This window comes from Falco biarmicus, chromosome 12 (assembly GCF_023638135.1).
Source record: "Falco biarmicus isolate bFalBia1 chromosome 12, bFalBia1.pri, whole genome shotgun sequence".
In the NCBI taxonomy this organism is placed as follows: Eukaryota; Metazoa; Chordata; class Aves; order Falconiformes; family Falconidae; genus Falco; species Falco biarmicus.
Window position 1 is genome coordinate 18,385,458 of NC_079299.1, and position 72,089 is coordinate 18,457,546.

Consider the following 72,089-nt stretch of genomic DNA (forward strand, 5'->3'; position numbering starts at 1 on the left):
TTTACGTTTCCATTAAAGGTTTAAAAGGGTTCACTAGTCCAAGCTGGTCTTTCTTTGAAAATATCTGAATTATAGAACAAACTGAGAAGAAAGATCAGTTATTAATAACTGTATTGAAAAATTAAAACAAAACTGTGAAATAACTGTATTGCTAGCTGTAAAGAAGCTCTTCAGATGCAACTTGCTGGATGATAGGACAATTTTCTTTTAAGTTTCTTGATAATTTACATTTGCCCTTGAAAGCTGTGGTTCTTGGAGTCACGGGACTGCACAAACTTCACAGCTGTCATGGATAAAGAGAAAAATTCTAGCCCTTGAGTTTGGGGAATAGAGGAGTTGCAGACTATAAACTGTAGTACGTCAAGCAGCAAAAGGCAAAATGAAAGACAAACATATTTTATTTACATCCTAATATATAGCATTCCATAAATTTCAAAAATATGCAGTATTATTTATAAAATTCCATCAGGGCTCTTGCATCTGTCATGAGTCTGGAGTGGCAGGTGGTATTTTAGAGCCTGGAAGAAAGCATAGGCTAAACCAGGCATGTTTAAACAGGCATGGCCAGCCTCTAGCAAGATGTGCTATATGTCCCTGTATACATCACTAGTATTTTGCTACAAAGCAGAGGACTCAGTAGTGCTCTAGCTCATCAGGGGGAACACCAAACTGATTACTCAAACGGTTATGCGCTCAGATGTGCATGCTGAATTCCCTTTGTGCTGAGTGCATATTTAAGGCCCTAAGCACATGGGAATTTTGAGGCTAAATTGCCATAAATATTTATGGATACAAGTAATAAAGGTAGCCTTTTCAGATCTCAAATTTCACTCAGGTGGTGACTCAAACGGATATTGCATTTGAAAGCTGGAATTTCATAAAAGCATATTTTCTACCATCTTTTAGCTCTCTTGTCTCTATTGATTGTGAGCTGCTTACTGTAGGGGCTGTCTTTTATTAAGTAAGTGTACAGCGCCTAGCAGAATAAAGCCCTGACATTTTTCCTGGAGTCTCTAAACACCATTGCAATGCAAATAAAAGAGTTCAACGTCATTCATTTCCACAGTGAGGAAGGCTAGTTCCCTTCACAGCAGGAATTACTGAAGTATATTTATATTAACCAAACAGACACAGGAATCCCTCTTGGTCTAAGCTGTGTATGTGGGTGTGTGTTGGAATAGGACTTGTGTTAGCACAAGATAATTTTTCTTCTTAGCCGAGGAAAGGTGAGAGAAGCAGTATCACTGGATGGTTAAATGAATATACCCAGAGTGAAGGTGTTCAGGCTGTAAGGATATTTCAGCTTGGGCTGAGTACTTTAAGCTAATACTGGCTGCTGAGAAACAGCTCTGGAAACTCACCGCAGACTCAAATGAGAAAAACATGTGAATAGTCTCGTAGCTCAGCAATAACCTGGAATACTGTTCTATCTACTTTGCAACTATATGTAACAGATTGCTGACTGGTAAATTCAGAGCGATCTTTAACTCACGCAGACTCCTCAGGTGTGTGACTTGGACCATTCCTGAGATGGCTCAATAGGTTTGTGATATTCATAAGCAGAATTCTTACAGTTGCCCTCAAAACATTCTTTTTCCTCCTCAGTTGTCAGTTCAGTACCTGAACTGCCTGGTATCAAATAAGATAAATCCATCCTATTGAAAAAACTATAGATTACTTTTCAACAGCACATTTTGTATGCACTGTCTGCCATAGGTGCTGCTGGAATTAATTTACTACTGTATACACATACCAGTTTCTTTTTATGTTTTTAATATGGCATTGAGCCACGGTGTCAGTTGATGAAAAAAATCCAGTACATTATTGCTTAAGAAAAAGGTAATAGAGTTTGATAAGTGAGGATAAGGAATGACATCTTTTTTGCAATGATTCTTTGCACTTCTCTGCCTTTTCCTTAAATAACTAGCAGCAAGTGAGAAATTATTGGCTGTGGGTTTGTTACAAGACATGGACTGGGGAGAGGTGGCTTGAGGTTCCTGTATTCTTTCAGACTTTTTTATTCCAAAACTCTTACAATTGATTGATTTGGTCCACTTGAGCAATTTACTGCCATCTGAATCGAACAGTTTCTTTAATCCCTGTGAAGGAGGAGGAGTGAAGTATGAACTCATGGCAGAATGCTTGCAGCAGAAGCAAGGTCTAGTCAGAGCTGCATGATCCAAGCTGTTTTAGGCTACAACACTGACTTAACTTGTCATACCATATAAATGCTCTCTTCTTCTGCTGCCCCCGCAGAAGATGAAAATAATAATCTACTTCAATGAGGCACAATCCACCAACTGCACTAGTGAATACAACTTTCCTCAACATTTGGGGATGCATTAAGACACTGAACTCCCAATAAAACTGCTAATTCTGTCATCTTGGAAGGAAATTTATAGAGCTCTATAGTCCTCTAGTCTGTCCTGCTTTCCTGAGGATGAATTAGCATCCATTTAAAGACTTCCTGACAGGTGTTTGTCTAGGCTATTCTTACAGTGTTTGAGGATACGGAAACTGCTAACTCCTTATGCAATTTGTTTAGGATCTTGCTTAGATTTTACATTTTAAAATTTTTCCTAATATTAGAATTTAACTCATCCTTCCTGTAATTTAGTCCTCTTTCTTCTCACCCTGTGCACAGCCGTCACAAGTAATTTACATGATGTGATATCATGTATGGAGTTGCCCATTTTGCAATAGCAAGTGGGGGCATATGGGTACTCAGGAATGATTTACTGTAGGCTACTGCTTTAATTGTAGTCTTTCTTATGAAAAAAGTTATATATAAAAAATTATTATTTAGGGCCAGTGCAAGAGCTGCTGAAATCCATGAAGATATTTTATGCTGACTTTCCTTTTGCTTTGCTACTGAAAAATGAATTAATTTTCAAAGTAAGAAGTGATTTAATCCTCTCTCCTGCCATGAGAGTGTACCTGTACAACTTCACTTGGGGATTGTGTGTGGTGTTTTTTAGTTGCTTATTTAATGGAATTGGCCTTCCTTTTCATCAAAGGGAGGAGAAGGACGTCTTCCATTGGTTTAAATCAAAGTCAATACTTTACTTTGCCATCAATTCCCCTGAAATCAATAGGTAATCTCTGAATTAAAATGTTATTTGTCATGAAAATATAGGCCTGGGTACACATAGTGGGCAAACTGTTCATGGCCCTTGGGTTTCATGGAAGTGTAACATCACTGATCTTTTTCTTACTCTACAGTGTGCAATTGAGCAAAGGCCTGTAGCACTTCTCCACATCCCTGTCCTTGGTAATCCCAGATACTGGGTGGACCTTACAGGGAACAAAGGAGCAAAGAAGTCAAATGCAAAGGCTACACTTACAGGTATGCTTTTCCTGATGGCACAGACTTGAAATATATCATTAATCTGTGGCTCAAACAGCATTTTTCCACTTAGCCACTTGTGGGAAGGATGGGTGCAGACAATTGGTATGTGTCCTCTCACAGCTGGCATTTCAAAATCAGTGGGGCTAGAAATGAACCTGAACAAATCAGCAGTACCAGCTGACATACTTTGCAAGGTATGCAAAGAAATCTCACCAAAGGAGATAATCTCAGCACAACTTGGGCAAGCTCAGTTTCGGGCGAGTGCTACTGGTACTACCACGGCTGACCACAGTTGCTACAGACCATGACAATTTCATTTCCCATCTCCCTATGCACAGGGGATTGCTTCCTAAATGTCCAGGCCAGGGGCAAGATGTGGACAACTTCTGTGCTGCGTTTCACACTTCTTTCCAGAAAACTCTGTCCCTCAGCCTTCTGCCGCAGTAAGTGGTTGATCCTACCCTCTGATCTGCCCCTCATTCAAAATCACAGACCCATGTTGCTATGTGAGTGTATGAGATGGGTGATTGTGCCACAACCTCTCAAACCAAACCTCCTGTGAAGCTGAAGAGGGAGAAAGAGTATTTAGAAACTCCGTGCCCAAAATTATTTCTCGGTGACTCTGTGCTAAACATCCTTGAAAACTTCCTTGCATCCACACGGGAAGATATCTGATCCCCTGGGGAGAAGTCACAAGTCTTCCATGGTCTGTCCTTGCTCTTCTTTATCACGCGCACAGAGAAAGTGAACTTCTTATCCCAAATTATTAGAATCTCTACATAAAATTGACAATGGCAGAACCAATTATCCACTTAAAGAAACTTAACTATAAAAATATGAGTGTGACAAATGAGAATACGGCAACAAAAAGACTTTCAATCAGATGCCCCAGAGTGACAAACACAAAACTATGTAAAGGTTGCTCCCTGAATGCATCTTACAAACAGTACATGCTTTATGGCCATCTTTTGGGACTGTGGTGCTCCTTGGTGGCTCCATTTGTGTAAGAAAATGCCATTTTCAAAAGACTACAGCACCTGCAGGGCCCAGAAAGCAGCCTTTATCGTTTTGGAGGGGCTGCTCAACTGAATGAGTTTTAGCCTTTGTCTCTGGGCCGAGATCTCTTTTGTAAACATTTGCAATGAACTGCCAAAAGGGCTGAGAGGATGGCAGGTGAACCGTTTGGATCAGCATCTTGAGTAGGGCCTGTGGAGAGGAATTTATACAGTCATGCAAGGGAATGAGCAAGGAGATGACACAGACAAAGATTCACAGGTGGAAGCTGCCAGTCTGTCACCTTCCCACCATCACTAATTTACCCTTACTCCAAGCTCTCCCAAGAGTAGCTAGTTAAGCAGTGCATGATGTCTGGAGGGTGCCAAGGAGTGACTAGCAGCTGGAAGGAACTGTAAATTGCAGTCAAGTTAAACTTTGCACTCCCTTGAACTCCCTGCCCCACATCCCACACTTGGCATGTGCAGTGTGTAGGTTAAAGGTCTTGGGAATAGCAAAGGTTGCCTGCAGACTGTCTTGTAATAAGCGCTTTTGCTGGTACTGAGCATGCATATCGGGCAGCCTGTTAGCAACATTTCTGCTTCTTTCCTGCACAAGCATGCTGAACACAGACCCTGCTGTTTCTGCACTGCTTCCCCTTAGGTGCCATGCTCCCTTCTTGTACCTCAAAATGTTAACTGTTATTCAGGAGCTGCTTAGCAATAGTACTAACAAAGCCTCAGATTAGTTTCCCATTTACTGACTCAGGGAGAAAGAAAAGCAAAGGAAGGAGTGGAGTACTTGTTCAGGATCAGTGAACAACCATTGACTTTTCCTAAGCATTTAGGTCGGGATTCCAAGAAGGATTTAGTGCTAACTTCTGTTCAAATCAGTTTGGATTAGGTGTTGTTTTTTTGGTTTTTTTTGATTCAGGCTTTAGAAATTAAACACTTAACAGCAGTGATCAGTGTTTTCAGACACCCAAAACTTACGCAGAGTTTTTTCAGAAAGATGAAAAGGACTATAACTATATAGTTATATATAAAAAATGTATAACATAATTATTGCTGAGGCTGTTACAGCCAAGTTATTAATGAAGATGTGTCTGTCATTGACAGAATGACAGGGTTCTCTCTTGATTTCTTTAATGTCTCATTTGATTTCATATCAGTCCTAAGATAGTCAAAACACAAAGATCCATGATGGGTATTTTTTCAGAGACATGAAAGGAGAAGGAGAAATAGAAGGGTGGCAGTAATAAAAATATAGGACAAGCAAAATAATCCAATTTTCAAGAAGATAAAGCATCTGAAACCATGTAACCATCAGATGTTCCTGTTGAGATTCCACACTTCCAGTGACATTGATTTTACAGAACACAAATGACAGCAAACATTTTGCATTTCCTTCATTTAGCTCCTGAACTTTAAAAAACCCCATTGCTGTTTTTGGGGAAAGGCTAGGACTGAATTCATATAGATGCTGTGTTGTTCTACTACATATTGAAGCACTGAATGAACGAAAAATTGGGGGAAAAGCCAACTGTGAACAGGAAAGTGTTGGTAAGGCTTGGGTCATATTTCCATTGCTTCTAGGTGATACTAGAAATGTGTATAAGACCAAAAAAGTATTTGTCACACATTAAATTCAGGATTACTAAATACCCTAAGCTCGGGAAACTGAAGGGTCCTTGTCTTCTTGCTATTCTAAATTACCCAGAGGAAGGGAACTCGCATTTTTTCCTCAATTCTCATGTACTCTGAATGCTAACTAACACAAGGGCTGGATCTGAAAGACAGAGAATATCTGCTCTTCTCCTCCTCCAGAGATAAAGTATTCACAAGATAAGAGGAGACAGCAGAATGCGTTCATCTTGTCAAATGACACTTTAACTGGAGTACAACTTCTTAACTGCTGTGTTTGTACAAATTTAGCATATAGAGTGATACTGGCAAGCACCCCTGAAAATTTTCTGAGCTCTAGCATGTACAGCATATCTTTCTCCTCCCAACATGTTCTTGTGCAATCTCTCTGCAGTAAGAAGCAGAACAAATCTATTGCAACAGCATGGCTTGGGTCTTTAATTTACTACACTGATGGCTAGAGGTGGCAGAAGTTATCATCAGCCTGCATTTGTTCCATGCAAAGCAATTTGAGCACCACACTGCAAAAGATCACTGAATCATTGTCAAAGAGACATTTGAAAAAAGGGTGGGGGAATGGACCTGTGGCATGGAGCTTTGGCTACTTAGACAAGTCAAATCTACTGAAATTGCTGTGAACATACTTGCACACATTTGTTCTTCTTCACACTGTTTATATCCTAATTCGTTTACAGTCTGTGTCCTTAAAGTCATCATGATCACCTGGCAGTATTTTCGATCTCCCTCTTTACCAGCCTAGACAGCAACACATGCAAATAAAATATAAAGGCACAGTATTTCAGAGAAAACTTCAGATGAGTCAGTGAATACATGCAACCTATTCTCACTGCGTAAGTCTATGCCCTCAGGCAATTCTATAAATATAAGCCTATTTATTTCTCATTTAGCCCAATGTCACTGAAAGTGAATCAGACCCTTAATAGTGTTTCTGACCACTACACTTATGAGTCTCACTTTCAGAGAAAGACAGGATCTTTCTTACTGCTGGAGCTATAACACAAGGAAGGCTGAGTCAGGAGGACATGTTATTAGGAAGGCTTGGCATCCATATAGTCTGCTTCTTGAGATGGATCTCATGGCACTCGTGAACCTCGTGTCTTTGTAGAACACTGTATGGCAGATTGACACACCATGTTAATTAAGGTATACAGTCTGCATAGCCCATTGATACAAGCTGCTTTACACAACTGTTTGGAGGAGAAAAAAAGACAAATGCACCCAGTCAATGGAATGGAATCAAAGTAATTAATTATTTATTATCAAATGTATAATGTGGTCAGCCCAGAAAACTTATACAGCAGCAGCAAACATACCCAACAGAAACATACCCCTAAGTGCCTGTGGTCAAAAGGTATCATGCTGTCTGCAGCATGAGAGCAGATTGCTGCTTCTTTTTTAAATCTAATTGAAAAAAAGCAAAAAACTCTTGGATCAGAGCTCCACAGCATAGGTTACAACCCAAACTACCTGTATACATGACAGCAAATGTGTTTCCTCTCTAATGGGTTTCAGTCTCTGATTGATGCACCCTTTTATAAGAGGCAGAGCGGACAAAACTTTGACAACTTTTGGCCTGCTAAGAGTTTCCCAAGGTAAAGTGTTGCTGAAGAAGTTAACTCTTAATGCTTTACAGTCCTTAAAAATTTTCAGAAAGCAAGTGTTGTATAAGGGAAGGGTTACAGACCTTGAGAAGCAATATGCCTAAAAACTAAGACTGATGCCAGAGGCTGCTGTTCCTGAAAACTGGTTTTAGTTGAGATGTGTGGAGATGCAGAGCTTGATACAGAGGAGTAAGGTAGAAAAACACTTGCTTCAGCAAGACACACCAGCTTTTGAACTGGTTTCAGACAAAACCTCAGTAAACTCCTATATACTACACAGAGAGAGAAACACATACAGACACAGAACATTGCTATCTCTCCCTACATATCTACCTCTGCCATATGTCCACCATATATATAACCATCCTCCAGGTTAATAACCTTACTTTCTGTCAATGTCTCTAAAAAGGAATGAAATAGCTTGGAAATCTGTCAGTCTTTTGTTTTATTTACTCTCACATATAGCATTTCCTATGCTTCAAACTCATTGATTCAAAAGACAGGAGCACTTGTTCCCTTCTGATCATGTATTCAAATGATTCCTCAAATTCTTGCAGTATTTTACTTCTCTTTGTAATGAATATTGTCATGACAGGAGGTTTTATTTCTTCAAGGCAATCTGAAAAGTTGCTGCCTCCCTAAGCAAATAAACAATATTTGTTCAATATCTGCTCTAAAAGAGAGTAAAAATTAAAGATGTGGACCAGCCCTGCTTGCTTAAGAATTGTTCCTACTCCAGAGCCATTTCCCTAAGTAGGTTATGCAGTGGTTCTGTGGGTTTCCCCCTTTCTTCTGCCTCTTTCTCCAGCACAATTTATCAGACATTTTGGCTGTGGCTGAGCTTTCAGGAAAGTGGGTCATATTACAGTTAGCTCATTTATTCAGAACAATATCTTAGTCTTTTGTTCAGCTTTAATAAAATACAATTATTACACTGTCTCTCCTTGTGATTAATCCAGACGATGTTTACAGACAAGGCACTCCGCACATCTCTGGTATTATTGCTGTCCGATGAATTAAACCACATCATCTGCCAGTTGTAATTACAGATCCATATCTTATTTCTCTCTCCTCTTTTTCCTTCTAGTTTGTCTGTACTACCCCAAACAGATTTTCACCATGATTCCTAATGGTATGGTGTTGTCTATGCTTGCAGAAAAATTCTTTCCAGCATCAGTTCAGCTGTGCTATGAACTGAATTCAAGAAGCTTATTCGCAGTGCATAACCACTACAGCATTATTGAAACTATGAATGCATGAACAATGGCACATTTTATACTAGAAGATGGCATTCCTTGTATTAAATACATTTTAAGTGTACCCCTTTATATAGCTCTGTCTCCCGTAACAAACTGAGCTTATTGATGGTGATAACTGCTCACAACAGACTATTTTCCCCTGAATCATTTGGGCAGTGGTGGAGAATACAAGTAAGAACAGACTTCATAAGATCCACTCATGTGAGTAAAGACTTCCTCCAAAGAGTCAGTTAGAAAATTTCTCTGTCTGAAAAAGATTTGGTGCAAGGTTTGCTAGGTGAAATTATCTAGCTGTCAGAAGTTAGACAAGAAGGTCAAATTGGATCTTCTTCCTGTTAAATGCAAAAATTACAAATAGAAAAAAAAGTTGAAGCCAATAAAAGGGTATCCATGTGTTACAGGGGGCTATGTACTGGGTATTCTGCAGTGCTCCGCCACTCCCACTTTTTCTCTTTTATTTTTCTGAATACCATTTAGTAATTCCATGTGCAGGCCTGACACAGTTAGTTTTTTCCAAGTGAGCCTCATAGAAAAAAAAGCAGATTGTGACACCAGCAAATTCTTACTAGGGTCTATTTCTAAATATCCCAATGATCCAGAGCAACAGAAAAAAACCCTGCTGTTTCATCCCAATGAGACAGCTTTCCAATGTTTTCAAAAGTCATACCTCAAGGTATGAGACCAAGAGCCCTTGTCAGTTGTAGCCTTGGAGTACACTTTAGAGGGATTTGCAAGGGGAGGGTGAATGAGGTCTGCCTGTGCTCTGAGCAGATCAGGCAGAAGTCAAGTACCATGAAAAAACCCAACAGTCATGCTGGCATGGCACTTGTCCTTGAGCTTGTGAGACCAACTGTTAAATAGGGCATAGTAGGCTAAATGCAGGAAATATCCTCATATAGCTTTTATGTCCTTTGGCTAAAACTGGCTGACACCCAGCATATTCAAAATGCGGGAAAAAGACAATTTCTCTACTTTCAATTGGCTGTGTTTTTTGTAACGCGCAAGACATTATACTCATTAATGGAGCATTATTGTGAATGGCAATAGTTTTCCTCTTTGGCTCTTCATGATTTTTTGCTTCTGTGTTTAAGGTTGCCTTCACCATTTCAGTTGGGTTAAGATTTCACAAGTACTGCTGTTCTGGAAGTGTATTGTTTTGCTTTTTACTCTCTGGTAATGCTGTTCTGAAATGCTATGACAATTATGCCTTATGGGAGTTGTGGTTCAATTACCCATCCATGCATCTTACTCTCTGGGGTGCGCTTTCTGTTTAGAGAGCATCTTCAACCACCAGGTGCAAGCTTGCCTTCTTGTGAGGAGGAAAGGTACATAACTGTACAGAATCAGGGGAGTATTTTGTGACTAGTGGACAAATTCAAGTTCTTCCTGCTATCTGAATCCCATTTCCCCCAATCTCTGAAAACCTAGATAATAAAATTAATCTGCTTTTTCTTTTGTTTTTCACTTCCTTAAATGTGTGGTGTCATGTAACTGCAATATATGAAGTCCAAAACTGCCATATACTTCCTCTGTTTTCCTCTATAACTTGCAGACCTAGAGTTGCAACAGTAGGTTGGGAATAAGGGGAGAAGCAGGCAATTTAAGAAGAATTTGGACTGTGTGTAAATGTCCCTAGGAATATTAAAGTTTCATATATGCATGCTGTGTTTGAATTGAGGAGAAAACCCCAGAAAATATGTGTACCAGCAAAATTCCTTCAAATCTAAGCTGTTCAAGGAGTCCTTAGTGCATCAATTACTTTCATCATTGCCATTTCCTTTTGTTTTTAAACAAACTGCAATAATTTTCCTAGAGTTGTGTCTTGTCCTGTGGCCATCTAGGACAGGAGATGTAGCACAGAGTATCCACAGAGCCCAGTGCAGCCTGAAATCTGGTTTATAACCTTGCTTTCCTTGTAACTGCAGGGCAAGGACAAACCTGATCAACTGTAATTTTTTTTTTTTTTTTTTTTTTTTGCAATCTCAAGAAAGCAATTTCTATTCAGCTAGCAGCTGACGGTCAAGTACAAGTAAACATGACGGTTGTGGACTTTTATTTCACAGTTAAGCCTTTATTACTAAAGGCACAAGTCTGAATGCATTGCATGCATTAAACACAAGCCAGTTCCTGGAGCAGTGATTTGACTGCTTGTAGTCATTGGCGAGAACTGGAGGCTGGGAGCTTGGAGTTCTGGTTTCTTATTTTCAATTGAATTGCTGTGAGACCCTGGGAAGCTTTACTTCACAGTATCTCAGTTTCCCCAGCTGCGAAATGATGATAAGAATTAGATATTATGAGTAGAGGGATGGATTCTGACACCTTTGTTCAGAACTGAGTAGTGCAATCGATTTCAGTCTGAGGAAAGGGTAACAGCATCTGGCCATTAGTGTTTATAAAGCAACTAGACTCTTGGCTGATGGATTAGATTAGATTTCAGTGCTCAGATGTTACCATGAAGGGTTCTTCAACACGTTTAAAATAGATTAGATAAAGAAAATGTTTTGAGAGGCTTGGATAAACAAGATGCAGAGAATCCTGATGATGGTGGGAAGAACAGAGCCAAGGACAAATAATAAACAGGAAGAGAGGCCCCAGCTAGAGCAAGACTGAAAGGATGGTGCTTGTGGCTGGGTTTTTTTTTTTCTTTTGATGTTTGAACTGCGGGGGGGTGGCGTGGGGAGTGGGGATGGGTGTAGAAAAAAAAAGCAGGGGAAGACATAGTCTAGGTAAAATAAAAACATGGTTTGGATTGCTTTTTCCTTACCTCAATATGATGTAAATATAAAGATATATATTTTTTCTGTTTTTTTTTTCTTGGAGCTATTTTGCCTCTTTATTTAACCTTTTATTGTTTCTTAGAGTGTTCTGCTCTTTTTAAAATAGCCCTCTGAAACGAAAAATTGAGAAATTTTTCTTCACAAATACTAATAGGAAATATTTGGCGTATTTCAAAGGTGATGTCATCCAAAATGAATTTTCATTGAATTTATGCTTAATTTCCTAATTTATTCTTTGCGGGGAAAAAAAAATGCCTTGTCTTTTCAAATACGCCACCTCAAGGGCACACATACCCTGTCAGCAGCCTTCTGCTGCCAGGTTCTGGGTTATATGTTCTCCACAGCAATTTTAGGGGTTGTGACGCAGGGATGGGGAAGAAAGAAAAAGGTAGGCAACAGTCTGGCTTATTGAGAGAAGCCCAAACTGATGAATTTACCCACTCACTTTCTGGGCAGCTCAGGGAGCTGCAGAGGGGCTGTGGGCACAGCCTGAAGCGGTGCCTTTGCCCAAACTCAGACAGGGCAGCTTGTGAATTAAAGCTTAAAGTACCTTTAAACCAGAGGTAGTACTGGGATTGTCATCTTTTTGCAGGTTTACACAAGCCAGATCATTCTGTCTGACTGGGTTTTTCTCAGGATGCTGAAATCAAGCACATTTTATTGAAGGATATCTACTGTCTTCCTAAAGACTTCAAGTGACAATGAACTTTCTCTTGTATATTCCCCTAATGTTTAACTAACTTTGCTGCTAGGAAATTTTATCCTGCTTCAGAGCCATGTTTGATCCTTTAGACTCACTGGCCTTTCTAATGATTTTCTATAAATGACTGAGAAATTCATCACAACAATCTGTTTTCCACATGATATTAGTTATGTCGAGTTGTTATGTTACCCCTCTGAAGGTCCTTCTACCATGAGACTTGCAGAGGTTTGCATTTGCTTCTCAAAAAGATGATCAAGTGAGATAAGCAGGAGGAAAAGCAGGACTCATCCAGGACCATGCACTGGCCACTAGAGCTGCACTGCCATGCAGGGGTGCAGCCTTTTGGGGTGCTTGACCCCTCTCTGTCCTTGCCTGTGTGAAGTGGGCCCCAGAGCAGTTACTCAGTGTTGAATAAGTGGGGTGTTTTTCATTCGATAAAATTCCAGTAAGTTCTTCAGGGCCTGGACCTCGAAAGATGTGACTGCTGCTTTAAGCAGTTTGTGTCTATTTCCTAATTTTAAGTGACCAACAAGCATAAATGCAAAAATGTTTGAATATTGCAAGCACTGGGGAAGGCAGTGATCTTTCTTACCACCAGCTGCTGCTCCCTTCACTCTTCATTCATTTCTTGAAAAACTCGGTGTGAATGCTTAACCTTCAATTGATCAAAGTTCACAAATGGTAGGCTAAGCATTTCACAGAGGCAAATGATTATGTTGTGTGGAGGGTGGGAGATTGATGGCTGTTCAAAGGTGACCAAGATCATGCAAGCCTCAATATTTTTCCAAATCCATCAAAAAATATTCCCCTGAAAGTTCTCTGTCATTCAGAGACTGATTTTTCTCAGGTTCGAGGAGGCCTGAACAAGGTTTGCAGGAATTGCAGGCATGGGCAGGGATGGAGCTGATGGACGTGAATTGCTTGTGGTGGAGTGGGTACCAAAAGGTCTAATCCCATGATGACAGAGGTTTAAAAAGGGTAGAGGCAGTTTGCAAAAGGGTGACAAACATGGAATAAGAGCCCAGAATAGAAATGTGGCTGGAGCTATGCAGTGTACAACAGATCTCTCGCCAGGCAAGGCTTTGGAAACTATCATTAGACTGGCAGTGAAGAAGGTCCAGGTCTGCCCAGTTGCCTGTGCCCTGGCCCAGGCTCCTCAAAGGGAGGAAACTCCCTGCTAACAGTTGGGGCTCGTAAACCATAGAGACACATCCTGAAAAAATCCAGTTTCTGCCAGGAGAGCACAGCAATCCCTGTCTGTCTTACCCATATACACCATTCTCCCCAGGCTGATTGTCACCAAATGGAGTTGGGGGAAAAAACAGAGGGACCCTTTGAAAGACACGTATTAAAAATGACAGTTAAGCACTTTGCATCCTGGAGGCATGACACCATCCCCCCTCCATCTTCCAGCCCCCTCCCTGAGGAGAACAGCGCCAGCTGTGATTTACAGGCCCAGCAGCAGGCGCCGAGCAGGGTGCAGTGTCTTTGCTCAGGCTGTGCTCTGAAGATCGCATTGGCCTCTGGAAATGAATCTAATTTGCAAACTTTCTCCTCAGATTATCTCATTTTTCATTTTGTCCACAGGAAAAAAGGCATAATGAAAGATTTCAGTTAAACTAAGGAAGGAGACAAAATAACTTCAACTATTTCTTTTACTGTCTTCACTAAGAAGAGAACGGGAAGGATGAAACCCAAGTGATATTCTTCTAAACTCTTTTATTTTGATATTTGTCAGAAATATTTTGAAACAAAATAAATATTTGCTTTAGAAATGTCTCTTGGCTGAAGCAAATATTTATTGTTTTTTAATGAAATAGGAAGTTCTGTATGAGATTTCTTTTTGCCCTAATAGAAATAGCATTTCCAGTCTCAAAATCTAATCAGCTCTCTTTCTGCCTAACAGTAGCTTTGCAAACCCAACCTTAAATTCTATTTGGGTCCTAAAAAGGGAGGTCTACAGTCTCCAGTCAGTCTGTCTGTGGCTCTGTTCATCTTCAACGAGGCCACTCCAATACAGCAATGGTGGATGCAAGATCCAACACCCTGGGACTAGCAGTGAAAAATAAACATTCCCAGTGCTCATGCTGATCCTTCGAGATGCGCCTATCTGTTTCGTCCTTCATGCACATGATTTGCTCTGGTTTGCCCCCAAGCCACTTCTCTTCCCAACAAGGCCCAGGTGCTGCATCCCAAGCTCAGGGCTTCGCTCTCCCACAGTCTTGTTTGTGGGATAGGGCAAGAAATCTTTTCAAATATGTTATGAAAGGGAAAATCATAGCACAAACTTCTGCCACCCTGCTTTCTTTGCATAATCTCTTTGTTCAAATTTCAATCAGTTCAGTGTACCACTGGCAGCAGATGAAAACTGAAAACAGACTCAAAACATCCTGTCTTGGTTTTCTTTGCCATGTAAGCTGATCAAAAACAAACACAGGGCTAATATACAAAAACATTCACATGATGTCTGGCTGCGTAACAATGCTAGGTAGTGAAATTAGTTTAGGCAGGCTGGGTGTGGACCAGAATGCAAAAAGATGCATTTTAAGTGGCTAGCAATTCAATTGTATTAAGCAGCTCATTGATACCCTGTACCTATAGTGGCTGAGTACCTGCAATGGTTCGTTAGTTTCTATCAACAGCCATTATGAAATCATTGTGCTGCTTTCATATTTCACAGGGACGTTACTGCTGACCCACAGGAAAACAAGAAGGGGTCAAAGGAGCGATGGTGGGGGGGTGTCCCGTAGGCACTGCCTCAGAGCTGAGGAAGAAAGAGGGAGAGGAAGGTGCTGGCCTGGCTGCTGTGGGTGAGGAGACATCTCTGCTGGGTCAGATGCCCAAAAGACACGTATGGGCTCCAGAGCTGAGGGAGAGGGATGATAGATGGCTTGTTTGTTCGTTGGTCTGAGCATGTGAAAAAGTGTCATTGTTCACATCTGTCTCGTGGCTGTCTTGTTCTGGGCAACAGACAAAAACTGCGGTGAAAATCCCTATCTCTCTCTCTTTTCTACCAAAGCACTTCATCCCCAACATGTTTTCAATGACCCTTGTTTTCCAGTCCTTACAAGTCACCTTAACTTTACCCTGTCCAGCTATTTTTTGTATTTCAGAGCCTGATTCCAAATACTAAAAGCACAGTCCTTACTACCCTCATTTATATGCAGCTCCCAAACAAGAATGACATCTTTTCTATTGTATAACATAACAGGGATGCTCAAACAAACGGATGTATAAAAGTTACTTCTTCACCTAAATCTGCTGTAAACAAGAAGAAATAGTTTTAAAATTAACCTTTTGAAAATTATTCAGCTGAGTTATTACCATTTTTAAGCCATAAAACTTCAACCTCTCTTGAAAAAAACAAACCAGTGCTTGTGAATACAGCTGTCTTGCCTTCGTTGTTAACCTGAGGTGTGATTTCTCCTCAAGTCCCAAGGCACAAATGCTAGGAGAAGGCTAACTGTTAAACCTGGAGCACCCTGAACACACTTTGCAGTACAAGTACACACAACATAGTAGCCTGTCACTCAGAATAAAAATTCTCATTGTCCAGATTTTGACATCAACACCTTTTCTATAGGCTCAGGCTAATTTATTCCTGTTTGAGAGGACGACCTTGTAACATCTTTCTTTTACAGCCGTCATGAAAAAAAGAAAGAAAACATCAAACCTCCCAAATATGTGGACCCATCAATATTTGATTCTTAATTTGCAGAATTTATTTTAAAGCTTACTGAAGTCAGTCACAACACCTTTCTCTTTTTGTGCTAAAAAGGTACATCTCTCTGCTGGAACATTTTGAAAAAGTGACAACTATTCTGAAATCTTGTTTTGGAAAATCTCCTCACCTGTGACATGAAGTGTTTCAGAGCTGGGTGATGACAATGTGGGTAATGACAACAATGGAATCTTTTGAGAGTTTTTTCCTCAAAATGAGTATTTGAAACAAAATTAATAACCTAAAATCTGTTCACATTTTGTCATTTTAGGAAAATTCTCAGAAAAAAAAAACCATTCCTGAAGACTTTGTAGTAAATAGCTTTCAAAAAATTAAGATATTTTTCATAACAGAAAAAAAAATATTTCAATGTTTTACATGAAGTTGAACATCTAAGTCCTAACCAATTCTACTTTACTTACTGAGCTGCAAAGGAAATAGTTGGAGACAGAAATGATCCATCCTTCATATACGTTAAGATAAAATTCACATTACTCTAATTGACACATTTGTCACCTGAATAAGGAGTAAAAGAAAAAGGAACCACAACATCAGCTAAACCAAAACCAAAATAAATATGCAGCACAAGAAAATAAAAAGGCTTGCTTATTTAGTTACACCTGTGAATATTTCACTGAAATGGTGAAGAAAATTATTAAACAGGCTGGAGTCTGTAATATCTGTTAAAAAATGACCCATCAAGCAGAGTATTGTCTGAAGTTTGCAAGTAAGTTCTGGTCTGAGGCGGTGTTGTGTCCATCACAGCGTGGAAGAAGCATTCTGGGGGACAATACAGGCTTTTGTGACTAATGCAAAATCTAATTTGATGTCCTTCTTTAGATAGCACAGCTGGGGATAATTACACATTTCTGTCACATGCTCCAAACGCTCCCTGCTCCGTGGGAGGGTAGGGGGCATGAACATGGTGGCCTGACCACTGTAATGGAATATTAAAACCCTGACAAAAACATCTGATGACTCCTGGCTTGAAGACCACATTGTGGAGTCTGTTTTCTCCCCTTATGCCTGCTGCTCTGCAGCCTCTGCTGACCATTTACAGCTCCCCACCATCGCCTGCACCTCCTCGAGTGCTGAGTGCTCCCCTCCTACGGGATCGCACACATCCAGTCCCCTGCAAGCCCGTGACCTTCCCAACATACAGCTTGCCTGAGTGCTCCACCTCATTCCGTTTCTTCAGCTCTGAATTTGCACGCTGTTGGTTAATAATATATGAATGTATATATTTACCACTCACAGTGTTTAACTTGGTTTGTTTGTTTTATATATAATGAGACATAGCTAATGTGTTTATGTTCGTGGTTCAGCATCTTGAATAGGTCATCAAACTGTCCACCTTTACTGCACTGATTTATTAAATGGCTCATGGAAATGGCCTCTCCTAGTCCATTTTCTCCTGTATAGTAATAAAATCAAAGGATACAAATGTCAACATATATACAGGTATACTAAAATCGAAACGTAAAACAAATTAAAGTCGTCTTGTGTGTATGCTTGAGCATAAGCACAGAAACCTCAATAATTCTGCTTAAAATCACCACTACTCTTCAAAACAATGCCCCAAACCACTTAAATAATACCTTGGTGCGTCATTGAGCTTGTGCCTTGGTGCATTTGATGTATTTCTTTGAATATTTTTTCCAGCTGTTCAGGAAAAGTTTTTAACCCCGCCTCTCACCCTTTTTGTGTAAAAAAATTGCTGACTGGTGCCAGGGGCAGGTATTTCCTATCAGTGTCCAACTTCAGCAGCTTCCTCCAGTTTTTCTCCCTCTAATTTTCTGGGCCATTGTATTCTCAATATGCAGCCACTTCAGTATCCTAATAGCACACTCTTTTCCTATAGGGTGCTGTCAAAATAGCCTGCTGAAAGAGAGAAAGCAACAGGTGAGCTAAGTATTGCAGATGGACTGAAGAAATAGCGATGCAATTTTCATTTATAAAGACCAGGAAATTACATTACTGCAGATGAAAAAGGCAGCAAGGCTGGCTTCATTGTAACAGGCTGAAATCCTGCTCACTTGGTGAACTTCGGGGTTTTGTGCAGAGGACAAAGTATGAGTACTCAAGTCACACTTACGGCCCTATCCAATATACTTGGGAGCTGTAACCATATGTACCCATAAATAAAGCTTTATACATTGTCTGATCTTCTGGTTCAATAAGACTGCACATTTCTGCAGGCAGCACTGGATTTTATTTTTATTTTTTTGCAACTGCTGCCAGCAATTGAATTAGCACCACAGAGCTGGTTAGCTATTGATAGCAGTGAGCAGATGAGCTTTCAGACTGCAGTAGCTATAGATGTGTCATTACCGAATGAAAAAGATTATTATGTAAAGCTGTCACCAGCACAGCTCCAGATGAGGCTTTCCCTTACATCTGGGTAAGAACCAGAGGACATCTCAATACTCTGCTGTCACTTCTAGTCACGCCAGATATGTAATACAGATTTGGTCCACTGATCAGGGATAGTTGGCTGAAGCTTTACAATAGCAAGGGTGACTGAACGAACGTGCCTGGGGGGGGGTGGGGGGGTGCGGGGGGGATGTAAGGAAGAAAGGAAAATCTAGAAGAACCTCTGTGGGCTTTTATCCTCCTCATCCTCTTCAAATGCAAATATTACTCCAGAACTGAAGTCATGACATGACAATATATGATTGCAGCAATTCAGTCTTATACACCGATGAGGGACCTTTGTCTGTCAGAAAATGCTGCAAAAATTACCCAGGTTTGCAAAAAGCATCAAAGGTGATAGAACGAGAGAAAGACTAATGATACATATTTTTATTTACGTATTTCTTATTCATTTTGGGGGGGGTTAGAATTTATTTTTTAGTTAATTTCTCTGTTTTTAGGTTAGTGGCTCAGAACACATAGCAAGAAAATTCACCACCTCCTAGGATAAGTTTATGCTATTTAATTCTCAGGATTTCTATTTCAGCCCATAGGATGTTGGCCAAGAAAGCAGTTGCTTGGCCATGGCGTTGGTAGTCATGATTTAGATTCTGCCAAATCTGTAGCAGATTTGAAGACTAGGCAAAGGAATGGCATGTGCCAGCATTTGGCTGTGGATAAGATAAAGCTTCATTAGGATCCTCAAGCAGTAATGTTGTCCTTTTTGCCTTCTCCTGAGAAATCAGGACTCACCCCCTTTTGTTTTGCTCCTTATCATGCAACCTATAGCTGAAGTCATTCACTTTCTCTGGAATAGGAAGTCTCTAGGTGAGGCAGAACAATATTTTACTTATTTTACTTGCCAGCTACAGCTTTGGTTTATATGTTTGTATGTAAACAAGCAAACATTTACTTTGGAGAAAGACTTTGAAGTTCAATGAGTTGGTAGTGAAGTATAGAAGTTTAGCATGCATTATGCACTGCTTTTGCTTCTTGCCAGGGACACAGATAGAGAAAATGTCTATTAAGTAATTCATGGCCAGAAGTGTACACTTACACCTATAGAAATTTTTTTTCTTTCCTCCTTATATGCTAAAAATATACTCCAATGTAAACATTAGATCCAAGGATTTCAGACTGATCACAGGCCTTTCCAACAAGTCCCAGGTGGTGCCGGTGCTGGCTGTTTCCATGTCACCAGGCGTGTTGCAGACTGACTGCACCAGAAAGGTCAGCTCTGCTGTGACACTGACACAGACCTGGCTGCCATCGTGTGCGACTCAGAAGCGAGGCAGGGTAAGTCCAGATCCCTCAAGGTATTTTCACATCTACCTGACACTGACTCTGAAGCCAGCTGGGCAGCTGCGATGGGAGCAGAGGTGGCCATACCATCACTACCCTACCATGTCATCAGGAAATCCTACAACACTATCCAGAGGTTGGCAGCTTGTAGCCTCCTTCACAACCACTCCACCCCCAACTGCAATTCATTAAGTCTCCTGATACATCTGAGACATCTATAAATATTTATGGTTGCAGGCTGATACGACTTTCTCAAAGTCACAGAGGACTTGCATCACAAAGCAGAAAGCTCATTTTGCTTTAACGACAGGGTCATCCTTCCTTGTTAAACTGGGATGCCCAGTACCCCCCTCTGCCCAGCAGTGCAGACCCCCAGGGGAGTACAGCTCTGCAGCAGCCACTGCACAGCCAGCCCTGCCCCTGCTGTGAAGGTAGCTGTCCCAACCGCTGAACTGGTGTCCGCCTGCTCCTGCCCCTCAAACCTTGGCTTTGTGGACGCAAGCTCAGCACCGAGCCCTTGTGCCAGGGCTGCTCTTCAGGCTGCCCAGCTCAGGCAGAGGAGCAATAAAGAATTGCAAATGCTTTTAAGGCATGTTGACTCTCAGAAGTGGTGGATGCAGTAACTTCTCATTTATATTTTTATTTGTTAGGCATAGTGTCTTCTGTGTACAGAATGTTTTCTTTTCTCTCATTTCTGGCAAGAGATTGCAGGGTAAATTAGCAATATATTATTAATAGGAGACTTTGTTGATAGTTAAAGAAAACAAAACCAAAATCAAAACAGTGCATAAATGTTAATTAGGAAATATACAAATTGAAGGGATGATCTTTGTCCTGGCAAAAAATGATGGCTGAAGAGGGGGTGATGACAAAGACAAGTTGCTGAGATACTTTGCCTGCAGAGGGGCTGGAAAAGATCTTCCACAGCATTTCTCCTCCTTCCTGTAGGAAGGAGTAAGGTGCTTTCACTATCGGTCTCAATATGGAGGGAAGTTGGCTCAGCTGAGTCACGGCTGAGCATTTCGGGGGTGGGGGGTGTGTGTGTGATTGTTGGTACCTTGTTGCTTATGTAGCTACTCCAGAATAGAAGAATTCTCCATGCAAACACTTTCTCTAAGGACTGCCACATATTTAGACAGGGATAAGGCAGAGAATTGAATAAAACTAACTTGAAGGCAAGTTTTGAAAATATGACATAAAACCACAAAAGCCTGTCTATTCACCCTATAGTTGAGCAGCCTTTGCTAGTCTCTCTTCTTTCTTTCTCTCTTTTTTTTTTCCCCCCAAATCTTTATTTGAATATCTTTAGAGAAATATCTTCTTTGGCAGTGAAAATTAAAATGAAACATAAGAAAAAAAAATCTAAGGCTACAGAGTTGGGCATTGTGTGTGGATAGATTAGAGTTAAGGCTCATTTGCAGGAGAAAAGCCAGCACAATATTTGCAGTGAAAAGAATAGAAAGGATCTTGCCCCTACTCTTTCGTTTAATAGAGGTAGTTTGGGGAAAATTTCTAATGAATCCTATCCAACCATAAAATCATGTAGAAAATGAATCGTATCTGACAATAAAATAAAAGTGAACCAAATTACAAGGTTCCTATATTCACAGGACAAATTAATTTCATGTTTGGAATACTAATTGTTCACTGTAGGGCCTGCAACTATTTATTGTCACTGCTTCGTTTGTCACCAGAAGAACTTTTGCATATACGGAATTGTATGGTTTTGGCTGCATCATCCAAGGGAAAGGAACAAACTGTTTTGGAGCAGAGGGGGGAGCTGCCCATGTGCCACCCCCTCTGCTCCCCAGGACAGTTTGTGGCAAGGCTTTTGAAGGGTGGGTGTTTGTCCTTTGAAGTTGGAGGTAGGAGGAAAGCAAACCTTGATGGGGGTTGTAATTGGCCCTCAAGGGCAACATCTGACAAACGTTCCTCAAACTCCTCATGAAAGGCAGAGGGACCGTTTGTGGCCAGTGAGCCCTGCTTCTTGGAGCAGCTTGGTTGAAATAGTGTACCCTTAAGATCTAAGAGGCAGCTATTACTCGACATAACTTCAAGGACTGACTGGTCTTTGGTGTTTGGGGGAAAGCTGCAAAGAGATGGAAATAGTTCAAAGGAGACACCATGAAGGGAAAAAAGTGTACCACAAACCAAGAAGATTTTTAAAAATACAGAGTAAAAATTTGTTTAACTATGCGAAGGCTGTGTGTACACATAGTTAAAAAATGTTTTTAATTAAAAAACCCAACTGTTAAACTAATAAATCAGCTTAAAGAAGTGATAATTCAGTGGGGAAGGTTGAATGCTCAATTCCATGATGAGTTACATTAATATGACTGTTTCTATGAGAGAGAAATGAGTAGTTATTGCACGCAATAGAATTTAGAGCAATCGTTTTTCCTGAAGAGAGTGTGTTTTGAAATCCAAGGCTCCTCCTGAACTGGCAATGGCTTCCCCTATCTCCCAAAAATTCAGTTATATTACTGACTGACAGGTCTAATGGACTGCTCCTGCATGACACCAAAGCCACCTGATATTTGAATTTAATTCTGAGTTGCATGACTGTATTCACCCTCCTGAGGACCTTCTAGCTGTACTCTCCACTCTTGATGAATTCCCCTCTGAGACAAAGTTAACCAAAAGACTGGGCTCCAGTGACCAAGATTATTTTGGGCACTTCAAAATTGTTGAAAAGCCTGGGCAATGCAGTGCTCATAATGAAGCAGACTACCTTGTCCAGACTCTCTGTCCCAGCACCAACTTCTCTGAAGCAAAGGTAGCAAGGCTGGGGACTTTCTCAGGTAGGGCAAGCCAGGCCTGAAAGAGCTGAGGCACAGAGCTGGATCCAGGACCTCTGCAGAGCAGGAGATGTGCTTAGCCATTCGCATGCTCTGCAAAAAAAGAGGGGCCAAATATGAGAAGTGATATTCATCTGGGGAAGGCTGAGTGCGGCAGCCCTTGAGCATCAGTGTTCTGGTGGGACATTTCAGTGTGCCTCCTTCTGAAGGGGAGAAACGAGATATTATGGTACCCAGAAGGGTGCTTAGAGCAACCACTTTCTTTGAAGATAAATTATGAGAAAAGCTCTGAATTATGGGGCAGCGTAAACTTAGTGTTTGCTTCCAAGGCTGCTGCTGCACTGTGGGATAAAGAGGGGGCCTTCAGCATGCCAGAGGGAATCGTTTGCACTGCACATCCCATTTCATTTCAGTCCCTTCACACTAGTCTGTCTTCTATTTTCCATCTTTTCTCTGCCCTGCTAAACTCACATTTGAGGGGGCTTGGACCAGCTCCAAAGCTGTCTTGCATCAGACGATCTGTTTTTCCTATTGACTGAGATGAAGTTTTGACTGAAACAGTGCATATGCTTCTCATGCTTTCCTCCTGCTTGCCTTTTGCCCAAATGCATGGCTTGTTCCATGTGATGTACCAATGTGTTATGCACTTACTTTCTTATCCCCTGATCCCTTTCTTCTAGGTATTTAAACTGCTGCTCTCATTCTATATAAAACCCAGTTTGGATGCTTTGACAGGATTTCCCACAACTCACAAAGATCAGTGTTTAAAATAAGTGTCTGCCAAGAAAGCTCAGGTTTATTGTGCCAAGACCTGTAGCCTTATATTCACCACTTGGTCCTGCTGATTCAGTATTGCCCCCTGCCAGGCATGCAGACCTGCTCCTGTGGTATGCCAGTGGCTCCTGGGCTCCTCCAGCAGCTGAATCCAGCCAGCATGCTTTCTCCACTGGAAGTTCAATTCATCTCATCTGGAGGGAGATGGATAGGCTGCCCTGGGCCCAGGCAACTAAAAAAAAATAATTGAATTTTCATAAGAAAGAATTTAAAACAGATGAGAGTGAGCTCCTTCTGAAATGGGAAACAGAAGGCATTTCAGAAGTGATGCAAGATCACTGAAGAAAATAGCTACTGAAATTCCTGGAAAGTGTTGAGTGATTACAGAGAAATCATTTCATAACAAATGGGATAAGTAAATCAAACCTAGACTGGAAGGACCAATGGGATTGGTAGGAAGGAGAAATGTTACACACAGCAGTGATGCCTTCCTGCATTTTGTTCCAATGGATTTGACCTTCCCCACTTGAAGCACTTAGACTCTGAAAATTTTCTTAGAATGAGAAAAAGGAACATCTGCTTTCACCTTCACAGACCAGAGAAACAATGTCCCTTCCATGCCTGCATCAACAGTGCTCTTGTTCAATTCTTCTGTCTTTGCAGGAATAGCACACTCTAAGGGGTTTGCCGGGCATGAAAAGAAGGAAGTACAGGTAGAGACAGGACCTTTACAGGAGAACATAATGTTGCAGATCTAGAGAAAAGAGTGTAAGATTTAGGAAGGGGAAAGAACATGAAGGGAGGGAGAAAGAGATGAGGACTTTTAGAAGAGGCTTTACCTAAAATTTCAATAAGAGCAGAGAGGAATCTCTCCTCCAAAATATTCAGACATTTGTTAGAGAGTTACCAGTACTCCTGCATTACTACTGAAGCCTAATAATTCCTTTTGAACCTTCATTGCTGCTTTTTCTGAGTGGAGATGCTGTTAGACAGCTCAGCAAAATAACAGTTGATAGCTGAAAATACGTTTTTTAATAGACAAATTTGCTATCATTATAACTATAAAATAACGTTCTCAGTAATAGTGTTCTGTTCTCTTCACCAGCCACCAGAAATCCAATAAAACATGAGTAAGATGCTCTGTGAAGTATGAATGTCAGACTCTTCCTACTAAAGACCACCCATAGACATAGACAGCTTCTTGTGAATGTGGTCAATACTATGGACTTGCAGCCTGGGACAGCTGGAGCCAGAGGTCTGGCCTGGCAACCGGTTGAGAGCCTCCACTGGATTCCTGCAGATCCTGCACAACATGTAGGAATGGGAACCACTGCTTCTCTTGGAAACAAAATAATTTACCCTTGCCAGAGGCAGCCCAGCTCCCCAGTCCAGCTGAGCTCAGAACTCAACAGCAACTGGGATCAAGTACTTCTGCACACAGAAAAGATACCTCTAATCAGCTATTTCTGTCTCTGGGCAAGCCAGCAGTTCATGCCATCAGGCAAGCAGTGGCAGCTCCTCCACAGAGGCAATATAGCACTGGTTTGCTGATTGGTGGTCTCTGGTTTCTGCATGAGACCAAAGCCCAGAGCTATATTGCCAACCAAGTCTGACCGTGTGGGGATGTGAACACTTCCCCTGCGCAGCCACGCTGATCAGAAGTGGCAGCTCGTTGACTCTCTTGTCTGACCACAGAAGGGGTGCAAGAGCAGTAAAAGCTACGTGCTAACCTTTTCACCGTGCTGCAGGGATATTATAATTATTGAGCACCAGGTCATTAAGTCAACAGAAACCAATTTTTCTCTGGCTGTGACAAGATTGCTAAGGCATGTGCTGTGGGGGTTGGTTTCAGTGGTGTGGACATGTATTTTGCATGTGTGAACCAAGACCACAAAACTCACAGCACAACCTCTGGCAACTTCTTATGAGTAAAGTGAGGAATAAGCTTTACACCTATAACAGGGAAGGAAAAAGCTGCATGATCTCTTATTCACCCAGTTTGCCAGTAAACAAATATTTGTGGAGAAAAAACGACAAGAAAACACACTGTAAGTATTCACAAAGATGAACTCAAGACCTTTAGAGAAAATGAAGGAATAGGAATATTTTCTATTTGTGACACTCCAAACTACTTTTTTACCATGATAATAATAATCATCATTAAAAAATGTACCCTGTACGCTTGAGGTTACAAAGGAGGAAAAATATCAGATATCGTTGAAGCATTGCATCTTGAAACCCAGAGCAAATAAAAAGGAATTTTATAACATAATTACATTCCCATTAACATGTTAATCTCTTATATACAGACATAGAGAAGCAAATATATTACTTTAAATAATTAACTCTGTAGTGAGGTTTTATTGCTGGGAAACAAGATTTCTCTATGGAAAGGTATTTAACATTTTAATTAAAATGTTTTTGATAGATGTTTACTGTTGCTTCTATTTCTCCTTAGAACAAAACCATACGATTAGGAGAAAATGTAATTTTGTCACGAGAAAGGAATTAGTTCGTTTTGAAGGAAAGACTAAAGTTCCCTCTTCTTTGCTGTGTAGTCAGCGTACAGCAGTGCTATAGTGTAAGAGACATGCATTCTTATGGAAAGGTTCCATTTTGCTTTCTTTTTTTCCTTTCAATAATTTCTTTCTTTTTGTGCCACTGAACATTGCTATCATATTTGACCTTCCACTGGAAGGTTGCTTATGTTTTGGTGAGAGAACTCAGGAAGGATTTAAAAATCAGAAGCTTCTCAGATAAAAGCTGCTAAAGGAACCTATAGCGTGGGGAAAGTATCCTTAAGAAATTATAGAATCGCAGGATCTAGGCAGGACAAATGAAAAAAATGGACAAAAAAAGAACAGGACTGAAAGACATGAAGAAATGAAAGGTCTAGTAAGGATCTCCAGGCAGACAATGTGGACAATTTACTGCCCTGAAAAGAAGTAAACAACCTTTATGCATGAGCTGGCACTTGAGCTTGATACATAAACTGATAATTGAAAGGCTTTGCAGATGGACACCTGATTTCCAGACCTGAAAAAGCAGATGCAGATAAGCTAACCCTGCATGGACTTTCTCTGGTGAACTTGACCATGACACTAGGAAAGAAACATCTGAGTGAGAAAAAAGCATATGGTCTCCACGGTTCATAGACAGTGCTTGAAGCTGCCAGCTGGAAGGGTCAGATCTGAAGATGGCTTGTGTCAGCATGACACTCAACCCCACTAGAAACAGTCCTGCAAACACCATTTTCATTTCATATAGGTTTCTGGATAGCCAACGGATAGGACATGGGCTGCTTGAAGCCCAGGCACCACGTGAGATAAACGACAGATCAGCATTTCTTCTTTGGTTCCCTGAGGAAACCAATAGCAACCTCACGTTTTCGTCCTCTCACTTGAAAAGATTTAGAAGCCATGCCAGTGATTTCAGAACAAATCCATAGACATACATTTGGAAAAAGCATGAGAAGTCCTACAGATGCAAAACATAAGGTTCCCTTTCTGTGAGCCATCAAGACACCACATGCACAAGATCTGTGTTGAATTATTTACATGGGAAAATGCCTTTCAGGCACTTGTAACAGCTTTGGGTTTTATTCAGCAACAGGAGAGATGAGCACTGAGGCTATTTGCCTTAAAAGCAATTAAATAAATACAGGAAAGCCCTGTTACAGTAGCATTTCAAGTGCTTTACTCAAAAAAGTAAGCAAAGCCAGAAGTCTAGGCCACTCTGCCCACTCACTGATAGTGATTCTATGTACTGAAAAATACATAGATGCTAAAGCAAACACCCCAGCCTCAGCAGAGTTGTCCTGTGAAAAGCCACAGGGCTCTGGAGCCTTTCTCTGATTCCAGGACCTCTCAGGTTATGGTGTAAGACAGCTTGTTTAGCTCCAGGAGATAGGCTCTCATTGAACATGCAAACCCTGAGGCATTGGCAAGGATGGCAGCTAGCCCTCATACACTGCAAATCCACCTCCTGCAGCACGGCTGCGCAAGCATGAGCAGCATGACTCGAACTGACACAAGGGAAGGGCACTTCTAGATTTTCTTCTAATGCACATGCTAATTAGTTGAATGGATAGAGAGAGAGAGGCTGGGAAATCACAGAGGGTATGTTTCTTTATCCTAAAGAGGAGCAACAAAAGGAGCCTACATTGGAGACTTCAGGACAGCACTGCACAGGAGCCTCCCACACCACCTGCCTGTGAGATGAAGAACCCTGCTGAGCTCCATGTGTATGTCAGGTTATCCACATTAGCCCGCAGACAGCCAGGAGAATGAGGCCTTATAAAATAATTTTTTTTGAGTTCACCACTAAGGGATGAGGAGATAAGAGAAGGTGGTCCCTCTGGGCAGGACCACAGTGGGGAAGGGCATCGCTGATTCAGACTGATGAAGTGGTGAGGCGGAGCAAGGAGTGTAAACAGCAGTGTCCTTGTACCTGCATGTCAGACTGCAGCTTTCAGCTCATCTTTGAAAGAGACAGTGGGCAGGGGATCTCTGGAGATACAGGCTTCATGTTTGAATAGTATTCTCCTGATACCTGTTCCTTTCAGATCTGGAAGTCATGCAGAGACTGGTGAGCTCTGTACTACATGTTTGTGTTATCTGTCATCATGTCTCCTCCTGAGGCAGAGCAGATGTGATCCCAAGGCTACCAAAACCCTGCCACAAGCTAAAGTTAACATCAGGGGAAAATGATAACAAAGTAGTTGCTGCGTGACCAGGTAACCTTTTTCTTGACACAGCAGACAGGAGATATATCTGAAATTGAAAGCTTTGACCACCAGTAGTGACCACTCATCTAGAAGCAGAGCAAGGCAGTCTTTAGACTAAAAATCACTTATTGTGACAAGGAGTCCAACAATACTTTTTCCTTCTGGGGATCCATTTCACAGCTCCTACCCACTGATCAACTCCAGACCACTGTGTCTTGCCTCTCTGTACCCTTCCACCACTCATTCAAGGCAGATTTCCCTACCCTTACTCCTACTGGGTAGTACGTTGCTGCAATTTCAGTGGGATTACTTGCAGATGTAGGATGCTAATCTATATTGTAACCATGCATTTTCTTTCTCTGTTTACTTATTTTCTCTTCTTCAGACATCATCATAAGGGATTCTGATACCCACGAGGAGTATGAAACTTCAAATCCCTGTCTTAATTTTACAGGATGTTCTGTATCTTTATTTATATCTGCAAGTGTAACACACAAAACTGCAGATGCTTTATCTGAAGAAAGCTAAGCAAAACAAAGCTGTATTTCACTGCCAGGATGCTTTTAACCAATTCCTGAAGAATTTCATCTCCCTGTAATAAGATGCTCATTAAGGAAAGAATAAGGCTGTTATTTAAGAATAAGACAAGCTTTTACTTTTGATTTACAGAGCACAAAACCCGAGAACAAACAAAACCCCAGATCAAACAAAAGCCAAGTTACCACAGAAGAGCGGGTGTCTTCTCTGTGAGGAGGAAATGGCTGCCAGCAGGTACTTCAGTGATCTCAGGGTACAATACAAAGGAAAAAATCCAAGCCCATAAGCCAGGCATCACAGCAGTTAAGACCATCATTTGTGCCTTCACGTCCTCCCTGAGCTCCATTGAGGACTGGCTGTCCAGTGGGCACTGCACCAGCCCTCTTGTTCATAAAGGTCGGTGGCCGTCTGTGCTGAGGTGCTGCCACCTCGGCTGCAGACCCCTCCATCTCTCCCGCGCCTGGCTGTAAGTGATACCACTAAGAAAAAGAGTGTCTCTGCTGTGTGCTGCGCTAGAAGCTAGAAGAGAATATGATATTTATGCCCCCAGGGCAGTGTGGAGGGAGGACACTAGGTTTGCTTTCCTCACAGCAAGAGCTGTGCTCCTTCAGGTCTCCCTCTGCCTTTTCCTTCTTGAAGGACAATTAAAGCTCTTGCTTGGGCATTATGTATATAAAGCAGCTGCACACCATGCTGTGAAAGTATCATGAAAGAAAGTACAAAAGGCTCTGTGGCCTCGCAAAGTGCTGAAAAGGAGATATTTTAGCAGTGTAATATCATCACTCCCCCTCTTCAGCTCTGTTTGTGAGGGCAATGCTATGTAAGCCCTTTGCCATTACAGAGGAATGCCGTAACACTTGTTTGAAATAAATTGTAGCATGTCTTTATGATGGGGAAAAGCAAAAATGGAATCCTGTTAGTGTGATGAACTCTAATTTTTCAGAGATAACAGCAGGCAATTTTCAAGGAAGTCCAAGTGACTTCATTCTCATTCAATACATGAAGGGAAATGGGCAAGAAGGTGCAGCACCCTGACACTTTGTGGACAAATAATGATAGAAGGACTATTCCAGTCTCTAAAGTGAATAGTGCTATTCACAAACTATGCTGGAGAAAAAAAAAAGAAAAAGTATTCAGTTGCAGTGAGTCTGAAGAGCATTAACCAATTAGCAACACATCCCTGGGTCCCTTAGTAGCTCTCCTAGGCTCCTGCAACCTAGGCCACATCACATCTTCACATCTGCTGTGTTTCAACTCTCCTACCTCTGAAGTGAGGATGAACTGGTAGCAGCATCACTGCCAGACATGACTGCCTGTTCCTAAAGCTCTCTGAGAACCTCGAATGCAAGAGGTGGACTAAAGTGCAGAGCTGCTAATTATTTTAAAGCCCCTTCTTGTTCATATTAATCAAAGTGTCAAGCTGATTCTCTCTAATCTAACTAAAGACGACAGAGCTTTTGCAGTAGGAAATGTTTTAAAGTTCACCATGCTTCCATGACAAATTCACTGTATGCTTCCTGCTTGCTGGCTCTGTGTGTGCCTGAGTGAATTTCTTTTGCTATTTCTACTAATTGTCAGAACTACTTCCAGTGGCTTTAAACAAATGTTGACTCAATCCTGCTGTGACATCTCAGAGCTGAATGTTTGATATCACAGTTTGCTAGGAGACACAGATATAGGAATAAAATGCTGCTCAAGATCCTACCTGATTGGTGCAGAGTGAGACTACAAAGACATAGTCTGACCCAGAAAATATGTTTAATAGACCAAAAAGGAAGCTTTTAAAAAATGCATAAATACATGTATAAGGATCTAAAATATGCATTTACAGATGCCAAAAGAAGATATTCCTAGAGAGAATGGGCTATCTCCTGGGAAAACATTGCATGTTTCATAACCTTCCATGGATGGCTTGATTTTGCTTTAGGAACCAGCAAGAAATTCAGTGCAAAGACAGATAAATCTACATTTCACTTAAATGTTGTCAGTGAAACAAAAGATTTGATGTAAACTGACAAAAGCAGGAGATTCCGAATGTCTTCCCCCTACTCTTGCTCCTGAGTTCATCTTTAACGACAGTATGCATTTGTGTGGCAGCAGGCAGTATGAGGAGTGTCAGCCGAAACACAATGTTTCCTAGGCGTTTTGTCATTTTGATCATGTGTTTTATTGCTGGGAACAGTTTGAACCAAAACACTAGACCCAGACAGCCAAGCACAGAGCCATTTCTCCTCTCCTCTCTGTCAGTGCATCCTGTCACTGGTTGTGCCGGTCCCCAGAAAGGACCGAGGTTTTTTTGAGCGAAGTGCTGCCCAAAGGAGAAGAGGGATGAGGTAATTGCAAAGCATGTGCATCGTCTTACTGCAGCAGTGATCAAGATATTAAAAATCAATGGTCATAACTTTGTTAGCCTCAGTGAGGACAAGATAGGTGGTAGTAAGTGTTTTCTTCTCTCTAGCAAGATCCCCATTTATTCCTGTCTGCATGATGAAGAGTGTCAAGCAGCTGATGACCCTTGGTACACAGGGTAGTAAGAGCTGGGGTTTGAACTGTATGTATTTCCCTTTGCCTACCTGAAGCTATAGCTATTTTCAGCAGTGCTAGCTGAAGCAGTATCTGGCAAAAGGATGTGATTTCTATATTCTGTGCCAACCTCTAAAACAATGTTTCTGTCTTTTCTACTTTTTTTTTTTTTTTTTTTTTTTTCACTTGAAGGACCTCAGTTTTGTTTAGGAGAAAAAGCCATAGGCCACCAAATACTGTGGGTGGAAAAGCTGTCATTTGCAATGATAAAACATTATTAATTTAAAAAACAGCTTGTTGTTTTTATTCACTTCTTACTCCTACTCACTGCCAGTTGGAGGGGGGCGGGGGAGGGAGCAGGGATTCTAAAATTATTTGCATGTTTCTTGCAGCCATGTCAAATTTGACATCCTACTGGTCCATAGGATGAGGTTTTTAAGGCTGGTGAGGGAGCATAGCCACAAGCACCCCTATGAAATCCACTGGAGGCTGGATACAGACAACATTTTATATCAAAATGACTATGGTCTTTGTTTTAAACAAAACAGAGAACAACAGCAAAACAAGGCGAGTGTGTTCACAAAAAAGACAGACGTTTTGTGAGTTGAAGAATTTTTCTTGTTAGTTGCTCCCCTCCATGTCCGCCATGCAGTCACAGCAGCTATGCTTTGCAGTGGTAAAGGGATGCTGGGGCGGGCAGAGAGTCAGTCAGTGGTACCCATCATTCACCTTATGGTGCTCTGGAAGCTCCTGAATTTCCGGATTTCACCTGTCAGTGTAGAGCAGGCAGGAGGCCCTGGGAGGAAAGTCTTGCTGGTAGTGATCTGGCTTCAGAGGATGCTTTGCTTTCCAGGATTGCAGTCTGGCTCATTGCAATTCTACTGAATTCGCTCAAAGAAACAACAACAACAAAAGATGTGGGCTTTGTTATGAGCTAAGTCCCGTCTCCGGTGTAAGCCTTCATAAAAAAAGGAAATGCCAGGCTCTTTAAGTGAAGCTGAGAACTAGCTGGCATTCACTTCGGTAGTGCATCAGAGACATTTTGGGGATAAAAATCAAGATGTGGATAACATGAAATCTTGGCAGTCAGGCAAAGAGAGCAAATAGGCTGAGGAAGTGATTTAAGTTGCCTCAAAATGGTTTTGAACCTCTTAAGTACCAACAGTAGAAATTATCTAATTTATTTCAGAAAAAAGACTGTGGATTTCCATCCAGCTTATAGTACATGTTTCTCCCACACATGATGAAGCGTGGAGGCTAGCTTGCACCTGCCTCTCTGTGGCCTTTGAAGGAAGATGAGAAAGGTAGTACTGCTGTGGGGTGAAGGGTGCTGTAGCAGCCCACAGGTGGGTGTGAGGGGTGCCAGTGATGGCTGCTGGAGTGAGCAACATGCCCCTCATGCCAGCTCTGCTGACACTTTTTTTCTAGCAGAGTTCACAGAGATGGAAACTCTTCTTTAAAGAGGAGAAAAACATGCATTCCTGAAAAATAAATGTTTTATTGAATTATTTTTCCTCCCTTCTTTCTCCAACACATACACATGCAAGTGCATGTGTGCGCGCACACACACACATGCTCATGTCAGAGAGTCAAACACCCAACATTTCCTGATGGAGTTTCCACTGCTGGAAGAATGTTGATATTTTGTGAAAGTGTACGCAGTTAAGTGATTCAAATACCTCTGCTCTTTCAATAACTGGGTTTGGCCTAGCGATTTCTTTTACATTCATTTGTTATTCTTGTTATTTTCCTATTTCCATTGTTATTGTCAGAAAGAGAAACAATGTCTTCTTCCCCAAGGAAAAAACCCCAAACTAATCTATGGCAGAGTGCACAGATGTTTAAGGGCAACACAGAAACCAGTAATCCCTGATGACTTTCTCATCTGTTTTATGGTATGGGTTGTAGGCTGTATTTTTTCCTTTATTTTTGCACTGCTACAGTGCTGGGTAGTTCACCCCAGCCTCTCCCAATCCATTCACGACGAAGTCTGGTCCAGATACCTGTCTCTGGTTCCCTAGCCAGAGGCTGCTGACAAAGTCATACTCATTGATCTGGGCTTTTCTATGAAATGAATGGAGCACACCCCTGTGACAGCAGGTCAAAGGATTACAAATTACAATTTGAGATATGAAAGAAGAAAAACAATTGGTTTAGTTTTTTTCTTGTCTAATACTATCCCTGTACTCATCCTGTCCACTGAGATACCTAATTTACCAAGAGCATCTAAATAAATCCAAAAGTTCAAGTCAGATGTTTGCTATTGGAATTAATAATCATCAAAAATCTCCAGTGAGACATGACTTTTGATATAGGTTGAAATATCCACAGGTTAAACTGAGACCTTGGATGCGATCTCACCTGGGATGCAGGTTTTCCAGAAAATGAATTCAGCCTTACAAGTACAGAGTATCACTAATGGATATCTGTAAAGGTGGAAAGAAAAAAAACCTACTAAACTCAAGAGTTAGGACCCAAATGCCAGCTTCTGCATGATAGGTAGGAAAGCAGGAATTAGATCACTTGTGCAACTTCCCTGGAGACAAAACAGAGAGGCTCGTTTACACCAGATAGGTCTCTGCCTTTCCATTGTCATGTGTAGCCACATTTTGCTCTAGAAGTATGAACCTGTTGCCACCTCCTGATATAAAATGAAATCACCATTGTGCTTTATAACTTCAGCAAAGGTAAATACACATCTACTCAGCTAATGCTTAGTGTTGAGTGGAGATAATGTATGAGCAGATGTTTCTACTGTCTGGATTTATATAGTTTATGGAAATTGGGAAACACTTTGTAAAAACTGTCAGATTAATTGTCTGTCCTTGATACTCATAGTAGCAACAATAATTATGGTGAACTCTTCATTGATGCTTGCATGGACATCACAGACAGCTGCGTGGGAAGTCCGTCGCTTTTCAGCAGGCGCTAGTGTTCAATCCCCAGAGCCATCCAGGGAAGTCCGGAACCACCTCTGGTGCAAACGGTTCCCAATCACACACAGAGCTTAGGTGCTGAGAGTGGATGTGACTGGCTATGACAAACTAAGGTTAGCAAATAAATCCAGCCTGTCTCTGTTGTGCAGGCTTGGGGGGAAGATTCTCACTTCATGCTATTGTACATATTAAGGGAGACACCCTCTTTGAAGGATATTTATTTTTGCGGGGAAATTCCCCAGACTATCTAATGCTCAACATAGAAATCAGTTCAAGAAAATCCTCCTTTGAAGAGATGCATGCGCATGTCTCATTTTACAAGTAAGGGAACCAAAGGGATTTGTAATTCATAATCATGCCAGATTAAAAATTATAATCAATATATTCATCATGATGAGCCAAAACCCTGAGGACACTTACCTAGGCAATAAGAGAAACCAATAACTTGCTCTGCCTCTCTATTTTGAAAGAGCTAATACCATGTAAAGCTGGAAGTGAGATAATGAATAGGTGACTCAGGAATGCATAGGGAAAGGATAAGCTCAATTTGGTATTGCTAGTCAGATATACTTGACATATATACGTGATATACGTGATCCCAATCTCTTCCTTCACTCCAGGTGAAATTCACCCCTCTTTAGACTATCAGCTCAAAGTCTTTGGATTATTTATAGTATCAGAGATAAGGCTTAACTGAGTATTTGAATGATTTGTAAGTCTTATGCTTGTGCTGTGCGCAGCAGTGAATTACCTTTCAAGGACTAGTTTGCCTACATATGGATGTTCAGCTCTGGCCCTCACTGTAGTAAGAGGCTCTCTTGTCAGCTTTCTTCCCAAAAAGTAGGAAGGCACAATTCCTCACTAAAGTGCTGTTCATTTGCATGTTTTTTCAAGCATCTAGTATCAACCCTGTGTGAAAAATTATGGGTAGAGTGTGGTTTAAATTGTCTCTCCTCTGTTTTGCAGAGACATGTGGGGGGCTTTTGAAATGGCAAGATGGATCTTGTCGGAAACAGAGCAGCCCATCAGTACGATTCTTCAGAAAGTTACAAACATATCATTCTGTAGTTATAATGGGAAAAGCTTTGTAATCTCAGCTATAATGGTTTTTTGTCATAAAGCTGTGCAACCTGGTTTACTATCAATTAAAAAAGAGAATTTGAAAGTGTTTCTTTAGCATCAAATGAAACATCTGTTCAAATCTCAAGCATTTATAAACATACTTAAATAAAAAAATAAGAAAAATATAAACCAGCAAGTTTTTTTTAATGAGGAAACCTAAATTTAATTTTTTTCAGAAAATGTCAGATTTATAATATTTTTCCCTCTGCATGATTTTCTTCCTCTCCCTATTACACAAATAAAGAATTTGGTATAACAGATTGAATCAAAGATTAGTATCAATACCCTCTTTCCCAAGAAGCATGTTTAAGAAGTTTGGCCAGTTTTGTTGTCATACAAATTTTGTATAAAAAAACTCAAACAAATGTAGACTGATGGTAGTTAATAGTGATACACAAAACATGTTATGTGCTTTATTGATGATAAAGCTATACGATTAATGTAATCCACTTACGTGAAGGGTCCTTAGTCCAGCCTAGTGTTAACATTTATACAGAATCTGGTAATTCCCTCTGAGGCTTTTATATACGGAGAGACAGAGTAACACCCCAGCCCTTTTTGAGGTGGATGGTAGCTTGCCTTCATGAATAACGTACTGCTTAGGTAGGAAGGGAATTTTTTATGGTGGGGAATACCTTCCTGCATTACATGTCTTAAGTTCTTTAATGCTAGTAAATGGAGTTGACATATATCAATGAATTTATGCGGGTGCTAATTGTTAACTAAAACTGATAATCCAAAACAAAATTGGTGCCATTGATTGGCTCTTAAATACTTTTTTCCTGCTTCCAAATCTCAGAGTAGTTGAGAAATCTTTGGAGTAATAAGCCTCACAATACCCCTAGTAGGTATGTTAGCAATTTGTTGCTCTCTTTTAATATTAGAAAGGAAACCAATGGCACAAGGGCATTTAGTGATTCATCCAAGGTTGTAGAACAATACTTTGTCAGAGCTGGTTTAGTACCTGTGTCTTTGCATTCCTAGTTCCTGTCCTCACCACAAAACTGGACAGTGTCGCCAAAGCAGCACACTGCCTGGAAATGGTTCATCAAGATGACAAGGCAAATATGGGCGGCAGAGAATACAGGAAAGCAACTGAGTGGGAAAGCATTAAACGAGGCTTACAAGTCCAGCAGGGAATTGACCCAGGGACCGTTTCATCTTGGAGCAGCAGGGCTACCTATTGTGCAAAAGAAGTGACTCTTTAGGTGAAATCATTAAGAGCAAGCACAGAGAAGCGACAAAACAGAGACTGGCAGCTCTTCACAGCAGTCACTCATCCAAACTGCTGAGAGGCCTAAATCAGCTTAGCTCCTGCACAGGGGCGGCATCAGGCACCAGCGAGCTGCTCACTCTCTGTCAGGCAGGCGGCTTCTGTTTGTCACTCCTGACAAACACTGGCTGCTCTCACCGTGCGTATTTGTCACACCAAGGGGCAAAGCCATCAGAGCACAAGGCCAGAGTCAGTGGCTGTCTGCTCCAGCCGACGGCCACCCCTGCACCCGGCAGCGGATGCCGTGGCCCTGGCTGCAGCCCCAGCTAACACCTAGGTGATGTGGCTTGCCCTCCTGCCTTCCACTGGGATAGAGTTAATTTTCTTCTTAGTAGCTAGTGCAGTGCTGTGTATTGGGTTTGGTGTGAGACCAATGTTGCTAACACACTGACATTTTAGTTGTTGCTAAGTAAGGCCTATACAAAGTCAAGGACTTTTCAGTTTCTCAGGCCCTGCCAGTGAGAGGGCTGGAGGGGCACAACGAACTGGGAGGGGACACAGCCAGGACAGCTGACCCAAACTGGCCAAAGGGATATTCCGTACTATTGAACGTCATGCTGAGTATATAAACTGGGGGAAGAAGAAGGAAGGGGGTGACATTTGGCATTATGGCATTTGTCTTCCCAAGTCACCGTTACGCATGATGGAGCCCGGCTTTCCTGGGCATGACTGGACACCTGCCTACTGGTGGGAAGCGGTGAATGAATTCCTTGTTTTGCTTTGCTTGCATGCACAGCTTTTGCTCTACCTATTAAACATGTCTTTGTCTCAGCCCTTGAGTTTTCTCACTTTTATGCTCCTGATTCTCTCCCCCAACCCACTCTGGGGGGAATGAGCAAGTGCCTGTGTGGGTCTGAGTTATTGGCTGGGGTTAAACCACAACACTTGTAGTATTGTGGCCCAAAAAAATAGCAAATTTATCAAGACCTAAGGAGTACTCCTGAGTCCTGGGCTGCTCAGAGACCATGCAGTGTTAGTGGACATGCTTTATCACACTAACAATAATGGGGACAGGAAAGGATTTGACATCCATCATCTCTTTTCCTACCTGCTTTCCAAGTGCACATAACTGGATCAGCTCTGAACTTTTTCGAGGCTGCCTGATTAGACCCTCCTGTGGCAATATTAGCCCAAGCTGGGGAAGAATGATACCGTGTTGAGCTCACATATAAACTGAGTGAAGGCAAAGGCTGCACGATTAATCCTGACCTTTCATGATTTTGAAGTGATTTATGATGCTGCCTTAATATTGTTTAAAGAATGCAATCAAATTCTACAAGCATTTTATGACCGTTACTGTGTTAGTACTAATAGACAACATCCCAATAAAATCTTCTTGTTAAGCACATGTGAACATGTCTTTTCCTAGTCTACATTGTACAAATAAACAAGGTTCACTTCAAAAAAATAATGAAAAAAGAAGCTGACTCTTTTAATATGGGGACTTCTCAGCATTAAAGAAAAACTCTTGTCCACAGACTAACAGAGATTTGCCTTACATGACATCTTAAGGGGTTACAACCCTGTCCTTCTATTTTTCCAAAAGGCAGCACCTTTAGCAGCATGGTGCTTACAACATTGCCCTGAAATACTGGTTTGGTGCTAATTCAAAGGGAGGATTGCCACTCCCTCAGTTCCCAAATTAACCACCCTCAGTGCTTTCAAATTTCTCTCAAGTGAGCATCCATCCAGTTCAATTTAAGAGTGCTGACAAAAAAATCACAAGCTGGGGTATGCAGGAGCTACAAGAAAGCAGCTGCATTCAGCCATAACTAAATCATCTTCCTGGTTATATCCTAAAGAAATGAATAAATGAATAAATAAATGTAAATATTTCTGTAGGAAGCAGTGTTGTGGAGATGTACAGAAATAAACAGAAATGAGTTAAAAGCATCATTTAAGGAGTAAAATGCAATACCAGAAGTCAAATTGCAGAGCTGATTTAAGGTAATCATAATGGAGTTTTCCAATATATTTACAGTTGAGAGCTATGGAAGGCAAGAGAAAAAAACTGGACCACTTAGAAGCAGTAATAGCAGTGGACTGGGAATTGGATGTGGAAGCAGCAGACTTGTGGAAAAGGTTCTTTCTTCTTTTCATCTATCTCTGCTCATCATGAGGAGGCATTTAGCCATGACCGGGGTCAGATCCCACTGTCTGATAGAAGAGGCTTTAGAAAGTGTATGGAGAATTAATACCAAAGGGAAGATGAAGTGTGAGAGTCCCTAGCCTTGCATACCAATGTTTTATCTCAAAATTCACAATGTGAAAATGACAGGATGTACCCAACAATAAATGTCTTTGTCAATAAAGATGGTAAAAAGTCCCAGCAGCACAGCCCTTTTCCACAGCTCTCTTTAACTGGCTGTGATGAATGCCAAAAACTCCAGAGGATGGATCAAGTAATTTTGAGAGATTATATTCAGAGCAAGCACAAAAATTTGTTTCTGATTTTACCTCACTAAGATCTCAGTCTGCTTAGATTGAGTCACTGTTCAAAACTTGCCACACAGGTGTCTGGTGTGGAGCTGGACTGGTTGCAGGAAAGCCTATGGGTAGCTCGAGTCCTCAAGCGAAGTGTTTTCCCCTCCATTAAGAGACTCAAAACCCAGTCTATATCCAGGTCTAAAGATCAGATAGACATGGGAACCAGTCTCCTGGCATCTTATATCCTGGCCTTTGCCTTCCCTTGCCCCTGGTGCACCGGGGGCAGCCATGCGTGCTGTGTGGAATCCCAAAGCTGGAGAGGAAGCAGCTCTTCGCTTGCAATTGCAGAATGTGCTGCTAGAAGCAATGTGGGGATTTAAGTAATTTGACATCTGTAAGAAAGGTTAAGAATATAAGAGCAGACCTAACTGGGTCAGGGCAAAAATCAGCCTAGCACAATAACTGTGCTCCAACACTGACCAAAAGTAGAAGCCTGGGGAAGAACAGGAATAAAAAATTATCTAGAACTATTCCCCCTCTACTCTCAACTCTCAAACTTTTTAGGTCAGGGACTTCCTAACCTAAGACACTTGAGGTTTCTGCATATTTATTAAGCCTCAGTAGTTTCTCTCTTCCAAACTCTTCCCAGTTTCCCCTTGAGGCCACATGACCGCCTTTTGGCAAGGAGTGCCAGAACTCCGCTGTGTGTCATATGAAACCTTCTGCTCGTTTTGAATCTGACTGCCAGTAGCACCATTGGATACCTCTAGCTTATGCTTTGGTGGAGACAGCAAGCAGTCTTCCCTTTTTTCATTCTCTGTGCCATTTCTGATACGCTGTTAGGTATTCCTTTTTCAATGTCTCTTTTCCAGAGTAAAAACTCCCAGCATAGTCAGGTATTCCTCAGGAGGAAGCTGTACAATGCCTTTGATGATATTGCTCCAGTGCTCCTATGAGACAAGAGAACTTGAACTGCAAACGATACTCAATGTGTGGCTAAACCTTGGACTCACACTGTGGCAAAAAAAGGTTCTCTGTTTTGTTCCCTAATGTTTTTGCTAGTATTTTATGAGCTTTCCATCCCTGAGCTGGGGTTTTCATAGAAGTATCTGTTGTAACCCTTAATTCTTGAGAAACAACTATTGGTATCATGCCCGTCATCTTACATGTGAAATTCAGAATATGGTTCCCTGGATGTGGATGATGACAATTGTCTGCACCAAATTTCACCTGTCTTTTATTCCCCAGTCATTCACCTTCGTAAGGTTGCTCAGCAAGTCTGAGTGGCTTCCAATGTAACGGTAGATGAGGTTACCAACAAAACAGGAGTGAAAGGCAGGAGGCATTCTTCATATGAGAGCATGCTTTTGGATTTTTGCTCTGCTAACCCTGTGAGTTAACACAGGTGGAGTCTGGCCCTGTGTCTCTAGAGTTTAAACACTAAATAGGAGGTTCCAGGTTCCAGCTCTGAGGAGTAACCTACGGTCCTCTTTTTGAGCATCCAGTATAGGGAAAGGAAGCAAGGTGAGCGGTTTCTTTCCATCATTTTCTGGTCTCATTTTCTTCCCATCAGTCACAGAGGAGAACTGGCACTCCCACGCAGGGTGAGGAGGGTGCCAACACTTAATACTCTGCCCTGTGATGGCCAGATCCATGTGTTTCCATCAGTCCTGTCAAATCCCATCCTACTGCTCCCATCTTATAGCCCCCTCTCTTACTCCTGACAAGTCCTAGATCAAGGGCAAAGCCTCAGGCAGCTCAGCACCATAGGGTATGCTTCTTGATGGGGCTCTGGGCACCCAAAGGAGGCTGCTGCAAGGCGAGCTGTCTTGGCTGTAAACCAAGTACAACTCTCTATGGTGTGAACAGATCGACTGGCATCCTTCATTCACCTGACCCACAGGGGAGGGATGACACCTTGGCTCAGTGGCAGGGGCCAGCAGCTGAACACTGTGGCTAGTGGGGACCTTTGCCACCCAAAATGGAGACATTTCCCTGCAACCATTGTGAGCTTTGCCTTCACACCTTTCCTGGCATGCAGTGAGACAGTTGCTGCTGAGGGAACAGCAATGTTTCACCCTCACGTGAAATCACGTTTGTTCACTGCCAGTGGAGACCTGTTTCTCTAGCTGAGATTTCACTGTGTGTGAATGGATGGCTTTGCATCTCTGGGCATTGCATTCAGGGCTCACTGAAGACAATTTAGCATGCAGGCAGTTTACTCCAGCAAGCAGCATAGGAACTCCTCCATCTGGTTTGCTGTCTCATATGAAGAAGATGTCTAAGTGCTCTCCCCCCACTTCACTTTCAAAACAGGTAATTAGAAGTGTCAAAGGCAAGTATCACTTTCTCATTACATTCCTCATTTATATGAATATAATATGCTAGGAAATTATTTCAAGCATGAAAAGAATAGGAAAAGCACCCTAGCAGTGGTCCAGTCCAGTGCTGCAATTTCATAGATAAGAGAATGGAGACCTAACTCTTAATAAATTAAAAAAAAACTAACAACAGTTTAATGTAAGTAAAGAATTAAAATAATGGCTACGTTACATATATTTCTATGATTAACTGGCTGTGCAACTTATTTTTTCAGTAGGTATAAATTAAAGTCCCTAATAGTATAAGCATTTATAACTGTTTATAGTTTGCAGTACCTCAAATCAGAGTCTTGTCCTAATAATTACTCATTTTTCAGTGTTGAAGTGAAGTAATTTAATAACACTTTTGTTAAATTAGAAGTTTAATGTAAAAGGAGCCTTATTATCAGCATGCCAGCACTTGTTTCCCAAAATGCGTGCTCGCGTACTTTACTGAGGCAATACAGTAGAAGAGCTAATGGAAAAGAAGAAGAGATGGAACAAAAAAATTGCATGTAATTGGACAGTGTGTCTGGGAGTGAAACACATGTCTCCTGCTGGGTTTTGTAGCTCTGTTGCCAGCTTCCTGTTGGATGCAAGATTTCCCATTTGTAAAATAGCGATATGATTGCTGAAACACCAGTAATGAAAAGGACTGCTTGTAGGACTGGCATGTGCTTAACGCTCATGAGCAATTCCACTTTGCTCATGATATCAATGTGACACCACAAGTGGTGAGAAAAACCTAAGATCACTTCAAGGACTTAAATATAGAGATTTTTGTCAACACTCTTTTAAATGTATTAAACGCTTTAAATCTGCAATGTTTATTGACAAGAGTCAGTTTTCCCATGAAAGTGTAACAATGAAAAAAATATTTGAACCTTCACAGAAAAGTGACACAGTGAAGAAAACCAAGGCTAGATATCTAGCTAATACACACTGTCCTAAATAAAGCACCAAAGCAACATTTCTGCACTTATATATAAGAAGCCTTATGCTGTGAAGTAGCATGAAGCAACAAACATAGGAAAAATTGCCAATTTTTGCAGCCCTCTTCATTCACCTCTGTCAAAGATGAAGAAAACTTCAAATGTGACTATAAAAGAAATTCTTTTTTTTTTTTTTATAATATCACCTAAAAACCCCAATGAAACAAGCAGCCAGCTTGTACCCGAAGTGTTAGCAGTCCAAGTAATAGTTTGCCAATATGAATTGCAAAGGTTTCTGTGCTCTATTTTGAAGATGGCTTGTAAGGATTTAAATGTCACAATCCCAACAAGGCAAAACCACACTGGAGAAGGAAAAGCAGACAGTCAGGCTTCTTGGCCTCCTTTCATTGCTTGAGAAGGCACCTGGAGGAAAAGAGATGACAGAAGAAATGGCAACAAACAAATGGGATTTTTAAAAACCTGTTTCCGGTTTAATGATCGAGGCTGTTAACTCAAGAAAGGATTTATACATGTAATTTTGAAACTGAGGTTTGTAATTAACTAATGATTTTGCAGAACTTATATATTCTCTGAAGAAAGTGTAAACTCCACAGGTTTCACAGTTGCAAGAAGCTGCACAACAGCCTCCAAGAGTTAAGTGCGAGGGCAAAGACAAGACTTGGACTGTCCTTCTCTTCACAAAGCCCTGAACTACACCACTTGAGCCCAAAGGGAATTAATTATAGCCACCAGCAGTAGGGTCTGGGTAACTTTCCTTCAATGGATGGATTTTCAGGTTGAGGATTAATTATATCACAGGTACAAAATGCCTGTGATGGCTATACGCAGAGCCAGATCAACTAGAGTAGGCTTCAAGTTCAGGCAGAGCACAACAGGAACAAAGCTGTATTATTTTGGGGTCAGCTCATGTCCAAATGCTCTTCCTTTGCATCAGTTTGTGCACGCTGCCGTGCCTAACCCAGGCTGGTCCCTTGCAGAGCCAGCATCTACAGCAAAGCTTACTCACACCAGTTGATCTCTTGCTTCAGCTTGACATCACACAAACTCCCCAAGGTTTCATCTATGCTAGTAAGCTAAATGGGGAAGGTCACAGGCGTATGGTCTCATGATAACCTCTGCTGTACAACCTTTGGCATGCTTCTCGATGCAGCCAGGTCAATGAAGATTTTCTCACATAATGCTTATTACAACGTAGGGGTTCCTGTGGAGGAGTAAACTGTTCTAACAAGCATTTTGGAGTTGATCACCCTGTGCTTGAGATGTGGTATGCTTTATGGAGGCCAGCATTACTGTGTCATTTGGCCTCAGTTCCCAAGAACAATCCCTGGATATTTTATTTCTCAGTGTAGATGTTGCATGAATAGCTATACCCTCCACTCTTCAGAGCTCCTTTGCTTGGAAAGGCATAACACTCAAGTGCATAAATGTCCAGGAGTGCAGGGTCCATCTCTGTGCTTGAAATAAACCCTTCCAGAATGGGTAGCACTGAGAGTTCAGATGTGGAAATGGGTCATCTTCTGGAAAGCTGCTTAAATCTGAAAGGGAAAGTGTGAAGACAGAGCTAGAAAGTCCTGCAGGTAACCATACACATGTGTTTTCACATCACACTGTGGTGGGTTCTATAGTATTTATTGATCTGTCATGACAAAGGCAGGTGTAGCAGGACCTTGTTAATTGAAAGTGAATATGGTGGACTTAAAATATGAGGGATTTGTCCTCCCTGGTCTTGTTTGCTGCTGTTTCTCTTAGCAGATCCAGCCAGTAGCGAGGTCGAGTGTGAAGTGAAAAAAAAAAAAACCCACCAAAAAACCCCATCACCACATAACACACACACTGAGATGCACACACCCCAGTGTGGACAGAGAGTACATGCCTTTATCAGCACCCACACGAGTACACACAGCACTCGTATCAAACAGCAGCACAGGCACCTGATCCTGCTGTCCTCACCAGCTCACCTGGACTGCACTTTCCAAATGGGCATGCAGACATCGCCGCTCTCTTGATTTAAAGACACATGAACTCTCAACAAGACATTAAGTCCATCCACTATCCCACTTGTTTATCCCAGCTCCATCCTTGGGGTTTTCAGTTTCTCATCTCCAAACCACTGGCTAATCCAGTTTAAAGTTTGGTAGCAATTCACAGATACACTGCCCTATGCATATCCAGATAAGAGAGTGAAGTCAACAAAATAGAAATAGGATTTAAGGAGACAACAGGACAGACTGCTGTGATAAGGCAAGTGCACTGGCTGGCATCTCAGTTACAGAGGCCCAGTCACTTTTGTCCCCTTTCCTCTCCTTTTTCTTGCACTTGTTTTTCCCCAGTCCACCTTGATGCTTCCCTTTCCAGCTTCTGTCCATCCCCTAAGGATCCCAGACTAAGGTTTGCACAATTCCACAAACACCTCAAATACCCATAATAAGTTTTGCCTTTCCCTTGTGATCCCTGGTATTTTTGTTTCCCTCTCTCAGCTACAAAGTTCTGGTTGACCGTCTCCAAGGTTATACCTTCCTAGTCACTAACCAAGTATCTTCACAGCCCAGGTGTCCTCGCTGTCCACACACACTTGCAGACCTCACTTCCCTGTGGTGGAACATGGTCCCAGGACATGAAGGCTATGTTTTACCTAGCAGCTGACAGCAATGTGCATAATGATCATAGAGGAGAAAAGGTTGCCATTTTGGAGAGGAGTTTACTGTGACAAAGACAAAATTCATTAAGAAGCTGCCTAATCGTTTTTGTGCATTACATTTTAAGCCATAGTGCACTACTGAGGAAAAATGGACATTGTATTATGCACAGTTTGTCAAAAATTATTGCTGTCTGAACTAATCTAGGATGGACAGTCCTAAACAAGACTCTGTTAGGCAGAGACAGTGCTATTTTTTTCCTGACATGTAATACTAAACAGAGTCATTAATTAAAGTGAGACAGGGCATGTGTGGAACCATTTAATATTCTTTTGAAAAGTGAAATAAGTCTAGACTGAATTTCCACCACCTGACAAAACAGAAAATTAGCAATATTAACAGCACTCTCAAGCCACCATGGAAGGAGTTAACAGAGATAAAGGTGATGGAGGCAGCACCATTATCACTGGTTAGGAAGCTTATTCCTGAGCAGAAAAAAGAGATGGTTTGCCTATGGCAGGGACTCTGTGCTGACAGTATCAGTCTAAAACAGAAAAGTCATATTCAGAATATTTGATGTTGGTTTTTTTGAATACAGAAGACAATATTGCAAAGACACCCAAAGGAATTCACAAGAGATGGAAGATTTTTTGACTCTTCATCAGCTTCATTATACAGGATCAGGGAACTTTTTGCCATAATTGCTTTCTCGTTTTAGCCATAAAACACTTCTTGTAACCACACGAGAATCTAAACGGTCATATTGCAAAAGACATGATACTGCGAATATTTTTATCAATTTACCTGTGTTAGAGGAATATCAGGCATACTAATTAAGACATTCTACAGAGAAGCTATAAAACAACCCAATGCACTTACAGCATGGTTTATTGCAGTATATAGTGGGTCATCCAGATAATAAACAATGAAAGATCAATTGCGGCTGTAGGGAGTATTGAATAAGAGTTATATTCAGGCTTGGATAAACTCCTAGGGCAATGACACTTTCCTGGGAATTTATTAGGCTAAGTTCCATGCAAGAGTGAGTTGAACAGCTTTACTGAAACCGTCTGAGTTGTAGCAGTAGCAGCCAAGGACAACTGAAGGCAGGCAATATCATGAACCTTCAGTTCAGGTATGCCTCTAGCAGCTGGGTCTGGGAGTGCAGCAATCAGATGGTGCCATGGGGAAGGAGGGTGTCAGTAAGTAGTGCTTTTAATAATTTTTCTGGGCAGTCATCTGGTCAGAATGCGTATAGTGACTTTTCTGTGTTTGTCTTGTGTTACAGGTATGAATGACCTGTGGTCATGAAGCAGTTGGTATTGTATGCCTATGCCTAGGCACTGTGTTTAGCTGGAGGAGTGCTACAGGCTCCTAGCAAGGGGGGACCACTAGTGTATTCTCTAGGAACTTGTAGAAAAATGATCAAATAGATTAATCAACTTACTAACAGGAGGTGAAAAGCATTAGCCTTCACAGTTGAATATATGATGCTGACTTATAAATTGCAAGTTTTGCCTTTTAAGGAAACAAGACTCAATGTACTTCTACTAAATATGAGCTCAGTTCCTTTATGTGACTTAAACTCACCAGGGAATGGTGAGTAAGTGTGGTAGGGAGTAGGCTCAAGGCTCTAAAATGATTTTAAAATAAAATAAAATAAAAAAACCCTTGAGCTTTCTCAGCTCCAAAAGCCAGGTGGAGAGGACATCACTGATGCTGCTGATTCCCATAGCATGTCACACACACAAACACATATGCAGAGGACAGGCAAAATTCCCAACAGAGCTGGCACGAGACACACCAAAATCCTATGCAGGGCAACAGTCTAAAGAGCTTAGCCCTTGTTTGCCCCTGGGCTGCTGAAATAACTGATGTGCCTGTTCAGAGAACAAACAATTGTTGGAAACTGAACTGGAATAACTTTGGGTTTTATGAGGCGGGAAGGTAGGGAGGCTTTTTTTTTTAGGTGACCTCATACTGGAACTTTCTATTTTGGCATTTTCTTAGAGCTTTAGATTTGCCTAATAAAGATGAATGCAGGGAGGAGCACAGCAGTTAGCTCACTCACCTCTCCTTTGCCAGCCAAACAAGCAGTTTTCCCTGGTCCTTTTCCCAAAGTAGTAACCAGAGGACAAATTGTTCTTAAAATAGCAACACCTTTGGAGACTGACGCTTTCTTTAAGTTATAAAAGAGGATGAGAGAGTTAATGCCTTTAAGGAAGAAGTAGAGGAGTAGAAAAACATGCTTTCATCCAAGAGGTTTCCTGAGTAATCATTTACTCACTCTGTCCTTCACTTTCCTACTTTCAAGTGCAGTTTCTGTATGCCTTCCCCACCAGGCTGCTAAAGGTTTGCAGCAAATCTTCAATGGATGGCTTGCAGTCGTGACCATTAGTTATATTATTTCAAAACGAGATGTCTTTCAAAGGGTTGAATTAGAACATTAGAATTCTTCAGTCTTTTCTCCCTCCTCCCTGCTCAAGCACCTTGGGGAATACATTTGTAAGCAATTTCAGCTGCATTTTATCCCAGCTACCATGGAATAATCTGTTTACTTTCTCCATTTGCCCTGATCTGCTATTGTGTTTCCGGTCACCAGTTTTTTGCTCCCACTATGTTGAAGCAGAGCAGCAGCAGTATAGGAAGACGAAAGGTGGAAGATATATGCTGTATACTTGAAATGAGGTGATTTCTGGTTCCAGTCGAGAGGAGAAAGAATGATCTGTACATGTTTAAAGACGAATACTTCAAGAGCAATTTTGAACAGGGGTTATTCTTGCAGCAAGCCAGAGTAATGGCTAAGGGTATCCTCTCTGGGCTGATACTGGCATTCCTCCTGGTTAGTACCTGGCATTGCAGGTAATTGTAACTTGCAGCAGGGAAGAGAACTGAGGTTACTCACTGACAGAAACTGTATGCAGTGTCCCAGGTAGGAGCTGATACTGAGGCCAGTGGCCACTGGGCAAAGGGAAGGATGAAAGCTAAAGAGCTAAAGTATGATTCTACTTTTAAACATGGTTGTGAAACCAGAACTTGCTCACCCAGCATTTTGGCACTTGTTGGTATTTCGAAGAGTAGTTGAGGTTTGAAGGGACTTCTGGAGTTCTGCCTGTTCCTTATTCTGAGTGGCTTGGACCTGGCATCTCTCATCATTGACCTATGCCCAGTATTTGTATCAGGCAAAATCTGTTTTCTATCAAATTCACTGTGCACCATTAGCTGTGGTGAAATGCAAAGGTCTAACGCCTCCTTTTTCCATATATTTTGTCTATTCTGTAATCCCTGTTTTAAGAAAACACTATTGCGCTGATTAAGGGGTTATACAATGCTCATAAATTTTCCACTTCTCAGTTTACACTTGATAAATTGAGCTTGGCCATAGTTGGAGAGATGTATGAATGCCAAGTGCAAAATAGCCATTCTGAAAGGCAACATCTAGGGCATGGAGTTGAAGGTGAATCATAATTCATGCAAAATAATCTTCTTCGATGCTCCAGCTCTTGTAGCTCCAGCTCTTGTAGCTATTTCCTACAATACCACTAGGCTGTTTAACTGTAAGTAGCAATGGACACTTCACTAAATCAAGCTCCAGACAAGGCAACCTTACTGGAGACTGGAGGAAACCTCTAATGCATCACTTTCTCTGGCAGCCCTGTGAACATCCCAGCCAGGCTGACAAGACCGACACTGTTGTGTGTATGCACAACAAATAAAACGTGTTCTGGTAGTTCTGCAAGAGGACAATCTGGTCTGTATATTCTTCTCCTTTTTGACCCCAGTGAGCATGACCCCAGGCACAGCAAAGAACTTCACTGTTTTTCTCAAAGGCAGCAAATGAGAACACAGAATATTGGGAGTGACTTGAGAAGGGTTTTTCATGACCCTAGCCCCCTAATTATCTAGCAAGGAAAAGGAATCTTGCAGGGGAATGAAGGCAGTGGGTTGATTGACATTGATAATATGCAGCTGTGGACTTGCTTTGAGGATGTGCAGCTGTGATCCTACAGCAAAGTGGTTAAATAGCTCTGAGGGGTGTAGGAGGTGGACTGACTGACTTGGATGAAGCAGAGGCAAGATGAAGGAGTGGTCTGGTCTCTGGAGGACAGAGAAACAGTGTGGACAGTAGAGTTTGACCAATGGTAAAGCTTTTTGCACTTACTATTTTATTTGTGTTGTGTTATTTTCTGACTGCTGTAACTCAAATTGCAACAAAGTCTAACCTTATTCCTGGTCTCTTTCTGGAACTCACTCATTTCTTTAAGTGAAAGCAGCATTTTTCATGAAGCAGTAGATCTTTACTGTTTCTTTCCTTTTGCAATAATATTGGTGGGAAGCCAGGCCCTCCACAAAATATTGTGGGCCAACAAAATGCTTCTCTTGTATCTCATGACTAGCCTTCTCCAAGCCTTTGTATGTTGTCTCTAACACTAGGATTTGTGCATAGCAAAAACATTTTAAAGAGAAACCTCAGTTCCTTTCTCTTGTCTCCTCTCCTGAGCCTCAGTACTGTTCTTCCCTTCACATTATAGACTAAAAGGCTAATGATATGCCATGTTCCCTTCATCATGGAAAACAGTCAGAGTGGTATCAGCGGATATTGCAACAGCTGAATTTCTAGCTTTACCTGCATACTTTTCTGCATGAGGCACCTCCATTGCCTTTTGCAAGCACTCAGATTCTCAGTGTAATATAAAAAGCACACCAACAAAACAAAAGCCCTCCTTTCTGGCAAATATGGATATCAGTGCTAGGTTTCAGTGACTGGACTGTTTGTTCATGTGCATCTCCATTGCGGGGTGTGTGTGGAAACCCAAAGTATATGACTCATGACAGTACAAAGACAGTGATATTAAAAATGCATATCCAGTATGCTCGGTACAGTTACAGCAAGAATTCTTTCTTCAGTAACATGCTTAGGAGGAGATTTTTAGTTTCATAACTCAAACGTGAGAATCTGACTTCCCTATTAACAGCAAACAGTTGCACCCAGCTTTGCAGTAAGTCCCAGTTTCATGAAAAACAGCGTTATGTCATACACATTATTTGGTTCCTTGCTGAACACTTCTGTTTTTTCACATGAAGGTGCTTTGCAGCACAATCCCAAGTCTTAATTTGGTGCCTACTAAGAGCTCTACTACTGTGGAAACTCATTACAATCTCATGGGAATCTCCAGGTGAAATCTGGTTTCATGAGAACAGCTTTTAAGTGAGATTGGGAATTTGGTGGATGGAGTTTGGGCGTAGATTTTGGGACCAAAAGACCGACTAAATTATTGTTGTAGCTTAATACACCAGAATATTTATAAGCAGCTTGCTAGACTATACCACTATATATGAAGACCCAAGCCAAATGTCTATCTGCTAGTGTAAGGAGGTTCTTTGTACTTTCCAGAAGTGTATATAATACAGGTAATGCAACCACGTTGCCTTCCTGTGTACAGAAATCCACTGTTCCTTCTACTTCGACAGTTGCTTCAGTATTTCAGCTACATGTATATAATTCTATTACAGCCTTTCTTCAGTTTTCCCAGTACTCTAACAAAGGATATAAATAACCTAAACTTTGTAGATGTCTTTTTAATTTTTATTTAAGTAGAAAAAAACGTAAGATGCAGACCTGAATGATTGTGTGCAGTGTTCCCTGTGGTGATCCATTTCTGTTTCTCTAACCCTGTAAGACCATAGGTGTGCCATTTCCCAAAGAGGTAATTTCTAAGAGACTTGCAGAAAGTGTGGATTTCTTGAACAAATCTTAAACTGTCATGAGATGGCTGTACCTCATGAGGGATCCTCCTAATAGTTTAGTGAAGCTCTACAACCTTGTATTCTCACCTCTGGAGTCCTGCTGAGCTCTGCAGGTTGCCATTAACAAAGTCAGAAATGGAAGAACTGAGCGATACTTGAAAAGCAGAAAATCCTGGAGACACTGACTTGGGTGTTATAATAGCTAAGAGGTCTTCAATGTCTTTAAGAACTGAAAGGTTCATGCACACTTACGTTCTGCTAAACCCCTTTGACAAACCAAAATGTACTGTGCAAAACTGCATTTTGAGGCAAAAGCAGCATCATTCCTCCAGAAGAAAACCTGAGAATGAAGCACAAGCCTAACCCAAGGGAAATGCTGTGCTTCTAGCCTTTGTTTAGGCTTCCTTATTGACAGGGGTTTGCACTGAAAGCAAAAGACGACTCACTGCATGCAGTTCTGTGTTGGCTTGCTGTGTTAATATCTGCAGCAGTGACTAATGTCTGTTGTCACATATTCCCACAAGGAATAACATCACACCCAGTGAACTCAGAGAGTGCCAGGAAGCCTTTGGCACTCTTTTTCAAACAGTTTGGCATTTTCTGTACTAGCAGTGAATAAAACACCCCTAAATTTATTTTTTCCCCAGCTTGGAAAAAGTGAAATGTGCCCAGAATAGCTGTCTCCAAGCTTGTACTTTGTCCCCAAGTGCCATTACTCTACTGAGATTGGAGCTTGTTTTTAACACATCTGTCATCATGTTCAGCTGAGATGCATGTTAACTGGACCTATTCAAGGCAGCGTTACTGATCCATTTCATCAGAGTTGATCCAAACTCCAAAGGTGGTCTAGAATAACCAGTGTTTTCCCTTCAGTCCACAGTCTGCTGTGTAAATTGTCACATAGAAAATTTCTGCACTTTCCTCTGCAGAAATTTTAACTCCACCTTATCATACAATTGTCAATTTTTTCCCACATCAACATGTGTGATGGTGTCTTCTAATTCAAGCATGTGGCCTGTCTCCACCAGATGCTTAATCTCTAAAAACAATCTAGCCACTCTTTATTTTGGAGCCCTTGATTCTTCCTACCATTGCTAACATCTTCACTGTATCAAACACTGTTGTCTCAGGCCTTGGACACCGGTCAGATACTGAAGATGCTGAACAGCTGATTGGACTTCTCTCTTATTTCAGCTCTGTCGTTCCTCATGATCCAGAGAGCAGCACATGCTCAGGAAGGTGTCCAAGGTGGATTAATTTGTGAGGAGAAAGATGAATGCCTCTGTGCAAGGCTTTCTTTTCTTCCATTGGTGATCCATAAAGAGACTTCTTAAGCCTTTGAAACCTACCTATCATATTAAGTTTATTTTATTATTTAGTAGATTACTTTTCCAGATTATTAAAATACTTTGTTATATTGCAAGGTCCTGCACATGGGTCAGGGCAATCCCAAGTACAAATACAGGTTGGGTAGAGAATGGATGGAGACCAGCCCTGAGGAGAGAGGCTTGGGGATGTTGGGGGACAACGTGGCCTGACGACGTGCATTTGCAGCCCAGAAAACCGAATGTATCCTGGGCTGCATCAAAAGCAGCGTGGCCAGGGAGGTGATGTTCCCCCTCTACTCTGCTTTCATGAGACCCCACCTGGAGTGCTGCATTCAGCTCTGGGGTCCCCAACACAAAAAGGACATGGACCTGTTGGAGTGAGTCCAGAGGAGGTTGTAACTAGATGATCTTTAAAGTCCCTTCCAAACCAGTCTGTTTCCAGGATATTGGGGTTTGTTGTTTGTTTTTTTTTTTCCCCAAACATCAAGGAGGCTCATTTTTAAGCTTAGCATGAGGGTAGGGAAGCCCCTCATCTTTATTTTTGTAATAAAATTACCCTGCAGCACTATTTTCTGATGCTTACCTCTTACATGACAAAGCTTAAGTGAGCCTGTGGTTGCTCAGGTCGGCTGGGATGGATACAGAAAAGAGATGGGTGAATCTTCCGTTAAAAAAAGGAGTGACGTTGTGGTGATCCACTGTTGTTGTACTTTTTGGTAAGAATGAGAATTCTGGGAATAAATTTAGGATATAATATTAGGATATAATTTTTAACAAATTAATCTTATTTGAAAGACCATGTTATTAAATTCAACTGGAGGAAAAATTTGCTCTTTTTCCCTGAAGGGGTTATTTTAAAACTTTTATGTAGCCCTGTAACATTTACATAGTGGTCTACATGCTGACATGTTTCTTTACCTGGGTGGATGCAGACAAGAGAAATACATGGATGATGAGCCATTACTGATGAAAAGGAAGGAAAGAAATGAAGCAGAAGGATTAAGAAGGAGCAGAGGAGTACTGGGCTATAAGCAAATCAGGGCTGAACCTGGAGGCAAGTTGTTGCAGAACAGAGAAGAAAGTTAAATTATTTGCATGTGCCAATACTTTGAGAAAGAATGAGAAAACAGATCAACAAAACAGCGTAAACAGGGGGAAGAGCAGATGTCTAATTAACCTAATATTATTTTTTTAGAGCAAAATCATTCCTAAATGTCCCTGCAGAAGTGTGAGCCATTTGCCAGGAAGCACTGCTAGTTAAATTAATGTAGCAGTGACATTATGTTTAGAGACAATGGAGACCCAGTTATCTTCTCACATACACCCACCTAAATCAGCTGAAATCAGAATTACGTGCTATAGTAAAAACTATGCAAGGAAGGAATGCAAGCCCTTGTTCTGTGCTGCTTAGAAATTATTTTCACCATGTAAAAATAAAAAGTGTGGCCTCTGTTGTATACAGACTCGGAGCACAGAAGTTCTCCCTCATCTTGTAATTTACCGGCTGTTACACCTGAAACTACAAAAGTATGTTAAGCCTAAACTTGATCAGAAGCTCTGATCACAACAGAGGTTACAGCTCATAAAGTAAGCAGCTATTAGCATTTTGTATATATGACTTCACACATTTCCAACGTATAACGTAGTTTGGAAATTCTAACATAGGTTCTCTAGCCATTTTCACATAGAAAATTCAAACTCCGAGCACTTGTTTCCATTAAACGTTACCCAAATTTCAGATAATACTGCCAACTTACACAGGCTGAGGTTATAGTAAAATCTTTCATGTTAAAGGTGGATTGCAAAAGACTAGGTATTTGTGCCACAGGTCCCTGTGAATGGCAGTTAAAAAGTTGGTTGCATGCAGCTGTCTGCCTGCCACTTGTGAGTTGGATTTTGTTAGGTTGAGTTCCTTCAACATGATTGTTTCTTGCATCAAACCTCTTCTGCTCTATGGACTTCTTTGCCACTGAAGTCAGTGAAGTTAGTGAAACCCAGGGAACAAGAACACGTGAAGTCTTCATGGTACTCCAGATCGGAATTTAATTTTCCTTTTCCATAGAAGCAATCTGTATATGTTGATACATAGGATCTGTGGAAAGTTAGACAAAGCATTCAGTTTTCACTCCTTTTAATGTTATTGTCTCCAAGGGCTACTAGGGCTACAGTCTCATGTTCTGGGACCTTCCAAAAATGCAGGAAATGTCTCTTCTGGGTTTTGTTACCTTGGCTCTGAGATTCTGCTTAGAGAAAGTGGAAACAAAATGGTTAAATTATTGAAGTAGATGTGTCTATTAGTTTGAGACGGGGAAAAGTAAATAATTGGTATGCATAACTTCAGCCCCCACCCCAAGAATAGCTATAAAATAAAGCCAATAAGCTATTTTCTCAAGACCTGGGACAGATTTACTGTTGAAGCCAGTGGGGAAGTCCCCAGGTGTATTTAAGATTCCTGATTCTAGTGTAGGAGGCACTTGTATTGGATAACTTGTCTTTAATAAAGCTTCAGTTCCCTAAAGCTCTACAGAGCCAGACTCAAGAGTTTCAAAGCAGCACGTTACCTTTATGAAGAGGTCTTCTTTAATAACATGGAGATGAGATTAAGTACATATTACTACTTTTTCTTAAAAACATTCAAAAATCCATTATACATTTGAAATGGTTTATTCTTTCCTATAAAGGATCTTGAAATGTCCCGCATCACAAAGGGGTGAAGGCTAAACACATCTGGGTGGGATGTTGGCTGAGAAGGGTTGTTTGGCATCAGGGACAGTTGGAGGCACAGGATGGTCAAGGACAAGACTCTCCTCATAAATTTGGGCGAAACACGACCACATGATGTGTGGCCATTCACATACATGTACAGGACTTGCATTCCCTGCTTTCCTCCTGTCCTGCCTAAGCAGGTGCAGGCTTATGGGAGTTGCCATGTAGAGCACCTGCTCAAGAGCTGCTGCCTTCCTTTACTTACTGTTATGAAGTTGAGTATATGGTACCGAATAATAACTGAAGAAGGTGGACATCTACATTTCTAAAAGGTAAATCTTGTGTGAGAGGTTTTGCTCTCTAGCTGTGAGCAGTGAAGGGGGGTGGAAGAAGCTATTTTTCTCTATAAAGGAAGATAGGTAACAACACGCAACTCAGCTCATTGCACCTATTGTAAAGCAAGGATAGATGTGACGATGTTATAATTCTTGAAAGCGTAAGGTAATCCTTTACTCCCCCTGGCCTCTACCACATCTTTCTCAGCCTTTTGCTGTCTGAATCACATTAAATGAAGTATCAAATAAAATTCTTGATCTAACCTAACTGCCTCCCTCCGTCTAAGGGATTGCAATGAAAGGTCTCCATATCAGAATCCAAAAAGAGCTACGGAGGGAGTGAATTTATGGGAAGAATATCTGCCTCATTTGGGATGATTAATGTGAAGGAAGTGCTCATTTATCTGGAAGGCACAGTGCTGGAGCAGACACTGTGGCTAGGAGGGGAAGATGTTTGGCTGGAGCAAAAGCTGTCACCACAGAATGAAAAGGGGACAGAAACAATCTCTCACACTTATTGAAGGATGCAGGAAGACCAGGGACACTTTTGCAGGAGAATTGCCTTCGGGGGGGGGGGGGGGGGGGGGGGGGGCGGGGAGAGGAAAAAGCATCTTTATTAAAGATCTTAGAGCCTTGTGGCTCTTTTTGTCTTTATCTCTAGCTGAATAAATATGGACCATCTCCTCTCTGCCACAGATGCTGAGTGAAACAGATGTTCTGCACTCACTGCTTTCTGTTGTTACCTTGCCCTCATCTGCAATTGTCCAGCCTGCCAGTATGCAAATCTTTTGCTAGTATCTGCCATGTGTTAGCATCTCTTATCTGGAAAAAATCAAACACATTAACTTGAAAAGAAAATAGAAGTATTTTGAGATGAGAAAAACTGTTACTGAGGGCTGCTTTTAGAATTAGATAAATTTTTATATAAGTATTTTAAAATGAAAAATAAAAAAAATGCTAATTATTTTGCAAACACTTCAGTGCAAATCTGTAAAAACACCATTCCAACATGTAAAACATAAGATGTTCTGCTGGGAAACAAATTATAAAATAGTCTTGACCTGCTAACTTAGGTCTTAAATGCCTGTCTTGTTCAGTTTGGGATCTCAATAACCATGTAGTAAAGGTTAAGGAATTCTATAGCTGAGAGAGGACTGGTAGAACAGAGAGGTGAGTGGAAGAGATTTAAAGATGGCAAGGAAAATGCAAATTTTGCATGAGCTGCTCAGACGTTTCTGTATGGGGCCAAAGCCTTTCAAGTGGTTGTAAATTTGTGTCTGAATATGTCAGGTAAATACTAAGTTTAGAGGCACTGTTCTGAACCCCAGTACGTGATAAGAACATCATAGTATAGCCATCACTTTCACTTTAATCATACTTAGATTTGAGGCAGTGAGGGCTGGTTTGTGTCATGCTGGATCTTGTTGCTTGGACAATGTGGGGTCTTACAGCTGGAGCTCGAAGTGCCCCTTGCCTCTGGAGTGCTTATGCAAAGCTTTGGGACCAAGGCTGGGAGTATTTTGTATGTTGGGACTGAGAAGCATCCACATGCTGTGAGCAACCGTGTTGCAAGAGGTGACATACATCATATGTAAAGGACACTAACAGAGTAGTCTTTCCCTGATATTTGTCCGTATTATGCTTAGTCTCAAGCAGCTGCTTCTGTAAGGACATGAGCCTTCATGAGCATCTGTCGCCACAAACTAAATCCTGTTCCTAATTTTGGAGAAGATATTAGAGCAAGTAGAGTGATGGGGAGCGCTGGTGAATTCACCAGACCTTACTCAACATCTAAGCCCAACAGTCTTCTACTGGGTGTTTTGTCCATAGCTCTGGAGTTAAATCTTGCTGAGCCACGCTCTCCTGTATGCAAGACCTCACAGCTATTTTTTCCCCTTTGGCTGCTCCCCAGTCTCTCTCCCTGCACTGCCTTGCCTTTTGTATAGACAGCCAGGAAGGGTGAGCGGGACAGGTAGAGAGTTAGCTATGGGGCAGAGGAAGCAGAGCAGAGTTGACTGGAAAACAATGCCTAAAGAAATGTAAAATTCTTCATACTTCAGAGCAGACATAGTAGGGGCTGGTGTCTCAGTAATTGTTTAGCCCACAAGGTCCTAGACCCAGTGCAGGTGGTATCTGTAAAATCTGGGAACCTGAGGACTTTGAGGATTGCTTTGAAACTAAAGTCCATGTTTATTGCAAGCTGCATGTGTCTCAAAGAACAGTTCATAACAGGTTGTAGATGTTAGCTGGGGTCTGGCCCCTGCATGCTTCTGAGATGATGTCTCCAGTTGTAAAGGGCTTCCCCTTTCAGGGGGATTTGGCAGTGTCTGTGCTTTTGGCTGGGGAGCACTGGCTGGAAAGGCTCTGCTTCCATTTCACTCACAGTTTCTAATTAGTGCCCGTGATGTGACTGTTCAGTCACGAACAGCTGTGTGCAGGGCTTTCCAGGCACATAAAGCTGCCAAACATTTTCCATGGCTGTGCAAACTGTTCCACACAGGCAGCTATCAGTGTAAAAGAAAATAACATAGAGGTGCAAGCAAGTGAGGACAGACCCTGGAGTTTAATAAAATATTGCTTATACTGCAACACTCTGCAAGCCCAAGTTGAAAGACATTTATTGTTTTCCCTGGTCTTTCTGTTCAGTTGCAGCATTTCAGTTAAGTCAAGTGTGGCATCCAGGTGTTCCATTGTATCCTCTCAGATGCTGGGCAGCACTGGGAATTTTGAGAGTTTCTGGAAACCACAAAGATGTGAGATAATCTTGCACTTCCTATAGTTTCCTGAACTTTCAGAAGCCAACTTAAGCCTGAAAGCAACTGATTTTGTCCTTCGTAGTTGTCTTTTCCTTCTTCCTTCCACATACCTCCTTTTAAAAAGCAGCTGTTATAAGTCTGGGTATTTTTCCTATGCATAATTTCCCCCTTTGAATCAAGTCTGAATCTTGGCATGCTAGCAATGAGCTCCCCAGACTGATTTCACACTGCCTGAGTGATGCTCCTTTCTCTTTTTACACCTTTCAGTTTCCTTTGTTCTTGCTCTGTGAGACAGGCAGGCTGGATGCTCCCAGCCCTTTTCCTTCTGGCTATGCACTGTTTTATAAATTCTTTCCTTTTTTTCACTAGTTTGTTTCCCAGTCCAGGTCTTTTCTGTTTTTTATTGGATGATAGACTTTTTCCTAAGCAGTTACTCATTTTTATCACTATTCTGAGTCTCTTCTAGTTAAGGGATGTCTTATTTGGATGGCATGGCCATCACACACAGTACTCTAGGGAAGGCTGTGCCGTTACATGCTGTTCTAAATTCCTCATCTAACAGAGACTTAATAGCCTATAGAAGATAAACAAAGGAGTTTAGAATTGGATGTTACCCAGAAAGCTGGATCTAAGCACCTTTAAGCTTCACGGAAACTTGGATCCAGATCAGAGGGTTTTTGGCTCATATTTGGAGTGTAGTCAGCAATTACTTCCATGACTGCTGAACCCAAGCAAAAATTTAGCAGACAGTTATGTATAGCTCCTTTAATCTGCTTTGGAAAACTGCCTATTCCTGTGCTAGTCAAAGACTGAGGAATTGAAAAGGTGACCTAAAGCCACCTCTGTCCCCTTAGCTCTCGCAGGGATGATAACTTGCTGCACTAGAAGAACCCTCCATTTGCTTTTCTTGCACTGCCTACAGTTCCTGTGTTCTGCTGCTCCCCTTGATTTCCAAGTGGTGCTGGAGGGTTAGAGACCTCTTTGAGTACCTGTGCCTAGCCTCCTGTGAAGAAATACCCTCTTTCTGAACCTTTGTGTCACCATGTGTGTGTAAGCGAAATGGTCAAGGGAAACTAATATCCAGGTTGGAGTTGCTTTGTTTTCTTCATGAATAAAAGTATCTAGAAGGAACGTGAAGAATCTCCCAACAGGAACTATTAAACCTCCAGGAATAGGATATTGTAAAGGAAATGGTAAGGTTAGACTGATGTGAAATACAAGATGTCAGAGATGGAAGCTCAAACATTACTGAAAAGTATTTTTATTCTTTGCTAAATAATTCAATTAAAGCCCTAAAAATCAGGGATGAAAGGAGGTGGTGAGCTGACCCTGCTAGGATCTAGAAATAACAGAACACCTACTTTTCAGCTCTGGCTCTGAAGTATTGACAGGAATTTATTATTTTTTTTTTGCTTTTGCCTGCCCTCCCACTTTCTCTTGTCGTCTTTGAAAACCATGTTTTCCCTGCTGAGGAGTTGGGGTTACCTGCAGGAAGTCCATATTCTTATTGTTGTTGCTTTTCCTAGAAGCAAGAACAAAACATTTGCCTTATAGCTGAAAGGCTAATTTATGGTATAGTCTTCCCCCCTGCAATTTCAGTCAGAAAACTGCAGTATGCATGGAAAGGCATGGTAAACAGGCACAGACTGCTGGTCATTGAAACTGGAATTTTCAGCATTGCAAGAAAATGTATGTGATCTTAAGCACAGGAATATTTAGAAAGGTAATGCTAATTTTCTCATTCTGAGAAAATGTAGAACTATCATTCCAAAGGATTAAAAGCTTGGATGTTATAATAATGTAAGGAAGACAAAAAAGACATTAGAAGGCAAAACTTTGTAAAGGCACTACGTATGCAGTGCTTACACATGGGTTTCATACTGCTCCACTGGCAAAAGGTAGCTGCATTTCTGTTAGCTGTTGTAGTAGAACAGTGTTGGGTTGGGGTTTTTTCCACCTTTTAGGTTACACAAACTTTTGAGAGGGAAAGTGGTCTCATGCCACATTTTCTACTGCATTCTTAATGGCTGCTGCTACCAAAACAGCTTACAAGGTTTCTGGTGACAATATTTTTCCTAAATCTTTCGAAAACTTGAATTATTTCTTCAGATGAAGCTACTGTACTAATTATTTTCATATAGTATTTAGTCAGATGGAACATGGAAGGATCAAGGAAGAAAATAGATTAAAAGGGAAACTGCTGCTTCCTTTTTTATGCATTAAACCTCAGACTTAATCAAGGACAAAGTAAAAGAACAGAATTTATCACCCTCAAAGTTTCCTGTTCTTAGTGCCAAACTCTCTGCTCCAACTTATTCCTTGGTACAGATCCATTTTTGCATTCCACAGAAACACCACCTTTAGCTCTTTTTTTGCATCAGGATGTGCCCTGGACTCCTGTCCTTCACCCCAATCTTCTGAGCAGTTTCTACAAGTTTACATAATTAGCATCAAAATGGTTTGGGCTCAGAAGATTGAATTCCTTTCCAGCTATCCCTCCCAAATAAACAGTTTAACTGGGTTCACTTTCTTTTGTTGTTCTTGTTTCCAAGGGGTTGAATACCTAATCTTTTTGTTGCGAGGGAAATACTTCTTCCATGGTTTTGTTCTTAAGTGGAAGCTGAGGTTGCCCGTGTAATTACAAAACCAGTAGTATCGATTCAGCTGAAGATACCTTTTAAGACATGGCTAAAGATAGCTTGGAGAAGGGGTAGCACCTGGCAAGTCTATGTCCTTGTCAGTAAGATGTCAGCTGGCTCTGGCAGCTCGGGGCTGAAGCTGGACTACAGAACAGGAAGCTGTGGTGAGGGGCATGGTCTAAACATGCCCACTGTTCCCTCAACACCCCCTGCTCCATACTCGGCAATACCTTATTCCTTCAGGCTAAGAGATTTTTCTCTTAATTTCTACTGAATCACTGCATGACTCGGAACCTTTTGGTCTAGTTGCGCTGCATTTTTTTTTGTTGTTGTTGTACAAATGTACAGTAGAACCTTTCCACTGGAGGATCTGAAAGTGGCTTCTAAGTATCACTAAACTTATCTTTTCTTTTTTCTTCCTTTTTTTCCCCAATTATTTTACTCATTTTCAGGAGGAGATGTAGGGTTTACAAAAGTTAGGGAAATTGCACAAGGTTATGGACTAAAATGCTGATAGTCAGGAACAGGACTGGGAAATCCTGCTTCCCAGTCCCTTACAGCCTTCACAGTAAGACCTTGAAATGTAATCCTGAGGGTAACTAACAGTCAAGAGAAATTTTGTGTGATTTCAATTTTATACAACTAGACACTAGAATTCAAACGTAATCCTTAAAGAGTAGCATTTCATACATGTTAAATATAAACTTTTTCAAGTAGGTCACAGGCATAAACTATTCAGTTTTCAATATGGGAAAGCATGTTCACTGTCATCTTTGGGATGGATGACCAGAGGAAATAGAGGAAAATGGTTTAGGAGGATTAAGCCAGGAGACAGGATTAGTCATTTAGTACATCCACCATTGCCCTACGGAGCACAATTCGTTGAACTACTACTTTTAAATGCTATTTCCTGCAGGTGAATTCCTGTTTTTACTTAGCCAAATTTCCCAATCTGCCACTGGTTCTGTCACTACATTGACAGAGGGCTTACATATAGATGTTTATCTACAGAATCTTTTGATGAATATTTTTGGACTCTTTTTGCCTGCTAGATATTTCACTTCACTTGCTGGATATTTGGTAGCTCTGTTGCCTGAGTGATTAACAAGACATTGAAGTGAAAAGTAAACTGTGAATTGCAGGTAGGTATTTGCAGATGAACCAAGAGATGAGTTGAGAATTCATGAGGCAAGGGAGTGAACAAACTTTTTCATAGATAGTGGAATAGTTATAGATCAGTACCTTATTTATAACATCTCAAGCAATACAAAATTGTGTATTAACTCTATCCTCATTTTTATTGTGCTTAGCATTAATTATGTCAGCTATTGAAAAAATAATCTCACTATTTGAAGCCTTGTATTGCTTACTGTTTAAACTGAAGATTGTTTCCCATTTCCTCCCTTCTGCTCTTTACTAGTGCTTCTTCAAGAAGCATTACACCAGTGGGTTCCTTGTGAATAAATTCAACACTGTTTTCCAGATTTAGGCATCCATGTAGCCAGCATATGCATCTGCTAGCCATGAAGTGTGAATTAGGAGGTTTGTTTTAATTACACTCAACATCAGCTTGCAACAACGTAACTTAGGAACTGCTCTTTGCAGATGAGCTATTGTCATTTTTCTGCCTCATGTCTTTGACCTAAAGCAGACAGGCAACTTGTGCCTCCAGAACAGATGCACAGTTTTTGACAGTAATTCAGATGTGGGGGTATTTCTTCACCTCTGGGCAAACTTCCTGAGCCCTACTGCACCTCTCTTTTGCTATTCCCCTGTGTAAAATGAATGGCTGCTTAGCCATTCATCTTAGAGTCTGCAAATGTGTTTCATTTTCAATATTACCACTATTCTACACAACCAATAAGGTATGATTTGCTACCAGGAAGAAGACCCAGGAATGGGATGTTTATGTAGCTGGATGGCTCTTTTCACTAGTCAGAGACAGCCTTTTTGTAATCTATTGATGTATAAAAGTGACAAAATACATCAGAAATAATCTAGTTCTCTGTCTTTGAATCATCCCAAAAATGCATAGTGGTGTTTGGAGGGAAATACATGTATATCAGTTAAAACATATTAATACTTTTAAAGGAAGGAATTTAGCAGTGCTGGGTGGCTTGCTGGTACCATATGATCTTAATCTGAAATACCTTTTGGTAAAATACTCCTTTTCTCTGTGGGAACAGGTCCAACAGTGTCAGTGATCTACAGTCTCGTCAGGGTTATAAATGTGTCCTTAAGTGTGAAACACAGAAACAAGCATTTCTGTTCCAGGTACCTCATTGGGGTAATATCTAAGCATATCTCAGACCTGAGATATTTCTGTTTATAATCCTGCATGGTATGTATTATTATGCTATTTTTCTTAAGGGTGGGGCACCTAAGGTACCAATTATCATGACAGGAGTTAGTAACTGCATTTTTTTAAACAGTGTTGTCAGGGTAAAAACAATGAGATTACCTCCGTTCTGAAAATATTTTCTCCAGTTCATTGCAGGGACACATCAAATAAATGCAGTTTTGAAGAAACTGCCTCTCCCAGTATAATACTTCTCAGTGGATAAATAGGTTTTTGTTCTCCAGAGCTGAGTGTTCCATGCCAAACCTATATTCTCGTAGGAATTCATATTTAAATCATCTTTTTTATTCTTCACTTAGCACTAGAGAGATTGACTTCCTTGATTGCCACCTTCGTATGATTGAATTTGTTCTGAGTTAAGTTTCTTAAACTGGCCATGAATGCTATCAAGCTGGGTCCATTAATGACAAATTACACATTACTGGTGTCTTATGCATTTTGTCAGTTGCCACTGACACATCAGTCTCTGCCAGGTACTATGAATACTATGTAATTTACTGGTTTAGGGTTTGACTAAGTGTATCAGGATGAGGGCTACATTGGCAGCTGGAGGGAAAAAGTAGTTGTGTGTACACAGTAGTATAGCAGGTACTGGTGCTTCTAGCAACTAATCTTTTGTGCATGTTTTGCATATTGAGAGAGGCCATTGTTATGCAAAATACAGTCCCTGATTATTCCATTACAAGATTGTTCCTTTTCAAATGAACAAAGTAGCTCATTTGAAAAGAGATTTGGAAAAATTCTTCTTACATTATCTTGGGGAGGAAGAAGGGGGAAGGAACTTGAAATTCTGACTACTGACAACAACTGTGGTGTGGTTTTGGTGGTAAGGGAGGCTGGTGATGTGACAGGGTAAAAAAAAGTCCATAATTTCTATGCAGAACTGGTAGGGCACAGGCAAAACCAGCTGACGCTGCTTTATTGTTCTGTGTAGGAGATAATATGCAATATCCAACAGCAGATTTTTAACATTTCTTCTGTGGACACATACCAGTTAGAGATGGACTACTTAATGTTTGGCATTTGGTTCTGAGTAAACACCTCTGCCTGTTTAAATACTTGTCCCTAGGACCCGAAAATTTCTCCATGTATGGGTTTAATGCCTATACTGTGTGGTTTTGTAACTTAAATGGGACCAAAGATGATTTAAATGAACTTGGTTAAAAATATCTGTGGCTAGTTCCAACATCTCTTAGAGGAAACACTTATAAATCTTGTGAGGGTCTGCCACTCTATGTTCTCTGTATCATTTTTTTTTCCTCTGTCTTAGTGGCAGTGTAAAACAAAAACTTGTTTCTACTAGACATGATAAAATGGATCAGAAAGATTATAAAAACATTAGCAGCTTTGTTTTATTCTTTAGGGTTTTTCCACAGAACTTGTTCAGAACAGATTTTCAATTATTTGAAATATCTTCACTTAATTGAGCTGCTGGGGGGTTTGTGTCTTCACTGTCCATGCCACTTTACCTTACCAATATGATGATAAATGAGGGGTCAGGTAAGTATACAGGTTGTTCTTCACTGTTACAGTTGATTTGTTTTACATTGTTTTATTTGAATGTTAAGTTCTTATTCTTCTGAGATAATGGTGAAATTTCACATTTCTATGTCAGGAAGTTTAGTTAGGCCTTGAGGACTGTGAATAGCTCTGATGAAAACCTTACCTTTTTACTCAATGGGAAGCAGCTTTATAAGTGAAGAACTCGTGTAGAATTTCTTTAAAAGAGAAATTCAGACTTCTCCACTCCCCTGCCCTCATATATATAAAATTTAGGTACCTTTTACTTCTGGAGTTCTTCCAGTTATTGAGTGAAAACTCAACATGTTAAAAATACTCCTTAATGCATTTTATTGGGAGGGAAAATAGGATAAAATAGCTGAGGCAGTTAGAAAATATCTTTTCTTCTAAATGAGTGGTTAGTTGATTTCCTGAGGGATGAAGCCTTAAATCCTTCCAGAATTCATGTTAACAAATATATGTATGTAAAAATGTTTATGGATGTTATGAATCTATACATACTAATATTGTAAGTCTATATAGATGTGGAACTCTGTATCTGAATGGAACTCTGTAGGAGTTCCTTGTACATAGGGCTCCACTCCTTCCCACAAACTTGCCAAGTACAAGGCCTTCATGATATCTTGAGGTAGAGAAATTCATCTTCTAAATACGTAGTGTGGCAAAAAGCATTGCTTTAGGTCTGAGTATTCTACTTGCTGGTATGATTCAGTGCCTTTTTCCTCCTGTACTGTAACTGGGTGTTATCCAGTTTTCCTGCTGTGTTGACTTTACACAAGTTTCTTTTTTCACCTCCGCTGCAGCAGTTTATCCAAGTCTCTCATTTTCTCAGCCAGAACAAAATCATCTACCTGACCGGATTCTCTTCTACCTTCTCCTATGCCTCTTGAACTGATGTCCCATTGACTTTAATGCATGTTCTCCTGGGTAAAGTGTATCAGTCTATTTGGTCCTGGGGTCACAATTACACCCTTGTCTCTAGACAGCAGAATTATCTGCTAGGGGCAATCAAAGACCACAGCACTTGTTTTCATCCCCTCCTGCCTGGCCTTCCAGTTTTATTCGTTGAGCATCTTTATTCTGCACATCAGATGTCCATCAGACCATTAACAAAGCAGTTCCCTTCAATGGTGTGGTGCTTAACCAAAGAATTGCTCTGCCATGGGACAGATCTCAGAGCCACTTCTATTGCAGGCAGGAAAAAAAAGTTTAGATTATCTTGGCCAATACATGACTTTGACAAGAACATCTTTTCTGTGGGCTTAGGTGCTGAATTAGGAACTAGTGAGAGAGGAGGGCACAAACAGTTTACTGGCTAAAGGCAGATAGTTCTTTTCAGTAGGAATGATGAATTCAGTCTGAGGAGATCTCCAAATCTCTCCTACAATGTTCACTTTAGGAGGTGATGGCTTGGATTAAGTTTAATACTACAGACTTTGGTATGTGTTCACTGAAAAGTAAGTGTGACTGTATTACCTTCTAAGTGGAGTTTAAATAGCTTTCATGCAGAGCAGTCAAGGAAGATAGCAAGATGGAGCTGAGCAATAGCACAGGGCTTATCCTTTGCAAACCAATAGCTTTATCTTGACGGCCCTTTTAAAATACTTCTACTCTCAGGTAGCTTTCAGTTCCCAAAAGCACTTCACAGACAATGTTTGTTAAGCAGACTAAGTGAAGCTATTGGAAGCCCTGTAAGGAGGCAGAAGGTCTGGGAGCCTTGCAGGGTTTCACACGGCTAAAGACAGTGCCTGGCGGCTGAGCGTCCACCAGCCAGTGCTAAACCCTGTGTGGGCAGGGAGATGGTGAGACTGTCAGGTGCTCTGTGCCACTGCTTTGTCAGTGGATCAAGCAGTGTGTGAGAAAAGATGTGACAGCACTGTCACAGGTAGGAGAGTAAGGAAAGATATGTGCACCTGGCTGCAATTAGCAAGCCCTTTCAGAGCTGCTAGCACCCAGAGAAGTAACACAGTGTGAGCCTTGCTCCTTCCCTTAGTCCTCATGGGAATGCGGTTATGTTTGAGAAAGCTGGGTGATGGAGGAAGCTAAAGGATTTGATGTTAGTGGCAAAAGCACAGGACAAGTAGCTCCTTAAGAGAAAGGAAGGGAGGCTGAGGAATGCTAGAGACAGACCGAGACCAGTGACCTCCTGTCAAGATGGATAGAATTAGAAAACTCTAATTCTGCTGAGAAGGAATTAATAAAAAATGGGGCTAAAGCCCTTGGGAAAGCAGATTTTACAAGAGAAGTAGTGGTGGTGGGGGGGTGTGTGTGAACGGGCTTTGGAGAAAAAAAAACACCAAACCATGAAACTTCAAAAGATTTTTATTTTTTTGTTAAATGAGCAAGGTGGGGAGGGGACACAGGTGAGGGAGTAGCTCAGTGGAAAGACAGGATCTGGGCTCTGCAGTAGATCTTGAGCCAAACACAACTGGGCTTTGTCATGCTATTGTGATAAAGCAAATATAAGGGATAAACAGTATGTTGTCTGAAAGACATGAGGAATAAGGGGATCAGTGCTAGCAGTGTTTCACCAGGAAGTATGGTATGTTTTAGAGATGCATCAGCAGGGGGTATACTGTGTGATAAACAGCCATGACAAAAGTTAAAAGCTCATGTTTCCATCTTTGTTTCTTTTTGCAGTTACTTTCAGCTGGGCTGGAGGAAACTGCTGTTTCTATTTTCAGTATCTTCTCAGGGTGATCAAGCTTTAAAATAATGTGTATGTGCATAGGCAAGAAAAGGGAATGGGCTGAAACTGGTGGTAATGGTAGAATAGGGCGGCCTTGTTATAAAGTGATTTACTTAAGTTATCTTTCAAGACTGCCTTGTCAAGTCTTGAAAGACTTGAAAGACAAGGAAAAAGAAAAATGGAGAATAATTTAAATTGTTATGAAAGTAATCCTTTTTATTTTCTTCACGTGTATTTGTGGCTTTCTGGTAGAAGCAGAATATGATAGGGTTACTGCACAAAAATGTTTATTTAAAAGTTTCCAATAATAGTTCCTATAAAGATCTTAATTATTCAATGATTTCATGCTAAATTATTCTTTGGGAAAAAAAGGTTTCATAGAAAAAGTTACTTCTTGCCAAAAATAACAATTAAAAATATACAAAAATGATTTAAGATGAGGAGTCATTTTTCTAGAAATAAATCTAAGTCTTAAAGGGGTAGAAATACCAGAGGAATTTTGACTGACTCCATTGCCCTAATGGTACTTGCTTCTGTGCATTACTGCTGTGTAGCAGAGCATGGAGAAATGCTGACAGTCAGGGGCGAGTGACCTTCTCTTTGAATGATGGCTAGCTGGAGCTTACTGTAACTGGTCCAGGGCTTCTGGTGGCCCTGTTCTGACAAGCTGCAGAGAGAAACAGGGGCTGAATGAGCCACACAAGAACCCAGTCTGACTGGAGGTGAGTCCCCTCTGCCAGGAGGGACTGCAGCGCTCTGCCACTGCCCCAGGTGCACCGCACTTGTCAGGCAGGTAACTAGATGGCTTTGGTCTCCAGCAGCGTACATCACTTGCTGCTTGGCTGAATTCAGTTAAAATTAATGCAAAAAAAAAAAATTAAAATGGGAGGGTACAGGGAAACTGGAGTGTCTGGAAAGACTGGGGCAAGTAAGGATTACTCAGGGCCACCAGTCACACTAAAGTCAACAGACCAATTTGCCATAGGGATAGTGTAGCAGGAAGGAAGCAATGTGAAGTAGTCTGGCAAGATCAGGGTCTGCCTCAAGAGGAAAACAATAACAATAAAGGTAATAACAGTGCACAGAGTGAGTGGTAACAGCTGAAGTGTGATGGTGAATATCTGACCCACTCTTCCAAGAGTTTGGGTGCAAATAGGCATATATGGATGGTCTGCTTAAAAGGTGTTCTGCCTAAAGAATGGCTTTTATTTCTGAAAGGTGGTTTATTTTTATTAAACCAGAAGCGCTAGCAAGACAAAAAATCAAAACAAAACAACTTGACTACAAACTTTGCCTCTTATACAATCAGAACTACAAAAACTACTGTTAAGTGCCCGTTTCTGTCTGCAGACAAACCCTGGAAAACACTGCTACATGAGCAGTGCAGTGACGGTTGGCGGGTACATCTGTTGTATATTTACACTTCTTTCAGTGATAACTGCTTGAATGATCTTAGTTCATGCTGTCAAAGTGCAGAGTAGCTTCAGAGAACTGTCTTCTCAAGAGGAAATAAATGTACATTCCAGTAGCTCCAAAACCAATTCTGTTCCCAGATATATTGTCTTTATTAATCTGAATTATTTCAGTTGGGGAAATGTCAAAAATATGTGCTCAAGCTGAAGCAAATGTGCACAATCTGTTCCTCATCCATAGATGTAATACATACCTAAATCCAGGTTCTGTTTCTGCTGTGATGGTGCGTGGCTATCTTTGTATGGTCAGTAAGCAAGATGCTAGGCACTATATCTGTTGTGAAGAGGTATCCCGATGAGCCACATAATAATAATATTCTGCTGGAACAAAATAAACCCATGCTTGGGTTCCAAGATCATAACAAACAAGTTCTCAGCCTCTAGAGATAAGTAGTCACGATCTTCAATGTCAGGTTTTGCTGGTTTACTTTAATGCCAGTTGAAGAAAGTACCTGTGACGGATATAGTTTCAGAGATGAGAAATCTGAAAGTGTAACAGCTATGTTTTCAAGGGATGTCTGTCCAGAGAAATGCTTTCTGTAAAAAAGGGAAGTTCCTACATACAGTGTTCCAGGTAAGTTCATACGCAGCACCCAACAGGGGCACTTGACTCTCACTGGTCACTTATTAAAACATTTGTTTGTCTGATTGCTTTATTTCAAGCTATGCCATGAAACTGATCTGATGCTTTATCGAGCAATTTATCTTCTGTGCTAGTAGATCCGTTACCTGATTTTTCAAGAGGATCATACCAGGTTTCCAGGGATTTGCATTAAAATTCTCCAATTGTTTTAGATCCTAAAGAAGGAAATTTGACAGGTTCTTTTGAGACACTATTCTGGCCATTTTTTAATTTTAGAAGTCCTAAGCACTGGATTGGATGAGCCTTTCTGGAAATTCTTGTGCTGATCAGAGACATTAGGTATCTTGACTGCCAACTGATTATGAGCCCACAGGGAAAATGAGACCTTCTTGCCAATGCTTTCTGAAAAACTGCTGCAATTCCTTAGGGACTGGATGCCTGGAGTGGCACATATGTGACTGACAACTGTGTATTAAGTAAACAGCAACATCTCACAGAGCTGTGCTTTATTAAGTTACTGTTAGCTCTCCTAGCTTTCAGAACATTGCAGGAAGTCTTTTGTGCTGAGTTTGATGCTGCGTAATGAGTCATGACAGTTGGCATTCTGTAATTCTTCTTCATGTAGCACCATGGTAATAAATTGTACAGGGTGCCAGTGGATTAGCTCAAGAGTTGGCAGATTATGGTCTCACCAGGCTGGAAGTAAGTCAAATTGCCTTTTCTTCTAGTAACTTGATAATTCCCATTCTGGAGAGGACATGAAATGAAGGAACTAAGTGAAATAGAAAACCACAATAAAGTAAAACAGTTCTTGAGCTTCTACATTTGGGTGCAAAGCTACGTCTGCCAGGCAGTTCTGTGGCTGCTAATCCCTTCATGATCCTCACTTGGACCCAGTGTAGCAACTGGGGAAACAAGTACCTGCATGCTTGCTCTTGCTTCTCCAGTGTTCATAACTTGCCTTCGTAAGCATGTTTGAAATAAGCTTAGTAGCTATTCTCAACAGGCGGAAAAAACCCTTATGCAGAGACCTTGGAGATTTTGTCCACTCCATACAACTTCCTGCCTCTGGCTGAGGCAACCTGGAACAGAAACTACAAGATATCCTCAGCTGTTCTTGAAATGTTAAGTCTGTACTGTTAAAGGATCTTGAATTTGGAGCTAGTCAAGAAATCCCGTATTCTAGTCCCGGTTTAAACAGATTTCTTTCCTGTTTTCTGGCTTTAGCACCTCCAAACTATGTTTTAAAATTAAGTAATGCCCATGTTGGAGATGATTTAAAGTATCATTATACTTCTTTAAGTTGCGTTATGGTTATATACACCTCATCAACTGCTTATATTTGTCTGTGCTTTGCCTCAGTACATGTGTCACCATTTACAAGTTATGTCTGAGTTTTGCAATAAGTGATGGGGATTGAGTTGATCATATGAGCTGATTGTTCCTAATCTGATTATTTTTTTCCTTTCTCCTATCTGTACTATTTTAGTGGGATCCTATGGATGATATACAATTAGTCCCTCAGTAGCCATCTATCAGCTGGACCTTCTGCCACTCCAGCTTCTGTATTGTAGTTCAAAAGAAAAAGCTGTATACTCTTTCAGATAAATAAGTAAAAATAACTTCTCTAGATTAAACTACAGGGGGAGCTTGAGATGGTGAGCATAAACCTAAGGTTACTTTCAGTACAATGTGTCAGTACAAAACATCGTTGTGCTTACTGATAAGCATCAACAGTATAGGCTTGAAGTGTCTCTTCGAAGATGGGACAGGTACATATATAGATCATTTTGATTGCTTCTCATTATCAACACATGATTTTTTTCTTTCATGTTTTATCCTCATCTTTTAGTATCTGCTTCACTACAGAAGATAACTTGCCACTTTATGTTTGAGTGCCACATAACTTTGGGATTGAACAGAAAGACTCTTGCATTGAGGCCAGAGAAAGTTGCTTCTACTGCAGTGATGTTTCTCTCGAAATGGAAAGGATCCACTGTGCTAGGCTTTGCTTGAAAAGAGTTGCAACCTCACAACAGTTGCTAAAGGCAGAAGTCAGCATTTCACACTGGATTTCTGTCTCTTCTGTTCAGGAAATGTATTGCTTCTGCCTCTGAGTGGTTAATAGCAGCATTAGAGCTAGGTATCCTGTGGACAGGGGTCAGAGAGGTTTCGTTAATTAACCTCAGTCCTAGGATGTAGCTAAGACTAGCCCATCAGCATATGCTGTTTTGCCACAGCTCTCCAGATGTGAGCAGAAGTCCCTTTTGTATCCACTGTGAATTGTCCTCACGGTGCTGTGAGCCCATGTCAGCCTTTGCGATGGCGATCCTTGGTCCCCAACTGATCTGCTGATGCAACCTGCAAAATCCCCTCAGCTCTTGCTGTCTTCCCCAGCTGTCCCCCAGCTCTAGCAGATCAGCCCTGACTTGATAGCTCTCCTGTCACCATAAAGATGTCATAGATAAATCTCAAACTATTGAAAAATATTTTCTTTTTTTTTTTTATTTCACTACCACCAGTGAACCAGTTGGGTCTCATATGGAATCCCCTTTGGATTTTCAACCTCAGCTGCTGAAATCACAATTCCCAATGGATCTCTGAAGTATCTAGTTGTTTTTACCATACCTAGAACTAGTTTTTTTAAAACATCCCACGTTCAAATCTTGGGACATGCAATTTTTGTGGACATTGAAGCTTTTTCCTGGCAAAGCAAAACAGGGTGTCCCTTCCTCAACTGTCCTGAGTGGCCTACAAGACTGGAGATTTTGTTTTTGTTTTGACTATATCCTAGCACAAATGGCAATAAAACAAGAAATCCTGACCTTACAGTAAGGATATTATCTGTAGGAGGGCTGCTTGTCTAACATGACTTCCTGGGTATATGATACATAGCATGGACATGTTCGGGCAAACTCATGTATTACCTTGTCTCCTTGGCAAAAGGCAAATTCCTTTTGTTCTGTTCTCTATCAGATATCAGCTTCATTTCAGTAAAAGACAGAAAAATGATCCCAGTGTGGTGGTTAAGATAGAGAAGATGCTGCTCAAACAAATTTTTACAAGCCAACATGGACATCACAAAAGAGAATATATTTGTCTGCCCC